Source organism: Buteo buteo, chromosome 7 (assembly GCF_964188355.1).
Source record: "Buteo buteo chromosome 7, bButBut1.hap1.1, whole genome shotgun sequence".
In the NCBI taxonomy this organism is placed as follows: Eukaryota; Metazoa; Chordata; class Aves; order Accipitriformes; family Accipitridae; genus Buteo; species Buteo buteo.
Window position 1 is genome coordinate 24,299,856 of NC_134177.1, and position 71,269 is coordinate 24,371,124.

General features: G+C 41.4%; 2 protein-coding genes across 3 annotated transcripts; one reads left to right on the forward strand and one right to left on the reverse strand.

Moving 5' to 3' along the window:
- Positions 1-1,315: 1,315 nt before the first annotated feature.
- Positions 1,316-3,139, reverse strand: LOC142033365 (transcription factor HES-4-A-like). The gene is made up of 4 exons (XM_075033269.1): positions 2,990-3,139; positions 2,432-2,527; positions 2,214-2,292; positions 1,316-1,761 (listed from the first exon to the last, which is right to left on the reverse strand). The coding sequence occupies exons 1-4, from the start codon at positions 3,050-3,052 to the stop codon at positions 1,316-1,318; spliced, it is 684 nt and encodes a 227-aa protein (XP_074889370.1). The 5' UTR covers positions 3,053-3,139.
- A 14,743-nt stretch (positions 3,140-17,882) lies between these two features.
- Positions 17,883-60,735, forward strand: CAB39 (calcium binding protein 39). 2 transcript variants are annotated; one of them, XM_075031939.1, is made up of 9 exons: positions 17,883-18,034; positions 39,761-39,917; positions 47,400-47,564; positions 51,265-51,383; positions 54,431-54,599; positions 55,342-55,401; positions 56,044-56,109; positions 56,858-57,001; positions 58,124-60,735. In XM_075031939.1, exons 2-9 carry the CDS (start codon positions 39,804-39,806, stop codon positions 58,310-58,312), a joined length of 1,026 nt encoding a protein of 341 aa, XP_074888040.1. In that variant the 5' UTR covers positions 17,883-18,034; positions 39,761-39,803; the 3' UTR covers positions 58,313-60,735. The 2 variants fall into 2 exon arrangements, with proteins under 2 accessions (XP_074888040.1, XP_074888041.1); XM_075031940.1 differs by lacking the exon at positions 17,883-18,034 and adding an exon at positions 19,814-19,831.
- The last annotated feature ends 10,534 nt before the right edge of the window (positions 60,736-71,269 follow it).

The following is a 71,269-nucleotide window of genomic DNA, read 5'->3' on the forward strand; positions in this document are numbered from 1 at the left end:
AGAACTTCACAGAAAAAGATGCTAAACCCAGAGGTGATGGTTTTCACTCCTTCACATCATCAAATAGATCTCGCTGCATAATGAGCCCCTCTGAACTGTGGGACCATTAATTAGTATGCGCGGTGTTTGTTTAAGAGCTCCTTGCTCTTTTATTTTAACTGTGAGCAACTTTTAACTGCCTTTGAGATGAAAAACTGGGACCAAATGTTGCCAAGTGGAGCAGATTTGTCCCAGTCTCCTTGGTCCAATTTGCAGGGGACTTTACCTTCTGCCCTTTATATTATCTCTGCGATTCCCTTATAAGTAAAAGCTAAAGCATTGATCCAGGCTGATAAACCCAACTCCTGATTTCTTTCATAACTTTTTAAGTGTTACTGTGATCCGGGTGATTCTGTGTGTGTATGTGTGTGGTGCACACTGCTTTTTCTACAAAGCATCAGGGGCAAAACTTGAACCATTTCCTTCAAGCGCATTCAGGAAAAAACATTTGTGAAAGAAGAAAACAAAAGCAGATCCCCAAGTACTGTTTATTCAGAGCAGACAGGACAAGGCTGGGAGAAATATCAGTTGTTATCTTCCAAAAGTTTATTTAGAACTTTCAGTTATGGAAACAAACAAAAAAATCCCTAAATATAACTATATGTAACACACACACACACACATATCTATCTATCTATCTATCTATATACACATGTAGCTGACTAGCTTAACAGTAATGTCAGGATGTCCAGGTGGCTGGGAACAGCCAGAGCCAGAGTGAGCAATCCAGAGAGCACTTCTAAACAGCCTAAAAAGTCCAAACCAAGTCTCTCCCTTTCTCTCTTTTTTTCTAATCACTGCAGCATTTTTACAGGAATCAGAACCAGAATCTCCTACAGCTGTGCAGACCTAATAATAATAATAAAAAGCAGAAGAGATCAGCCATTTACCCCTTTATCCAATGAAGTGATCTCAGTGGCTTATGTGAGATCTGAGAGGTAAGCTTGATGCCAGAGAGGGTCATTGCTTGCTGTCTTGTATTTTATTAATAGGAAGTTAATTATTTTAAGAATGTAAGACAAGAAAGCTATATAATTAATATACACTAAAGAACATGAGAGTATTCTATACAATAATTTAGATGTATTAAATAAATAAAAAATAATAGCAGCCTTCTACAATGCAGGCTACACATAGGTTTACTTCGGCTTGAAGTACCCTGGTCTTTAGTACACCTGCAGGAACAGACTTGCTCCACAAGTGTTTTAAAGAAACATATCTATAAGATACATATGTAAGAGTGTCTAAGGTTAGGATAAACATTTTAAAACACACTTCACCATGGTCTCCACATATCTAATGACCCCATTCTAGGGTTGTTATGGGAAAAATTTGGCTGCAGGACCTGTCTGGGAGGTGCAGCATCAACCTGGCTGAAAACCGACAGCGTCGGCAGCTGGAAGGAACTTCTCGAAGCCTGCTTGTTCTCTGCAGGGTAGAAGCGCTCCTGCGATGGGTCTGTGCCCCAAGTGCTCCCCTTTGGGCTCGGCAGGCTTTTTGGTGTCAGGAGAGGCTGCTGAGATGGGCTCGAAGACCTCAGTGCCGCTTTGCAGGTGTCTTCGCCAGACCTGGGTAAGGATTTCAGCAGGTGGTTTAACAGCCGCGCCCCGAGGGTCTTGTCCATCCACTCACAGGTGAGGAGGAGGTTGTGCACCTCATGCATGCACTGGATGTACCCGGTGCTGTACCTCTGCTGGGCTTCCAGACCCACTTTGGAGTCGGCTGCGTTGGAGAGGAGACAAGGGGAGTTGGTGAGCAGGCGCGAGCTGCCTGGTGTGTCCCTGCCTGAAAGCATTCATCAGGCTTCCCATGTGCACAGGCTCCTGGGGGGGGGGGTTGTAGCTGAAGCCGCCTGGGCTGGACTCTAAGGTGAATGGCTTGCAGGGCGCAGGGGGAGGGTGATGCAGGATGCCAGCCGCCCCCCTGGCAGCCCCCGCCGCCCGCTGCCCACCGCCGAGGGCAAAACTACGCCAAGAAGCAGAAACCTGCTCTGGAAGGAAAAAAACCCCAAAACCTTCCCGTGGGTTAACCAGTGCCCAGCTCCATCTCCCCATCTAGTGGAGAAAGCCAAACCCGAGCAGCAGCCCGGGCCTCAACACGTTTGGAAGGTGCTTTGGCCAAGCTGCCAGCAGATCATACCTGCCGGCACCCTCCTGCCCCGACCAGGCACTCACCCATCAACTTGCTGCTCTGGATGTTCTGGAGGTGCTTTACCGTCATTTCAAGGATGTCTGCTTTTTCCAGTTTAGACTGCTGATAAGGAAAGAGTGCAGCAGTTAGAGACGATGAAGGGTTCGTATGATGCCCAGTTTCTCAAACGAGAGGTGCCCTCCCCCAAATCCAATCCCCCACCAGCAAAAGGACAAAAAGCTGTGTAAAAATGAGCACTTACATCCAGATGAAACGCGCCAACAACGGTCTCCTTCAGCTGGTCCAAGCAGTTGTTAATCCTTTCCCTGCGCTTCCGCTCGATAAGGGGTTTCCTTAACTGGAAGGGAAAAGAAAAAGAGGAGGAAAAATTGCAGTTGATGTTTTTTCTTCCTCTCCCTGCTGCAGTTCAGTGAGGGCAGACAGCCCCATTCCCTGTGTGAAGCCAGCACAGGCTGACGTGATCCTCAGAAGGGACAAGATACGGATGGAGAGTGTGCCATCTCCCACTCCAGTCACAGCCTGTCCCTTAGCAGGTCTCAATTCTCCCACTTCTGCTCATTTTAAGCAGAATTTACCCAAACGAAAGAGAGAAAAGCCTTTCTAAGGCAGCAAAAGGAAGCAGAAAAAAACACCCACATGGCTCAGATTCAGAGAAAGCATCTTTATAATAAGAGGAAAAAACCTGTCCCCTTTCTCTTTCCTTGAAGCACTGCCCATAGCCCTGGCACTCATCATTCATGTGCCATGTATGGGGCTGCTGTTGGGCACATGTGGGTGCAGGAGTGTGGAGGGGACCTACCTTCCTCTCCTCCTTGCTGCTGGCGAGCTTGTGGGTGCCGCCGGGGGTGGCTGCAGCGGTCATTGTAATCCAGCCTGCCCGCCCTGGGTGCTGGGAGGACGGGATGGGAAGAAAGCACTCGGGCAGTGGGTCGCTCCCTTTTCCGATGGGCTCTTTGCTGCTCGTTGCTCCTCTGCTGTATTTATAACCCAGAATTAGCATGTGAAAGGGGAGTTTCCTTGGCGGGACTTCTTTTCCCACACGAGGGGTCGAGCCTGGAGGTTTGTGGCCATCAATCAAAGCTGACAGGTCACTGCTTCTTTTCAATGACCACGCCGGCCCCCCCAAATGGCGACAGATGTCCAGCCTCTGACGCCGGGCTTTGGAGGCATCTTTTGTTAGGGAAGAAGGGAAGGAAAATGGGCGTGCTCTGAGCAGCTTGCACGGCTCCTCGCTCAATTTGCACAGATTCCCAGGGAGGGAAACAATAGCTGGGAAGCAGTTGAGTTACACCTGGGAAAATGCCTTCTACCCATCTTTTTCCCCCTCTATCTCCTTGAAGCAATGCCTCTTTTTACCTGCTAACCCAAGCCCCAGCCATTTTACGTCTTTGAAGCAGCCTCTTAATTTAATAATAGAGTACTTGAGCTAGGACTTCCTGCTCCCAGGAATTATTATTACAAGGTAATGATGATCGATTAAAAACTGTTGACAGCAGATGCCTGTAGGAACATTGTCTCCATCACAGAAATCCTCTAGGGAAAACACAGGAACTGTATTTACCTCTTGGGAACCTGAATTTTCCATTGCACATAGTTGGATGTAGGAAATACATGACTCTTCTAGTTTTTGGCTGCTGTATAGAATTTAATATTAAACTTACAGGCCATTGCAGATGCAAATGAACCTAGAGCTGAGTTAGTTCTGTGGGATTTTTGCTACTTTGACTTTTTTCCCCCATGCTGCAAGGAGGCTTGGGTGGCTTTGTGGGGAAAGGTTTTTTTCTGTTCACTCCTCTGAAACCCTAGAGCAGAAGCAGACAGGCCTTCGGAGGAGACTTGGCACGGGATGAGAACGCACTTTTATGCTTCCTCATTTCTGCCTGGTCTGGGGTGGAGGGGGGAGCATTTTTCATGACAGTGCTTTTGCTTTCTGATGGTTGCTTTGCTAATGAGCAGGATTTGGCAGTGTCCTGTTGAGTCCCGCAAGTGAAGCCCTTTGGGTTGGTGTCGAATGTGTCACTTTATTGAAATGGAGAGGAAGCAGCCGCAGCGGTTCAGAAGCACTGCAAGCTGCCCTGACCCACCGGTGGGATTTCCCAGCAGCTGGCCTAGCACCGCGGCTGCAGAGCCTTCTCCCCCGCCCTCCAGCCATAGATGGGGATGTACCCCAGCGATAAAAGCAAGGACATCATGTCCCTTGCTTAAATGCCGTGTGGGTGTGTGTTTGCCTGTGTGTAAGTGCAAACATACTTGCAGCATGTCTGTACGCCCTGCTGCCTGGGCTCATCATGAAAACGTGTCCCCAGACATGGTATCTTGCAGGCAGAGGTTGTTTGTCAGTCAAATGCAGAGCTGGGATGCAGTTACCTGGTTTTATAAGCGCCCTACTTGGCAAGGGCCCAAGACGGGCTGGTGTGGTTGTTGTGCTGGGAGAGGAAGGTTTGGGAGGGGAAGGTTAATAACTTCTCCTTTGTGCCAGGAAAAGGCAGCAGGGATGGGCTCCTTATCTTGGGTATGTTCCTGCACAGACAGCCAAAGGAGGTCCCACCGCACTCTGCAGGAGCCCCTCATGTCAGCCAGCCCTGGCTGCTCACAAGTGAAGAATCCTTTGTTTTTTCCAGCCCACCTGGGGAAGTGGAGTGTTGCCAGTATTTATAAAAGGCATAGCTGAGGCCCCCATATCACCATGCAACTCCCGCAGCTTGGTGTGGAAGAGGCCGCAGACAGGTTGGGGCAGGGCTCTGCCCTGCATGTGGGTAGGGGGTCATGGAGCGGGCGCACCCCTGGCTCTGGGCAGTTTGCTAGGGTGCTCGAGGCTGGAAGCACCTGCCTGTCACCTGGGCACACAGCTTCTAGCTGGCTCAGATGGTGGGTGGGGAAGAGAAGTCCCCTGTCCTCCCCACAGACACCCCTTCACCAGCACCTTCTGCAGAAAGAGGCATCTTCCCAAAGGCGGTCAGGGCAGCAGGGGGCAGCCGTCTTGCCTGCTGGCCCAGCTGAGAGCATGGCAGAAGTGTCAGCAAGCGCAGAATTGTCTAAAAGCTCTGAAAAACTTGTCCAGTGCCTGCTGGCATCCCTCCCTGGCCAGGCACGGCTGCAGTGTGCCATGTGTGCCCCCGGTGTTAGTGGCCCAGGGGCTGGCCAGCCCTGGTGCCACCAGGAAAGGTCTCTCTCGTCTCTGTGGTGGTGGCACCTTCTCCCTTGTCCTCCCTTTCTTCCTTGGCCTGGACTTGCTGCCTCTGCTTTACCCTTCCTCCTGCTTTCCTCGCCCTGTGAGGTGCCACTGAGCTCCCGGGCGAGGGGGATGCTCTGTGAGAGGGTTGCACACAGGCTTCCCCTGCAAAGTGGCTTCCACAAAGCAAGCAGGGTGGGGTGTGCTGGTGGCGAGGTTGTGGGTACTGGGGACGGACGGGTGTGATGGGGGGCCAGGAAGAGTGTGGTGGCCCCTGGCACCCAGCCAGGGTCCATGCCCAGCCCATGCAGGGCAGCTGAGCCCCCAGCCTCAGTGGGGTGAAACCCTTGGCTTGCCCACTGGCGTCTGCTCTGGGTGAGCTCATTTCAAGGTTCATTTGTAAGACAGCGCCACAGTAAAAAAGAAGAGCCGCTTTTGCTGTAAACAGTTATTTTACACCTCTCAGTCAGGGCAAAGGCCTTTATTTTGGAGGCACGGGGGGTGCAGGCGGGAGAGCTGCCCTGGCTTTGGGGGAAGGCTGACATCTGTGCTGGGGATTGTAGGGACCCGACAGGCCAATGCAAATGAGCATTGAAGGGAGCTTTCTGCAAATTCCCGTTTTCCTTTTGCATTGCCCACTGCCAGGTTTCACTGAAAAGGGGATTCTCCTTCATAAACAAAGCCTCCCTTTTTTCCTGGGCTTTCCAAAAAAAAAAAAAAGGAAAGAGAAAGGGGTCAGTGCTGCTTGGAGTTTTCGTTTTTGCTATTTGTCTACATTTCACACCCTGGAGAAAGAAAACAACTTTTAACATCTGTTCCTGCATTTTTTAAGAGGAAAAGAAAGGCTCTTGAAAAGGGGGAAAGTGTGGCAGATGTTGGCAGGTTCCCTCCAACGCAGATGTCTTGCTCCGAAGAAAACTTTCTTTGGGGATTGGCGGCCAGGGCTCCTCTTTGACTCAGGACACGCGACTGCCTAGCGAACGAAGGGACGTGGGAAAGCGCCGGCGAACAAAAGGCCTTATTCAAACAAACCTGAGAGCCGTGAACAATCTAATAACCAGCAGAGAAATGGTCAGTGGCCCCCAGCCCTGCCAGGGAGGGGTTCAGGGCAGCCAGGGGCCACAGGACAAGGGAATTTTGCCGCATCCCCAGGGCTGTGAGCAGGCGTGTCTGCTCCTTGTCCCCCGCCTGTTCCCTCTAGGGCATCCAACACGGCCTTTTGGCCAAGGAACATCTTTCTCCAGGTGCTAAATGGTCTCAGCTGGTCTGCAGACCCAGCTGCACAGGAGCTGGCTGCCCCATGCCATCCGTCAGGCAGCAGAGGAGATGGAGGGCAGGTATCTGCCAGGCGGCTGGGCTGGGCTGTCCCACATGCACCAGCCAAGGCACAGCGAGCTCCTCACCAGCCATGGCAGCGGGAGAGGAGCAACTACAGGACAGCAAGGATGTGGCAAGACACAGCATCTTTGTACACATGTTTAATTAAGCTTTTAAATAAGAGGTTCTGTCAAGATAATAGCAAAAACAACCCCCAACTCTATCAATTAGGACCAGATGAAAGATCCTTGTGAAACTGCTTTTGAGGAAAGATTTTTTTTTAATGAGAAGCAAAAATATTGAGAGAAGAAAGTATTTTCTGTGAACCTTTTGTTCACCCTCTCCTCCTTCTCTCTGGCTGGTAAAATAAAATGATTTAAAGTACGTTTTTTGCCATGAGAGCTGGTAATATTTTAGTTTAGACACTTGATAGGAAAAAAGTAAGAAGTGGAGAAAAGGGAGCAGAGCCAAGAAGGAGCCTATAACTAATCTGGTTTGCCGTTAAAGCTGAGGAGCTCCGTGATTATTCCTCTAATTCCTCCAAGTTTTGTTCTGCCTCATCGCTGTCCTGGTCCAAGTTCTCTGGGCTCTGGACAGAGTCGCTCCTGCTGGCAAGGCTGCCTTGTGCTGGGTAGCTATGCCTCCTCCCTGCTTGAGGCTGGAGGGGAAAGCTCCGTGAGATGGAGCTGTGTTGCTTCTTTGGAGGTCAGGTGCTGGGGCGAGCAGCCCAAACCTCTGCTGTGGGTGTCCCCCGTGTTTCTGCTATCAGCAGAGCCCTCCCTGCATGGTGGCTGAGAAGCAGGAGCCATTTCAGCCAGGCTGAGGAGCCCCATGCTGCAGGACCCATGCTGCGTGTCACCAGAGACCTGCCTGCCCGCCCAGGCTGGTCCCTCCTGCCGCCAGCAGGACACCAGCTCACAACCTGGTAGGACTAACCAGAAAGCTTGTGCAGCACTGGGGTGGCCCCTGAGCCCAACCCAGGCCCCTAGCTAGCTAATGAAACGGCCTCGTTAATATGGCTGAGCCTTTTGCAGGGATGCATTTACCTTGGGAGAGTGGGAGGAGAGATGAGCAGGTGCTCCTGAGTGCTGCCCAGTCTGCTGCATGTGGGGCTCAGGGCAGGACCACTCCATCCCTGCTCCTCTCTAGGCTGGGAACACAGCTGGACCAGATTTGTGCCCAGTTAAGTGCTTGCTTGTCCCTATTCTGAAGTGTCTCTGCTGGCTGGGTGTGCGAGCGTGGGTCCCTGGCCCGCAGTAGGTGCCGGCAGACAGGCTGCCGGGTGGCTGGAGGGGATGCTCAGGGTGTCCTGCCCCCTCCAAGCCTTCCTAGCTGTGTGCGGTTTTGCTGGGTCTGCTTTTATCACAGGGGCTTTGCCTTTGGCACATGTAGTGACATGGGGTTTGTGAAGCGAGGAGCACAGTGTGGGTTTGGGAGCTGCAGGAGCAGGCAGGCAGCAGGCAGGGGAACGCAGGGGCAGCGGCCGCTGCCAGCATGGGGAGCGGGTCGGCCCTAGTGTGGAACCTCAGCACAGCCTCCACACCCTGCGCTCCCTCGGCGATGGGCTCCAGAACCGCCTTGCCATGAGCAAACAGTCACGGAGGAGAGGCTGTTTTTACAGGGGCTTTAGTCATTATGAATAAAGAGGGTTTTGTCTGGGTTTTTCAGAAGGTCAGTTCTGGTTCAAGGTTGAGGTTTAAGAATGAGGGGTAAAGCTCTCCTTTGAAAGGTTTATATCTGGAGGTTTCTTGATAGCTGTAAATCCCAAGCAGCCTGTCCCAAAGCCCTGTGTCACCCAGGGGTGGTTTGTTCCCAAAATGTTACAGCAAGAGAGGAATGTGAGGAGCAGCAGTACATGCCAGCACGGTGACTGGCTGTGCCGGGTCCGGAGGGCGCAGGCGGTGCCTGGGCAGGCAGGCTGGCTCCCGGCACGCTGGCACGTAAACTGCAGCGGCTCGAAGGTTGCTCACTGCTGGATTGCCCCGGGGGGGACCAGGGCTATGTCTCCAGACTGGCCTCAGTTAGGGACATTGTACCCACCGTGTCCCATCTCATGCTGGTGCAGCAGGAGCCGCAGGGGGATGACATGTCCCACAGCCCGTCCGGGACAGGAGAGCGCTGGAAACAAGCTGGGACAGAAACGCAAAGGATGCTTTGTCTGTGCTCGGGGCGTGGAGAAGAGCATTTGCAGTCATTTGCCATTATAAGGAGAGTCTGCTGAGAGCACAGCCCCGATGCAGCAGATGCCATCCATGACAGGATGCGAGACCAAAAGCACCATCAGAGCTTACAGCCAGGGGAGCTGCGGCTGTGCTGGGGAAGGCTGCTCCAGACACCCTTTGCATTGGAAGGCTGTATCAGTTAAATCCTTGGGGCTGGGGTGACACCGTCTGTACCAGGTCACCATTTTTGGCAGAGAGCTGGGAGGCGATGGGGTTTGTGGCTGGGTGAGAGCAGTGTGGGTGAGGGGGAAGAGGCAGAGGCCATCTGGGAGATGACTCTTGCTGTCTATGGTTAAGTGGTGTGTTAAGGTGATGTCCTGTGCAATTCACTATGGTGTAGATAGGGGCAGGAGCACAGTTAGAGGTTCACCTGCTCCAAAGACATCTACAGGTGGAGAGAGGAAGAACATATATGGCATTGGACCTGCAGTGCTACATGCAGTATTTTCATTACAGGGGAAGTCCAGCTCCAGAAGCAGCATGGCATATCTTCCGGAAATTCTGCTGACATCTCTCAATCCAGCTCCTTTACTGAGTGCACCAAACCTCGCTAGCCCCAGCTCGGCTTCCTTGGTACCAGCTGGCTCTACCATCTCTGGGAATGGACTCCTGGGACATGAAATAATTACAAGGCTGGTACCAGCTGAGTAATTCTCAGCTTTTCTTTCACACACCCCCATCCAGCCTTTGCATTAAGGATCAGCTGATGCTCCTGCCGTTGCTCAAGCCGTCTCCTGCCTGGCGGGTTAGCAGTGCTTCCAGCCCCAGGGGAAGTCTTATCTGCTGCTTCACAGCCAGAGAGCTGCTGCTTGCAACACGGGTCCTAGGCCAAGAACACCTTATAGGAAGAAGAAAATCTGATAAGCTGTGTGGGTGGTGACAGGCTGATAGGGGTTAGCCCCTTGCCTGTGCCAAAGTGGTGGTACGAGGGGGAAGAGCCAAGCTTGGTGGAGAGGGTGTAGGGGGCTTCAAGGGAGCATTCAAGGGGGGTTCCCAAACTTTACTCATGGGGCATGCCAGGAGTTGTTTCATTCAGGAGGGCAGCTCTGGACTTTCTCACACTCTGTGTGTGTGTGATGTTGCCAGATGTCACCTGATAACAAGCCTCATCTATAATGCTGCAAGTGCTTGGTTTATTCAGTAACCTTCACTTTCACGGCAACATGGGTGCATGGCTCCCCAAATGGTGGAACCTGGGGCTCAGTACCCATACAGCCAGCCCCTGCGTAACCCATATCTCAACCCTGCACATCCCATATTCCAGCCCCTGCACATCCCGCACGGCCTGCTGCTTCTTAGCTTCTTGGTTCCCCAGGCCGCAGAAGGATCTGAGTTAAGTTTCACCTTTGTGAGACAAATATCTCTTTTGTGACTGTGAGTAAATGTGGCTCTCATCCCGGCTTGGCCATGTGCCAGTACCAGCTTTCTTTTCATAGTACGTGTGTATACATGTACTGACACCACATCCTGACCCCTTGACACAAAATACCTTGTCAAAACAAACGAGGCAATGAGGCCAGTCACTGTTAATGCTCTGCAGGGAGAGCGGCTTGCAGCCCTCGTGCCAAGACATTGTCCTGGACCGTGGGCAGGTGGGCTGCTGCTGCAGGGCAGCAGGATGGCCAGGAGGGCACCGACCAGGCTCATCATCAGCATTTCCTACGTTCTGCTTGTTTCTGGTGCTGCAGGGCTGGGATTGCAGCACCCAAGGAAGTGGGGAAACAATTGCTTGGGTTTTTTGCACTTGCCGGTTCTGTCACGGCACAGCCTGGCTGCTGCTGGGACAGCAGAAAATCCAAGAGTTTAGGATGGGAGGGCATGAGTTGCAGGGCCTCTGGTCTTTGTGACCCAAGTCCATCCTGGATTGTACATAAAAATCACATCCTGCTCTCTAAGCTAATTTTTTTGTATATGTATTTTTGTATCTAAAATTTTTAGCAATTAAAGCAAAAAGTTTTATTCTGCTTTTTGTTTTAGAAATACTGACTGGTTTTAACCATCTCTCTCTCCTCTTTAATTATTTTTTTTCCCTTCAAATATATCTAGGAGACTGTCCTTTTTTATAGGGATGAGGCTGTCTTATTTCTCTAGAGGAACCAAAGGGTGTAGGAAGTCCTGCTAGCTCTTGGGGCACAGTTGCTCGGTGGAAGGAAGACCAGAGCCCTGATGGGATGAAAAGCAGCCAGGAGCCACAAGAAGGTGGGTGATGCTCCATGGGCTGGTCTTTGAAGGAGGAAAGCAGAGCTTGCACTTGTTTCAGCTTCTCCATATTGAGGCATGTCAAAACAATAACAAACCCCCCACTGTCACAACCCTTTTTTTCTGTCTTGTCTATTTTTAACATTAGGAGCTGTGCCCTGGCTTCGCTCTGTCAAAAAGCAGAAGAGGCCATGACACATGTGACCTCCCCAAGGAGTCTTCCAGAAGAATACCTGTGATCAGCTGGGTGTTTTGTTGTGTTTCAAAGATGATGTTTCCTCCTGTCTCCCTGTTCCTGGTGCATACATATACACATGCAGAGAGCGACTAGCTTGCACACCTGCACACAGAAGATTTTTCAGAAGATACAAATTTTGCCGTAGAACATAAATGAACTCTCTTTCAAAGCTGGATCCCACTGAGCTGGGGGAAAGGGGCTCAGCCCTTCCCCAAACCAGTGCCTGACTTTGAAGGTGGGGACAGGCAGATCGCTGGAGTGCTCCCCTCCTCGGGAGCCAGGGATCCCATCAGGAGGAGTTGGAGGACGAAGAGAAGAGGCACAGAAATGCTCTGGAGAGTCTCAGGGAAGGTCCCTGCAGGTATTTGCTGGAGTGGCTCGACATAGATTTAAGTGTCAGGCAACACGTCAATGGTTCCTGTGTTAGCTCAGCCCCACAGCAGTTGATACTGAATCCAGCTGAACAGCCGCACTAAGCCCATGCCGTTCACTGCAGCTGTTTTCTGCTGTACGAGCTAATTAATTAGTTTCTGCAAAGTCCTTTGAAGGGGTAAAGCGTAGCATTATCCAGAGGGTGTTGGCTTCAATGCTTAATGGGCGCTACTTGGATATGAACAGAGGTAGTAAACTTGGTTCATAATTTCTTTAAAACATAAAAGAACAGGGAAAGCATCTGAAAAAAAATCCCCACCAGTCATTTTGGTAGTGCTGAGCCTGAGGAAGAGTCACTAAAAGCAGCTAGCTCCCGAGTGGATAAGCAACTGATTTCCAGTTCCCCTTGCCTGGCTTTCAACCTCAACTTACCGGCATAACCAGGAAAAACCTTTCTCCTTCAGTAATTTTCTATTTTAGAAGTGATTCGGTAAAAGCAGGAGAATAAAAGTGCTGAGAAATAACAGAAGAAAAGTAGTCCTTTCAGAAAGATCGGTGGGTAACTTCAGGTCAGTAGAGAAAGTTCCTGTGGTACCTCTGCGGTGGCTCAGCCTCACTTCTCCCAAATCCTCATCAAATTTTTATGTGGCAGCTAGCCCTTGCATGGACATGTGGAGCAAGTCTGGCTTACGGGGATGATGGTCATTCAGGCATGTTGGGTGAGCAGCGGAGCAAACCATCGCCTACCGAGAGCACCCGTGTGGGCTGCTCACCTGGGGGGCAATTGTGTGGGCTCCTGGACCTAGGCTGTCTTCTGCCATTGCATACAGTACAAGTGTTAAAAGGTTGAAAACTAAAGGCTCCTGCCAATATATGGAATATCCTTTTAAATTGTTTTGCCAGTGTTCGCAGCTTCATGTCTTTTCTGCATGAGTTGGGATTTGAAGATGTATTTGCTTCCAGTTTTATTAAATTACTTGGTGTATTTGACTGTTCTTTTGCCCTTTTTTTTTTTAAACTCAGGAAATACATTCTTCTATTGTGCTGTTTTTCAGGGCGACTTCTGTTATTTCCTTTCATGTTTACCACGCTGATGGAAATCTGGTTTTGGCTTTAGTAGTAGATTCTCACTAGAATGGATGCTGCGCTTTATAGATAACTTCCAATTGTTCCACAGTAATAAAAAGTTTTCTGCAGAATGACATACTGCTCTTCTTGCTGTCCAGGAACGGAATTTGCAACAGATTTTTTTCCTATGACTCTTCTGGCAATTGTTTTTCTTTTCTGACAATCTTTACATGCTACCCTTAGTTCTTGTGATTTGCAATAATATTTTTAAAATGTGTTTTAATTCTGAAATGGCACCTTGAATTGAGGATAAATCATAGCATCCCTGTGAGAAAAATAACGAACTGATATGGATGACAGTTACATTTATTTGTGCTTTCTACTGTAAACAGGTTTTGGGGGTTGTGAGTCTGTTCATTATGTATTAATTGAATGAACTGAGAGGTAACAAAATGCTCACCCAGAGATGTTTCTTTGAGAAAAGCTTCATGAGTCTGCAGTGAACATCCCCAGCCCATAACAAGTGAAACGCAGTTTCAGAAACAGTCACAGGCACTTGTGAAACCCGGGTGATTAAATTCAGCCACTTCAGCTTGGTCCAAAGTCCACGGAAAGACTCAGGATTCTTGTTCTTCCAAACTTTAAGTAGAAGGTATTCAGCATAACTGCAGTCGTCCCTACTCCTAATATTTCCTCCCCAAAGCTTTTTCCCTGAAACACTTTGTCAGGGACTAGGAATGCGGGCTCTGATCTGTGAATCACACCAATGCATGCCCATGCCCAATTAAAACATAAACTGGATGTGGTTTATGTTCTTTCCTCTTCGTACATTTGTCAAGTCAGCTGGCAAGAAGACTCAGATTACTTTTTCGGATGGTCCATGTTGTGCCTGTTGAGATGGCCATGTAGGTGTCAGAGGAACACCTCCACCCCATTGCACGGCGAGGTGGTGAGATGCCCGAGGTACGGGCAGTTATTTCTGCCTCTGTGCTCCCTGCCCCGCTTTCCTATGATGGTTTGGGCTCTGTGCAAACAGGACTCATGCTTGGGAGCTCTCATGCGCACCACTGCCCACAAAACTCGGTGCGGGGCTTTTTGTAGGAGCGACGTTTACCTTGCTTGGAGTTGTGCCTGTTTGGGCTATGGATAGTGACATCCAAAAGCTCGTGGCAGGCTGCAAGACCTGGGGAGATGCCGTGCGGGACATCACGAGAGGCACTTGGGACCTGCCCCTGCAGCAGGGTAGTGGGGGAGAGGAAGAAACGCCCTCCAAAGGGAAAGTGCACGCGTGTCCTACTGCATTACAGTCCTGGAAAAGATAAAAGATAAACCAGGCAATGAGTTCCTTCCCCTGTGTGAAGTACTGAGGAAGAGGAGGGTGCAGCAGAGGTCTTAAAAAATAAGCCTTGATCCCTGTGGACAGGGTGGGACAAAGACCTTCGGGGCTGCTGGGGACCTCCTTCAAAGTTGTATTTGAGAGGCAGTTATGTCACCACTCTCTTAAGGAAACCAGCCTGGTGCAAATGACGCCCTGCAAGCATGATGCTCTTGCAGGGCTGCATTGGCCCAGCCTGGTTTTTGGCTGAACCGCAGGAGCCCATGGTGCTGTCGGCAGCCTCCCTGCCTCCACTTGCTCTTGGCTTCAAGGAGAGCTGAGGGACGCTGGCCCTGGAGACCTAGCCGCTGCCACGCAGGACCTGGCATCCCGTGCGGGGCACACCGGCTCTGCGTAAGGTACGGTCAAAGGGGGAAAAGAGGTGAGCAAAACAGAGCTGCTCGAAGGAGGATTAATTTCATGGGATGAGCTATTATTTTTTCCAACTTTCAACGTTTGTTGGTGTTGGATGGTGATTAGAGGAGCTGAAGCTGAGCCACAGGGCTCTCTGGGCCTCAAACCAGCAGCAAAAACCCCAAGGATCCCATTCAGCTGCCTGTCCCCCCTGAGCAAAGCACCTGAGTACTTGTCTTTCTAACTACCTTTTTTCTCCCAGTGAAGTAACTTGGATTTTTTAGTGTTTATTTGCTTCCTAATTTGTAAGGATTAATTAATTCACAATGGATGCCTCAGTCATGGCTGTGAATTAGTGAATTGCTAGTGTACTAAGAGCTCTCTCACATGTTGAGTTTAATTCCTGCTTCTAAGAGCTTAGAAAAATCGTGCTCTCTCTGCTCAGGGATTTCTCTGCAGTATACTACACAGGGATGGTAATCACACTGAACCCATGACTTGCATGATCTTTTTTCCAAAGGTCATTTGTAAAGCAGTAATGTCTCTTTTCCAGGAGCTGGTGTCAAATCCCTGTACCAGCGCTTGCCTTTAATTCCTTCTTCTCTCATAGTCAGTACCCTGAATATTATCTGTTTAAACTTGAATGGTTTTAGCATAATTACAGGTTAACAATTTGAACTCAGACATACACACCCTTTCTATGTCGGCTTTGAAAACAACTATTCCCAGCTCATAAGCGGGATATATGAACTGCCAAAATTTCGCCAACTGCACACCGTGGGCCCAGGCAAGCTTGGCAAGCCATTCCCCAAGGTCCCATCACCTCAGGCAGGCAGCGTGTCCCCCTGCCTGCTTTGGGTCCAGAGCTGCTTTATCTTTTCTATCTTTATATAAGAGCAACTATGTATTTGGGGGATATAAGCAAGTATATATAAATATATGTATATATATACACACTTGCTCTTATATCTTTTAATTTTATGTCTCTGTGTGTGTATATATATATATATATATATACACTTGCTTATACCCTCATGTCCTGCCCTGTGAGGTACTGAGCAGGGCAGGGCTGGCTGGGGTAGCCCCCATTGGCACCAGCACGCTGCCAGGCTTGATCCAGAGGCTGCGGTGCCGGTCCAGGGAAGCATCCCCACCGAACCAGTGCTGCTGCAGCTGCTCAGCCACACCACCCAGTGCAAATTCTTCTGCGCTTCCATGCTGTTGGACACAGGGATGACTGCAAGTGTGGTCAGAAACATTTTTCTATGTCTGAGCTGTAGCACTCAGCTGACTAAGCAGGCTGATTCAGGAAGACCTGTTGGCTGAGCATTTCACATGTTCTGTGAGATCTTTCCACATCAGAGGTGGCACCAGGAATCTCTTTTCTTCTGCTGTTAGGAGCTGTTTCCTGCAGGATCTTGCAGCCAAGCCCAGGGAGCCACCAGGGTAGGAACTGGAGGAGGACAAGGGGACTTTGAGCAGGGAAGCCAACAGGATGCCGCAGGTGGATGATGTGTAAAGGGTCCAGGAATGAAAATCCATCTCACAGGGGTGAGAAGTTGAACTGTGAAATACTGGAGGTTGCTGCCAGGCTGCTAAAAGACACAGCCAGTGCAGAGTATACGGGATATATATCTGAGAATGCAACACATGGGGCAGCGCAGTGGCTGAGCATGCTGCTTGGGCATGTCAGCCAAGCACTGCTGGACTGCTGTGTTTTCTTGGACAGCTGGGGATGGTGTTTGTTGCCTGGGTATGAAGACTATCTTTGCTTATGTCTGAATATTTTTTTTTAATTTGGTAAACTTGCAGCTCGGGGGAAGGGAACGCCTGCCAGGCTTGGGGGAAGAGAGGAGACCCTGCAGTCCCCAGTGCAGCGTGTAGGTCCAGCACCCTGTGCAAACCCCAATGCACCAATTCAGGTGCCACTACAGAAACTGCTTTTGCTTTTCACCCACCCAGTCACCTCACCGTGGCTAGAGTAAATTCTCACTCTGTATAACACGAGCCCGCTTAGCTGTGAGTACAAAGTGGGAGGAGCTTCAGCCCCCCCTCCTCCCGTGCCTGTCTGCCCGATCCACCCAGCAAAAGCTGCAGCGTCCAGTGCAGCGTCCCAGCGGGAGCTCGTGGGGCCACAGGAGGCAGCTTTGCCCGCCAATGCTGCTTGCTTTTTGTACCGCAGGCAAGGCAACTGCAACATGTGAAGTTCAGAGCAGCAAAAAGTTACGGCATCGAGCGGCCTGACCCAAACCGTCCCCAGTGAGCGCAGGAAAGGGATGTGGAGACACAGAATTAAGAAGAAGCTGAAGATAGAAGCCCGTCAGCTGGAGCCGTACAGTGCAGTGGAGCATGAGGAGCTTCAGGACATCTCAGGAAACCAGGCCAGCAAGTCCCACACTGCTGCACAGCAGTAATGCATCAGATCCGTGGGTGCAAGGTTTCACCTTGTAGCTTGTGAGAAATTCACGACCTGTTCCATAAAAATGTATTTTTCTGCTTTAAAATCACGTTGTGTATTATACTGCACTAATGGACAATGTCAGCTTGATCTATGCTGGGAGCGATGTGGGCTTTTTTCGATTCAGGCCAATCCGCATTTGTCATGGTGAGAATAATATACGACTAATTACCTACCAGGGACACAGAAACAGCCCAAAGCCCTTCCACGCCGTGATGGGAACTAGCAGAAAACCTCCAGCCTATAATTCACCAGCAACCTGACGCACGGGGCCGGCTGAAGTCCAAGGCATGGTGCTGCGTCACAACCCCACATCGGAGCCCTGAGGTTCGCGACATGGAACAAAGAGTTTTCTGACAGTGCAGAGGGTGCAGGAGGTTGGGGCAAAGGGGGGGGGACACAACAAAAAAAGAATAATAAATAAAACTTATAAACCAATAAATACCAAATAATAAAATTTAGCTACTAAAAATTGAGTAATAAAAAGAATATTGCAGACTAAATGCCAGTAAAGAACAAAAGAACACTAATAACGAATGAAAAGCATGACAAATAATAACATTTACATAACAATAAATAACAAAAGGCATGACAATAGACGTTAAATAGTAACCATACACAACCCCTGGAGCGGGGTTGCTTTGGCACCAACACTCCAGCCCGGGGGGCGACAGGGCAGCAGCTCGACGGCGCTCGCCCTCCCGTCCGTCCCGGGCTTCCGGGCGCGGCCCCCGCCCCCCGCCGCTGCGCCGGTCCGGCCTGGGCGCCGCCCTCGGCCCTCCGCGCCGGCAGGGGGCGGTGGCGTGCGGCAGCGGGCGGAAGCGTCGCCGCGCTCCGCCGCTCGCCGCTGCCGCCGCTCCGCCGCCGGGCGAGGGAAGGGCCGCTGCGACGCAGCAGAGCGCGGGGCGGGGGGGGGGAGGGGGCCGGGCGAGCCGGGGCCGCGCCGCGCCTCTGCCTGCAGCTGCCGGAGCCGCGCCGCCAGCCGCCGGGACCGGGGCGGTCGGGCCGCCAGGGGCAGGCCCCGCCGGACACGCCGCCGAGGAGGCGCCAGGCCGCCCTCCGCACCGAGGTACCGAGGCGGCGCGGCGGGGGGAGGCCGGCGGCGGGTCAGGCCCAGGGCCGGCGCGGCGGGCGGTGCGTGAGGGGGAGCGAAGGCCGGCGGGCCCGACGCGCATTGTCCGCCGGCGCGGGGCCGGGCCGGGCCGGGCCGGGAGGCGGCGCCGCCGCGGCCGGTGCGTGCGGGGCGGCCGCTCGCGGCCGGACCGGGCCGCAGAGGCCGTCTTCCGGCCCGACCGGTGCCCGCCGCCCTCCGGTCCCCTCTCCCCGCCCGGCGGCGGCCGGCGCTGGGAGGGACCGGCCGAGTCCTGCCGGCCAGACTGGCCTCGGAGGCGGCGCTGCCTCCCCGGGGCTGGCTGGCGGCCTGGGGAGTGGGGAAGCTCCCGGCTGGTACCGTCTTCTTGAGGGGTTGGGGGTGTCTGTGCCGTTCTGGGGGTGGGGGGTGTCCGTGCGTTTGTGTGTAAAAGCCGGAGGCGGGCTGAAAGGGAAAAGAGCACAGAGCGGTCCCTGCGCTCCGCTGGTGCGGCAGCGCCTGTTATCCCGAAGTTCCTCAAATGCCGTCCCCGGGTAATGACTTGATAGGCGAAACCGCGCGGGGTTTACCTCAGCCCGCAGAAACGGGGCCGCTCCTGGGGTGGGAGGCAGCCGCTGCTGCACGGCACCTCTCGGGATGGGCAGTGCGGGGGAATGCTCTGTCCCAGCCGGGTGGCAGGGGGAAATGCGGGTGGGCAGTCGTCACCGGGGTTAGCCTTTTGGTCAGGAGAACACCCGCTTAAAACCTCGTCTTTGTTATGTCCTTTATTACGTGGATTGATCGGAGGTGCGGAGCAGGCGCTAACTTGCGCAGTCCTCTCAACGTCCAGGTCTGAGGCCTCTTCCTACAATTGTTATTCATGTTCGTAGTCCTAATAGGCCACTGGGCAGAAATAACTGTATGTGAGGGCTGTTAAGATCCTTTTTTTTTTTTTTGCAGGCTACCCCATAGAAAGCTAACGTAGTGTCATCTCCGTGTTCCATAGGAGAAAAAAAGTTTTTTCATTCGTTTTTCCTACAAATCTGTGAAATACTACTAGTATTGAAACTAGGATGTATCTGGTATTTGTTGGGGGTTTTTTTAGATTTTTTTTTTTCCCAAAGAAAATTTAATTTTTGGTAAGTGATCATCTAGGTGTGTAGGATTTATTTAAAACCTTTATGCTGTCTTATGGGAATGGTGTGATTTAATTTGCATGATGAGTCAAAGATTAAATTACATGACCTAGGCTCTTTAGTTTCAGTGAGGCAAGTAACAATGCTTGGAAGAACAGTTTAAATGTAGATCAGAAATGAAATCTGATTAGCATAAAAATATTGTAAAGTTTTGTGTGTGTGTGTTTTTTTTTAAACTTACCTGTCAGAAACTAATTCAAGGCCCTGTGTTTTTCTTTCAGCAGCGTAGTTCATCATCATCAGGAAATGTGTCTTCCTTTTTAACGTGAAGAGCTCATGAAATAATATATTGTCAGAGGAAATTTAACATCCTGCGCTTGCGCCTTGGCATTGAAGCTTTTAAATAATAGATTTTTACTATTTAAAACACTGTACTTTTATTTAATACCTAATACTTGTTGCTGTGGCATATGCCTTTAATTACAGAGAAAAAAAAAAGGCCAAGAAATATTCTGTGAATTAGAATAAGCATGGTACCTGTTTTGGGGTCAGAAATAACTTGGGGTTTTTTTTGTTTTTTTTTTTTTTCAGTTGCCCTGTATGAATTGGCAGCTTATCTGATCTGTAAGAGTGGCATGATGCCCCATGGCACTGTGTCTTGGTAGGATTCTGTCTGTCGTGGACTTGCTGTTGTAAGAATATTGTATTTTACAATTAGCTTCATGGTTGTCTTGTGACATGAGAAACTATTGAGTCAGCCAGCTAGTGTACGCTTCGCTTAAATTTACTTGTATTTCAACTGTATTCTTGATGGTAGTGTGATATATGTGTTGTTGGGGACTTTCCTTAGTCAGACAGAAAGAGTACCTTAGTATAGGAGGAGGCCGTGTCTGGTGGTGTTGGGAGAAAGCAGAATAAAGGTCTTGTAATGTAGGTTTGTATGTATGGACTACTGTGCTGCTGAATATTTCTAAATGGTGATAGCATTGATTTTTTTTTTTTTTCAAGTTAATTGCATTCTCTTACTTATGTTGACATGGAGTTCTGAAATTTCGATGCGTTCTGTAGGCATTTAACACATGGTTGTAGATGGAGAATTAGAAAAGAGAATTCATATTTTTTTAAGATATATGTATTTATGCAAATAAAAGAGACTAAATAAAAGTGCCAGTTAAGTAATTTACTTTGTGACAATATGTCTTTGAGTGATAATGATGCTCTTTGGGTATTATCAAGCACAGACAAATGTGTATTCCCAGTGGGGGAGTGTTAATATTAAGAAAACTCCATCTCTTGGAATTCCTTGATTGCTTTTATGAAACATTTATTCAGGAGGGAATGGTATCTATTTTGCATTCTATTGTGGAAGCTAATGCGTTAGTTTCTTATTAATTAATGGATGGTAGTCGAGTGAGACCTTACTGTTGCACTGTACATGCTGCACTTTCTAGGTTTTTTTGTGGCATTTTTGCAAATATTAGAATTACCGACCAGTGTCCTCCCTTCTGAATCAATTCTGTGTTGAGTTTTTGCATATTTTTTTAACAAGATGTTTGCAGCCTTAATTTTTGTGTAAAATCTGTCTGAAAGCTTTGATAATTTCTGTAATGTGCTCAAAGGCTTTAGACACTTGCTAAAATGATGTCTTTTCTTGTAGGGCATGTAGAGTTTTGGAGTGGCACTCCAATACTTGATGCTGGTTTGAAGCAGGGGGCAGGAAGGAGCCTAGATGACCTTTTGAATTCCCTTCTGGCCCTTTTCTGCACTTCTGACACTTTTATAATACGGTTTAATTACAAGAGCAGCTATTAAAGTATGATTACCTTCGTCTAATTGGAGGCATCTTGCAGCTTTCTATCAAAAATAAGATTTAACTCATCTGCTCGTTCAAGATTAATAGTATCACAACAGCCTGCAGCTATTTATGTGAATAATGTGAAAAGCAAAAACATGAGTTGAATTTTGAATATTGTACTTTCTACATTGTACAGTTGAAATCTTGTAAATTTAACAATTTCTGGTAAGGAAACAGTGGGCTGTGTGCACTTTTACTATTTCTTAGCTGCAAGTTGAAGCCAGGTATTAATCACATTGGACAAAAACCTTTTAGTTGTTCAGTGATCCTAAGTCATAGTGTTCACTGTAACTGTACTTTTGTAGCTGTAGATAAACCTCAAGCAAGGTGAAAAATACCTTTTCCAGTTAGTGCTCAAGATTGTGCTGTTCTAACAGGAGAACTTTAAAAATGCTACTTGCCCCACTTATTGTCTAATTTAGGGTGTTTATTGGTCTGAATTGTTTGCAAATTCAGCTCTCATTCCTTTCCGTCTGGGCACTCTCTTTTTTTCTCTCAATATTGTGCTTCTTGCACCACACAACGTAGAGATGTGAGCCAGAAGGAGGCTGAATGTCTTCAGTTAGAAGGTGAAACTTTATGCTGAGATCCCTCCCTCTTCCCCTCCCCACCCCCCCAAGTGCAAACACAAAGGTTAAATTAGAAGATGAGGCTGTCTTGAATTATTTTAATGGGCTTGAGCTAGGCTTTTAAGTGCATGCTTCAGGAGGACCTAAGGCTTAAACTGGTGTCATGTGAGTTTGGTCTTTCTTTAGCCTGAGCAGATTTATGTGCTTTTGTTATTCCACCTTAAGATAAAATGGCACATTCATTTGTCCCTGTTTAAATACTCTTTGTAAAAAAGATTGAATTCAGGATTGATCCAAACTGGAAGCAGCCAAAATACTGTGTGTTTACAGGAATAACTGTGGTTGTTCCTCAGCAGCCTTCCTGGCCTGTTTTTGTCAGACAACATTAATTTAGAAAGTAAATTGCTTAGGGTATACTTAAACAACTGCAATTTGCTTTCTAATTCTTGTTTTGAGCATTCTATCTAATACTTCATGTAGTCAGAAGACACTATAAAAAGCTACTGACTCTGGACTTCAAATGGAAGGAAGCAAATTTTCTTCGCTGAAAGGAAGCAAATTTTAAGCCTGTCCATAAAGGCATAAAATTCCAGGGGAAACCGCTGAATGCTCTAGCTAATCTTTCTGTTCATTGGAAATCCGCTACTTCCAATAAAATACCTAGTTCTTTTCTAAAGATCTGTTTCCTCTGTAATTCTTCCCTCCCCTTCAAATACTCAGAGAATTCATTGCTACAAAGTTAAATATAGCAAGACAGTTAAAAAATTGAGAAGTTATAGTTAGTACAGAACTGTAGTATTAGTGTAACGTGTTTTTCTAAGTTCAGAAACATCTTTGGGATGAAGTTGTTTAGGGGTTACTACTTGGAGTTATTTTAAAATGTTTAGGTATACTGTCAAGTGTTTCACAGTGAAATGGCTGCATCAGTGAAAAATTGCTGTGCACTGCTTTTGATCCTTACACTGTTGTGCATTTTTAAAATCAATTTGTATTGATAACAAATTCATTTTTCTTCCTAAAAGAATGTAACTAAAAGTTTAACTGCAAACCATGCAAGATATGAAACGTGACACTTTAAAAATAGCTAAGATAGAACTTGGCTGTAAATCAAATTGAATTAATAAGTCAGCTTTTCAGGGAGTTAAATATGTGTGATTGCGAGAGAAGTACTTATGTTCAGACATTTGTGTGTGTGAAATGCCTTATCTCCTTTGAGGTTATCTGTGTTAAACATAAAATGAAAAAATTGAGAAGTGTTCCCAGAAATGTGGAACGAATAATCTTTTTCTGGCTGCTAGAAGTGCCCAGGCAAACAACTGACATCTGAAGAAACACCTTTCTGAAAAGTTTTTATTTACTGACTTTTAAGTAAAGCATGCTAGTGCATAGAAATACGAAGAAAGCCTGTTGAAAAGATAGTTGCGGAAGGCCCCTCTGTCTCACTGGCCAGCTCTTGTGTCTGGTGCCACTTTGGATTTTGCTAGGCAGAAGCCAACTGTGCGACTTGCCCTATCATTTTTCTCTTTACTCCCCTGGCCAAGAGCTCACCTGGGAAGGCTTACCATGGATGGATACCTTTTTTTTCAAGTATTTGTTCAGAGCCATGCCAGCTTCCCAGCTCATCTGCTGTGGAGGTTGCTTTAAAAAAAATCTATAGACATTGAACTATCAGTAGCCTCTTGTATGGTGTGGTAGATCCGTGTGCTGGTGGCATACATTCAGAGCATCCTGCTGCAATGGAGTCTCTGACCTCTTCCTCTGGTTAAGCAGTTTCAGGAGTTTTTGCTACAGTTGTAGAAATGAGGCAATAGTTACTTGTGTCATTATATTTTACTTTGACTGTTACATGTAAAGTATGCCCTTTACTGCTTTGGCAGATGATACTCCTTTTGATTTATTTCAAAAGGTGTTTTTTTGCCTGATGTATTGTAATGGTTTATAAAATTAACTAGCCTACAACATTTTGAATTTATTGAATATTGTCTATAGACAGATTAAAAGCAAAAGAAGAGTTTGTTCACAGAGAAGTAGGATTTTAGAAAAGAAAATGTAAGAGATTTTATGCTACTGAAATGAGACCTTTGTGATACAGACATGCACTGAATGTAACACAAGTGAGCAGTGAGAAGTTTCTCCCACACAGTTTATGAATGCATCCTTCTTCTAACCTGTAACACCTGCTATTCAAGTCCTAAGTTTCTTCTGACTGGAGATTGGTAGTGTTGGAGAAACTTTACGGGGGAATTTAAAGAGATACCTTGTAGGGGAGAGAGTTGAGGCACAGTTCTTGATAAAGACTTTGTATATGCTCAGTACTATGTTAGGAAAATGTTGAGAAAGCAAAGTTAATCTCTCAAAAGTTAACAAATATTCAGAACTTCACTTTGCTTATACTGATCAGGTACAAAAAGTTTGATTAAGTGATTGTTCTCAGTTTTTTTTCAGCAGGACCTTTTGTTCCATCAGTGCACAAGAGAACGCTCAATGAAGGGGCATCCTTTGCATTTACTTGCTTAGTCAAAATGTAGTATTTATTCTTTTCCTTTATTGCATAAAACTCAGCTCTCTGATGACAGGAGGATTCAGGTCCTTGTGGGTTTTTCATTGGTTCACAGATACTAATGAAAGTACATTTCACAGTGTTCTCCAGCAGCATGGTGATTCTCCCCCTTTTTTTTCCAAGTAACAATGCTTAAGCACAGAGAATTTTCTCCTGTGTTTGAGTGCATGACATTGTGTGTTGTCTGGTGGAGCACTTGAGAGCTTACACTTCCAAAGCTTTTTTTCCAGTGGCATCCATTCGTGATGTGAGATTCAGTTGCCTAGACATAGATATCTAGTATTATTTTAGATACCCAGGCATCTGCCCACGACAGGTAGGAGGTTTGTGATTTTCCGAAGGAGCAGGTGGAGACCAGCTGTGCTGTTCTAGTGCATTTTCAGTGACATTTGTCATTCAGGCACCTGAATTGCTGCCATAGTATTAGTTGTTAGTCTCAGAATCTCATTTTGGACTCCCAGAACAGGATGGGTACTTAAGTAGTGACCACATTAGGCACTTGGCTTATGTGTTGCCTAATGAGAAAGGAAGATTCGGGGTACAGTTCTGCTTTCTGGAGCAGTACATCAGAGTCTTGACTGAGGGACCTGGTTTTCTTGCATGCTTTCCAAATTGAAAATCAAATAAGGAAAAGTTCCTATGGAAAATTTGTCTTTTTTGTAGTCTAGTATAGTTTGGCAGTGGAATGAATGAAGGCTTCTCTTAAAAAAAAGTACAATCAAGGAAAACTAAAATAATCAAGATAATCAGAAAACCTTAAATGTCGTCGTGTTAGGTGTTGGACTCGAGGGCCTCACTTCTCGAACATGAGAAATTCAGCTTGTCTTAAAATATGGTCTGAAAGCAAACACAAGCTCCAGTGACCATGTCACTAGTCTTTTTCCATGGATTTCATCAATAAGGATCAACAATGAAGGAAGCTTCTTGTAAATATTCTAAGTTTTCTAAACAAGTGCTGTTCTGGATGTGATTAGATTTGTAATCTCTAAGAAAAGCAGTGTATTGACTCATCAGTATTGACTAACATAGTTCCGTTTTACATCTATAATTGACATTGAGCAATATTTAAACTCTGCTAACTCTGTAATAGGGTGGAGCTGGACTAAACAGTTTTTCTGTTAGGAAATGCATCCATTCACAGAGCGTTTTGAGCAGAGTCCTGGCATAGCTGAGCAGTCTGACTGGCGTTACTCTTAACCCCCGTGTTACGGTGAGGGGAATAACATCCTGAGATCCGAAAGAACCTCTTTATTTCAGGATTATGGAATATCTTCCAGAAAAGTCCCAAAAACTTCAGGGTGTTTGTGCGTGATGACAACTTCTGACTGTATTGAAGTATTAAATTCTGTGAAAGAATTGCATGTCAGTTTTCTTCATTCCTTTACCTTGGGAAAAACACAGCCTCCAACCCCCCAGCTTTCTAACTGGTGATTCTAGTTATTCCTTCCTACCTGTATATATATGTTTTTATCTATCTTAAAGAGAAATGAACTCTGTGTAGTGAGCTTTCATTCTTGTTTGGGAAGTTTATGTATATATGCTTGTGTGCATATGTATAAATAAAAAATGTTAACAGCCATATAGGCATGAATTTATAGTGTACATCCAACAGAAGATGTATTATGTTTTTTCCTTTGAGACTGACCATGCAAGGCTTTTGGCTTCCATTAGGAATTGCACTGAATAAGGTCTCAGCGTTGCTGTGGTTGAGTTTGTTGGAGAGGAGTCTGAAGAGTAGTTCTGTTCTCCCTCTGGCGTTGGCAGTTGCCCCTCATGTATTTTCGCACGTTGAGGACTTAACAGTATCAAATCTAGGAAGAAATGTCAAATCTGTTTCAGAGTTAGCCGTTCTTGAGCTCTTTAGCGAACAAGGATTGTTGGCCAGAAATACAGAATATTTCTTCTCTAAATGGGTTATTTTTGACTTTCAGAATTACTTACAAGCATTGAAAAGTCTTAGTGAGTACAGCAGAAGTTTCTGCAACTTGTCACTTGTATTTATTATGGTACTCTTCACTTTCAGTGTTGTGCATTCAAGCCTCTGAGATTTATACCAAAACTGAGAAAATCTGGACTTTCATCAAGTCCCTAAATTAGATAACCAAACTAAACTAATTTTAAAATGATTGTGAATGGGAAAATTAAAATCTCTATTTTAGGAGCTAAAAGGGAAATCTGGATAGTTTGAAAAGCAGAAAAGTGTCTTTCACATTGTTTATTTAAATCGTTTGACATAGCAGTGAAAAAAAAGTTATTTTAATAGATACCTGAATCCTCAGAAGTCCCCTGATTTACTTCTGTATCTAATGGATGGTTGATCAGATTTCAAAATTGGCACTGCATGCATTTTATTTCTGTTATTTTCAGAAATTTTAAAGATACCATTACAGATTATCTTGTAGAATTTATAACCAATAGTTCATTTTGACTGCAGTCAAACCTTAGGTTATAGTTTTAAACCAGAGTCTTGAAACCATAACCTTACCTTCTCTTTCTTAAATTTAGCATTTTCATGTTGATTACTTATGTTGTTGAAAATGGAACTACAGTATAAAATTTTTGGGGGAGAATTATTTCTTTTGGCTCGCCTTTGTAATTAGAACAAGTCTTTTAGCATAGAAAAGATTTTTTTTTTTTTTTGAAAGAAAGCTTTTGAATAACTTATGTGCTTACCAAGGCTGTGAATTTTGATAGCTGCAAATTTTTATTTCTAGAGTATTTGATTGTTTTATTTAAGGGCTCTTGGTTTGATCGAAGCCTCTTGGTGATGTAGAAAGCAATGACATTATACTATTGTAAACTATCAAAGTAATTTTTATAATCCCTTATTTAAATAAAACTAGTGTTAAGCTGGTGGACAAATTAACAATTTTAAAGGTTGTTTTTGGTTTTTTTTCCACATAGCCCTAAGGAAGAGAAGGGGTTGACAGGATACTGATGTAGCTGAAATAATTAATAATACACAGTGTAGGAGTGTAAGTATCGGCTAAATTGCAAGCATTTCCACCCGAGCTTGGTGTCAGCCCTTTGGAAGATCTGCTGTCCTTCAGAACAATTTTTTTCGGTAGTTACAGAGATGATGTGCAATCATTCCTTGGGTAAACTTGTAGACATGATATCTTCTGCTAGTGTTCAAGTTTCTCTTGGTAGTGTTACACAGTAATTGCATTAGAGGCAAGCTGGGAGCTCTTATTTTAGTATTGCGAAACAATTTGATAGTTCCTTTTTCCAGTCCGACTCTTAGCAGATCAGATAAGGGTACTGTCCCTCACAGATGCTTCAGTTTTTCCACTGTGTTAGTTGGCCTAATGCTGGTTGCTGCTTGTTACAAGCCTCATTTTTTACTTGCTCTCTAGACTGGTAGCTCTCAAACATTTTAGGTTTGTGGACCTCTAGGTGTGTTGCAGGAGAGGTGCTGACTGCTATATAGAAAGTATCAATGGTTCTGGTTTTAGTTACAATTTGTGAACCCTCTGGGCTGTTCTGCCTTGGAGAATTACATCTACAACAGCTTTTGCTAGCTGCTTTGAAGTAAAATCAGCTGGGAAGTCTTCCTTTTGGAAAGGTCCCTTTCTGTTATGGTATTCCCCCTGCCCCCTGCTTTTTTTTTTAATGCAAAAATGTTTTTTGAAACTTCGGGGCAACCTGTCTTAGTTCTAGCAAGCAGGAACTGTAAGGTATTTTCTTGTGACCTTTGGCTGGAATAAATTTAAATGCTAAACTTTTTATGAGGACCTTCTACCTGCCTGTTCCAAGGTTCTTATTTTCTTGCATTTGTTACTGTGAAGGAAGCAGAGAATTTCCCTTGCCATGATGGTGTCTACCTGAAAAGATAACTCAAGTGTCCCCAAAAGGGAAAAAATACATGAAAGGTAGCATGTATGTGGATCTGATGGATCACCACAGGCATGTGGCATGTTGTTTCTATTCTGTTTCCATTTAAAGTACAAGTAACTTTCAGTAACGAGAACTCTAAGGTGGTCTCAGGAGGTTAAAAGGACTTTCACATGCGTTTTCAAGAATATCTGGCTTTTCAGAGTGTGTATGCTGACATATACTGCTGTATCTTAGATCTTTAGACTGGCGTCTTGTGAGTCATCAGGAGGACTCTTAGCTAGGTTGGCATGACAAGAGCTTGGACACATTTTGGGGGACAATCCAGATCATTCCTCCTTCTTGATTCCTATGCTGCGGAGCATTTCATGGTATGAAGTGAAGTTCAGGGTTAAGTTGAAATGCCTGTCCCTTTGCCTCAAAATATTTGCTACAAAAGGAAAATACAATGGTCTGGTGTTAAAAGTTCTGGCTCTCACCTCATCTCTTCTGAAGGTTTGTGCCATGGATAGTTCTCCTAACCCTGGTATGCATCATCTCTGCTCTTAAATATATCTTTCCATGCTCTGTGATCTGCCTTGCCCCAAAGGAACACACCTGTCTTGGCAGTTGAGGTGTGATGTGGTTTATGTATCAGAAATCGAATCCATTAGTGACTTTGAAGATTTAGGCCAAACATGAACTGGCAGGAGAAAGAGAGGTGGCATAAGGGAACTGTGTAAAGGATACTTTTTTACAGCCTCTTCAGGTATATTGTGACCTTGGAATTATTTATGTGGAATTTATATCACCGTGGCTGGTTCTTTTCTTGGGAGAATGGAGTGAATTATCCTTTGAGGTTTTTTTTTTTGTTTGCTTGTTTGTTTAATTTTTATTATCATGGCACACAGTTTGATCATGAATTCAGTAATGACTTCTAGTTTAGTTGAAAAGGGAGATAATATTATCAATGTATTTTCTCTTTCCTGAGCCCATGACAGTTTTGTTCAGGCTAAATTTCAGCCAGCTACTTCTCATAAGTTTATTTCTTACAAAACACCTTGGTGTCTTGGTAGCAATGAGATGTACATCTGAATATCACAGATGTGTTCTGGCCTATAATGTGTTGATTTTTATTTTTCTGTTTCAAGTGATGCCCATGAAACTAATTCTTGATCTTGAGTATTTAGGGGAAAAAGAGAAGTTTCTCCTGCCTAGCCGCTGATTTTGCCAATCTTCACACTGCTTTCCCATCTGCCACATTGTCCTTGGTACAGTGTACTCAAAAGGAAGCAGGACTTCTCAACTGAAGATAAGCTGGCTGAAAGTTCTGTACTAAAAGATACCTCCACGCAGCTAGCTTGGGAAAATCAGACACTTGATTTATGGTGGTACTGATGTTGGCTGGCAGTGTGAAGGAAAGAGAACACTTTATAAAGGTACTTAACCAGTAAAGCCCCACCATAGTTGCAGTTATGGTCAGAGGTTGTGTTTTTTACTAATATAAGCTGTATCTGCAGTGGTAGGATTTACTAACAGAGCTGTGTCAGTAAACCTTTTGTACTGTCATCAAAACTGTGTTTTAAGTGCCAGGGATCATGGCAAAAAATAGTTTGACAGAATGCAAATTCATCAAATGGATAATGACCTTATGGATCAGCTCAGATATTGCCTGTACATCAGCTCCTAGTGCTAAGTAAGAGATAATTTAAGGAAAAAAAATTAACTGAACAACTTTTTCCCTTTACCGAATGAGGATGCAATGGCCTAGAAAGGAAGGATTCACAGTAATGGTGGAGTCATGATTCTGAGTCGTTTATTGATTGCCCTCTTCTGCTTTCTCTGTGACTCAGTGCATAACTCCCATAGGTTATTTGTCAGGAACTCCCTTTTGCAGAGGAGATATGTAATCCTTGAATAATGTGCCAAGTTCTCTTGGTTTTGTGTAGCAAGAAGCAGCTTGGATTCATGAGAGTGATCTCAGAACAACTTACATTTTAATCTTTGTGTCACGCCAGTGAGATCTCTCAATAGAGGTAAAAAAGCAGAATTGAGGAGTCATCCATGGTCTCAGAGTCACCTTTCAGGAGTTTGACTTGACATCTTTTTGCAGTGCAGCTTTCTGTGCCTGTTGGTTTCAGCCCGAGTTATGTCAAGCTAATGCACAAAAGTAAACCCAGAGATGTTAAGCTATGCTTGACTGCATGTCATCTCAGCTAGTTTGTGAAGGGCTCTTGGGATTGAGGTGAATTGTACAGTAGCCTTAACATAAATAGTCTTTAATTGTGGACTCCCAAATTAATTCTTTTGGAAGAGAAGCCTTCACAGGTATAATATGTCAAAGCAGAGACTGATGAAGTTTGTTATATTCTGCCTATGGCAGGGGCCAGTAGTAATGAGCTAGGGAAGGTGGATACTCCTTGATATATCTTCCCAGCTCTTAAGTAACTGTTTTTAGGATGTTCCTGAGCTACATCAGGATCACTGTTTTATAGCCCATTAACTTTATGCTTTAATGTTGTCGTTCCTTAAGTGATACTGTTCCTTTGTAGGTTATGTTTATTAAAGATCTATTGTAAGATCTGGTAAATTAGATGAAGAACTATGATGTGTTGAACTTAGATAAACTTTTGTTGAACATTAGAAGTTTCTAGCTGGCCACAGAATTTGGCCTCCAAAGGAAGTAAAGGAACCATGGGAAAAATATTGTTGATTTTCTTAAATGTTATTTTCAAAAGTAATACTATGACATGATTCTTACTGAAACTACATTTGGGTAAATACTTTATCCATTTTGAGGTTTTTTTTTCGTAGCTTTGTTACTTGTGCTTCTAGAGAATGGCTTTACTGAGTATAGTTTTTTGTTTATTGAGAGAATATTCTCTAAAGAAAGTTGCACCTTAGAGGATTGCACCTGGAGCAATCCCAGGACCATTCCTGTGTTTTTGTTGTTCTCAACTTCTCTTCAAAACAAAACACCCCAAAAGCGCACATGCATTTCTCTTCCTATCTTGTGCTAGTACTTAGGATTCTCATCCTCCTTCCTTATGTGACTAATTAATGTTTTAGATAATCTATTTTTCCTCTGTCCATTGCACCAGCTTTCTGGTTAGAACTAAATGCTGACGTTGTGGTGCTAGTGGGGTTTCCTGTCCTTTGCCTGTGTGGTTTCTGATATTCATATAGCCATCTTTAGTTATTGGAACATGTTAACTCTAGACCATATTGTACACTGTGAAATGAAGTCAGAGATTAAACTGCAGTGTACTTTCTGCCTCTCCTTTTGCCACTTCTTCACTCTCAAAATTAACCTTAGATGTATATCAGAAATCTGATGCAAAGAGAAAACCTCTGGAAAGGATTAGGAATAATATATACCAAGGAATAGAAATAGTTACAAAGGAGACTCTTTTGCTTTGCATTTTTGCTTCCAAGGCTGGGTAGAATGGCATGTACATAATTGCAGCGTTTTTTGTCATGTAACAAATATTCTGGGTTTTGTGATGATGCGGTAAAGGCATCCGAGCCAACAGGGGATTGACTGTAATGCCAGGTTATGAGGAAATTATTTGAGCTTCAACCTGGCCAGAAGTGGGCATATCATCTGACAACTTTTCTTGAAGCTCCAAGTACGTTCTTTTTTGTGCGCAGTGTGTTAGAGATAGTAGTTACTTCTTGTGGTGAAACTTGTGATTATTATTTTTTTAAAAATAGATTTACCAAGGAATGGGTGACACATTTACATGCTTGTCTGTATGCTATATTGCAATATAGCAGTAAGATTCATGGGGAAGTGAATGGGTGGGGTAACTCTAAACAGTACACCAGGGAAAAAAGCTGAGTCATAAGGTTTCCTTGAATATGGAGAAAAAGCTGGGATCTCAGATACTAAGCATTAGTGTTAACAATTCTTCTGTGCTTATGCTGGATCTCTAAAGCCCCTTAAAAGCATCAGCCTTATTTAAAACCAATTTCTACTTAAGTTTTTGCAATGGCTCTGTAGCTGTGTGTTAAACTGCAGTGAGTATAATAATGTACAAGTCACAAAGTATAACATAGTTTTAGGAGGCTGCAGTGAGCTAATAGAGCCTAATGGCAGTAGCTGCCCTTCTCTTCCCCCAGCATGATGCAGGTGTCTGATGGAGAAGTAGGCTCTTGAGGCAGAAGGATCAGTAGAGTAATTGAATGGCAAGAAAGAAAGAAGCCTGCTCAATGAAAGGAGTCATCTGGCATTTGGTGCTAAAGAAACAAGCAGGCCTGTGAACTGCTGGGGACTTAATTGCTTTGAAATTTTCAGAAAGCGAGACGCTATCTCACATTATGTATTTCATTTTTACATAGAAATTTATTTTCCAATTTTCTTTTTTTCTGAATCTGTTAATTGATCTTTTTTGTTCACTTAATTGTTCATCCGTGTTACAGCAGAGAATTTTTTCTTCATGATTTTCATTTTTCTCTGAATTAAGTTACCATTCTTAGGGGATTTTTTTCTTCCATTTTAATCTTTAAGTGGGTCACATCACAAATAATTCTGTGATGCAGAGTTGTGAAACTGCTTTTGAATCAGATTAAAGCTTTTGTGTGCTGCAGACTTGATCGAACAAGTTAATAGTGAATTTTAAGGAAAATGCTAGTGTTCGGTGGTGGGTGTGACATGCCAGGTATGAGATGAACATGCCTATCTTGCAATAAAATGTATAAATTACATTTCTCACAACAGATCCAAACAGAACATTGATTGCTTTAGCCGTTTAGTATGTCAGAAGTTTTACTTCTTATATGTGACACAGTTGATGCAGTCCTCCTATCCACGTTTTAAAGTTAATGTTGAAAGAAATACTGAAAAGATGTGCAGAAGTATTTAGAGGATAGCAAAAATGTATACTCTTAAAGAGCTGGAGTATACTTTTAAATTTTGCCAGCTGGTAGTGCCAGTAATTACCATTTACAACCATAGCCATTCTGTTAATGGCATGCTTATGTGGGTAAAGCCATGGTTATACTACATAGTTCATGCTGGAGCCCTGAAATAGATTGAGGTGTGGCTTCTGCTCTTTATCAGTCTTATTTCCTCCATGATAGGAAGGTTTTGCATGTGAGGTTGTATTAATAAACAACACTCCTTAGACATATATTTTGGATGAGAGCTGTCATGTTTCAATTTGTTTAGCATATCAAAAAGAAAATTGAAAAATTATTGTGGTACAATGCTGAGGCTCTAGAAAATTGTTTCATCTAATGGGAAACCACATATCCAGAACCAGGATACTGAAAGATGTAGTAGAAAAGAGCATGTGAAAAATGTGGAAGAATGCTTTAATGACAAATGTGAGTACTCAATTTAAATGACTTATTGAAGGAAATGATGGATGCTGTCTTCAGTCAGCTACTCTTCTGCAGTTAGAAGTGGTAAGGCCTTTCAGGAAGATGTGCTGTAGCCAGGAATTTGCAGTGATGAGCTGGCAGTGGCATTTTGGATGCTTCAGAGTGTCATCTGGGTGCCCTGGTGCAGCGCAGGGTAGCTGCTGCTCTTCTTGCTAATGGTTCTTACAGAAAGTACAGTCAGTACCTTAAGTCTGGCTAAATACTTTGATAACCAGTAAAATTTTATAATCTTGTACAAGAGGGCTGAATAGCTAATATGGTGTCTGCTTCTGGCTTTGAAGTACTTGAATATTCTTTTCCCAAGGAGTGTGGTAGCTTGCATAAAAAATGGTTCTTGGATCAAAGGAATGGCTGTCAGTCTTCCTTCTGGATGCTGGGCATGTCTGAGAGTGAGGCAGTGCTTTTTAAAAATGCATAATTTCTTGATCTATTTCTGTTTTTATCATTCTAACCAGACTTCACAGGGGTGAATTCTAGCTGAACTAACAGCTGCTTGTAACAATAAGACCTGATGAAAACTGATTTCCATTATTGTTTTCAATAGTGACTTAATGATCCTTGTTAATCCAAGAGGCATACAACAAAAGAACAGGTTCTGATGGGAAATTATTTCTATCAGGACAAACATGAGCTCACTGCATTATATTTTTGATACAAACATGCCTCTCTCCAGCAAGATGCAGCATGTTTTGTCAGTAATAGACTGATAAATTGTCAATTAAAAATCCCTATACAGAGTAGACCCAACTGTTTATTGTGAATCTAGGTGTTTTGCCTTTGTAGACTGATTAACTTATTTAACTGTATTGCTTAAGTCAATCTCCTGTGTCTTATTAACACTGTTGAATGTAATTGACACAATATGATTTCAGGATAGAGGTTGGCAGCCTCCCTCTACCTGGAGGAGGAGGAGGTGGTGTGCTCTTCCCTCCTGCCTCCCCCAGCCCTCTCCTCTCCTCCTCCCTTTCTTGGGCTGGCTCTGGCTCACAGCTGAGAGTGCCTTGTACTCTCAAGAACTTTTCAGAATCCCCCCCCCATTTTTGTTGGGTTTGTCTTCTGCCATTTTGGTGAGGTCAGCTGGCACACTGGGCATTCAGACAAATATCAGACCACCCAAAATAACTGATGGAGAGTGACCTTCCCACTTCAGTCCTGCTGTTGATGCAGCTCAAGCCTTGCCTTAAAGTGCCCCTATGGTGAGATCATGAGATGAGGGTGTTGGTTCACAACTGCTTGCTAGTCAAAGGGATGTTTTTTCTACATTCCCTACACATTGCTTACCTTCCTTTTACGTGTTAGTTTTCTGATAGCTTAGTGAGTTGAATCAGCTCACGGATGGGTCAGCTGGCCCTGGCGTAAAAGTGGGGAAGGAGTGCAGTGCTGGGAGCAGAGGGGGAATGGGACCTCCCTGCCAGCAGCGGCCAGCTGTTGGATTGGCTCATTCATCTTGGGGAACCTTACCATTAATTATTTGGCTTTACTAAAATTATGTTGATTTTGTTTGATCTTCAGCAGTTTTCTTCTTATGTGCACATTAACTGGATATTAGATGTGCTTTTTCACTAGGCTTGGATTTTTGTAATGTGCAGTTGTAGCCAGGAAGTGGCTGCAGGGTTTTTTCCTTTTACTCGTTAAGAGCTTACTAAAAGCAGTCACCTTAAACTCTTGGTGTGTAAACAAGTCAAGATCTAGCTGAAGACTTAATATAGTGCAATTAAACTGTGAGGCCTACAGTAGAATAAGAAATTGTGTTTATTGTACCTGGTTGTTTCACAAAATTGGGAACGTAGGGGTTTTTGTATGTTATTTAAGTAGCATTTTGCATGGGGGAAAGGTGGACATTTGCTCTCCTGAGCTGAAATATGTGAATACTTGAATTCATTTGATGGTTTATTTATGGATTATAGTTCTATGCAGAGAAAAAAAGTTAGAACTTTTTTATGTTGTGGTAATTCATGGTACGTCATAAGCAGAAAGACTGAATTTGCTTTTGTGTCTTTGCTTATACAGCTAGCATTCTTTTACCTTTGTTATAGCTTTAAAAGCCTGCGTCAGTGAGACTTCTGTGCTGGTAATTCATTTGTCTGTGGAGTAACTCTTTGCACATGTCACTGCAGTCATGCACGTTATTGTACTATTTCTTGTACCAATATTTTTCTTGAAAATAGTCTTACAATATGCTTTATTGTAAAAAAACACACTCCACCTACAACAAAAACACTGTTAAGTAATCAGGTTTTAAACTGTAGCACACATTTCTGTTACATAGGTAGCGCATTTTCTGACCCTTCAAATAAGAAAAAGTTAACAATTACAAGACAGAGCATACTACAGGCTAGTGAATCTATTCTTTAGAGAATTAAAATTTGTTAAAAGAGAGGGATTTGTTTATCATGCTTCTGTATTTGTTCTTGCAGAGGTTTTTTTTTTTTTCTGCAAGAGGGCTGTCCTCATAGAAAAATGCTTTTAAGTGTTGTCTGCTTATTTAAAAATACAGTCTTACATATGGAACGCATTAGTTTTAAATTGGACATTAATTGATTATGTGGTCAATGCAGTGAATAAAAAAATATAAAGCCTTATATATAAAGCAAACTGCATGGATGCATGCTGCATTGATGGAGCTGGAAATTACATACTATCTGAAACAGTGGGACTACTATCTGTTGTTATCACAGAAGTCCAAATGTCCCAGTGTGCCTGAGTGTGTGTCAATCGCTCTGTGTCAGTCGAGCTTAAATCTCTGGGTATTTGGCTGCATGCCATATTGTTGTTTGATGGTCTGTTTGGATTTATAATGTCATTTAAGATTTCTAAATGTGGCTGTGACACCAATGCTTTGAGGACCTTAAATTTTGTTACATTTGACATGCCTGAGTATTGGTGAAATAAAATGCTTGCCTAGGAAAGCTTGAGTTTTGTACAATATCATTCATGGTCTCTTTTAACAAATGGATAAAAGCAGTGAGTTTTCTGGGAAGGTAAGATAAAGCAAAGCAGCCCAGCAGAGCACAGAGCTGTCCATGTACTTGTTGAAATTTAACTCTTCAAGAGTCCCGTGATCCCTTTCTTAAGCCACAATCAAAATTTTGTCATGAATTTGCAAGGCAACCAGGTGCTAGTAATGTGAAACAGTTATCATTTGACATGATGTTAGGTCTCTTCTTACTTACAGAAAATGTCATTTGATGTTTCCTTTTTTTCTCGTTTTGCAGATGTGGGTTGTTGTAGTTCTTTCTGATCTCACGCAGATGTTGTCATTGTCTATTGTGCACAGAGTGCTGCTTGGGGTAGTTTTGCTGGGCTGAAAAGGGAACAAGCTGTCTGTGTTCTCCTCGCTGCATGAAGTACAGTTCTGAGAGACAAAGGACTGCTCCTGCTTTTTTTTTTTTTTTTTTTTTTTTTTTTTTTTTTTGGCACGATGTGACACAGGTTCTTCAGTAATAGCGTTTTGCTTCGGGGCTGGTGGGGTCTTCAGTCCTGAGGCCCCAGATCATGTTCCTGGCAGTGCCACTGCATTCCTTCCAGTAATAAAATTGATACAGCAGAAACAATGCATTTATTCCATTTTATGTAATAAATGAAACACCTTGAAAGCAAAATGTCACTCTCAGTAATCAAGGATGTGGATTTCCTTCTTATGGGTGCCAGCAGTCTTTCCTGATTTTTTTCTAAACTGCTTATGAGAGTTTCATACAGGAACTTACCTGAATTGTAAAGAAATGTTTGGTGTAAATATATGCTAGTGAACTGCTACTAATTGATTATTTTCTATTAGATATGCTAGTACATACAATAAAACTTGTGTATGCATGTAGGTATATCTGATTTATGCAGAACCTGGAGGGTTTCATGAATAAGTCAAAGTGATAGACTATTTTTAATTTAAAGAAGAAATTGAGCACTATCTGGAGGGAAATCAAGTTCTGTAAACCTAGACATTGGGCACACCATGAGGACAATTGTTTGTCGTTCTATATTTCTATATGTTATCCATGTAGTCTTTTAGTTTAGGACTAACAGTTGGGATCCAGAAAATGAGTGTGCAGAATAATTTTCTTGGTTTTGATTTCTTTTCTTTGTATATTGCTGTAATACCACGTTTTGTGATTCCATATAGTATTTTTATTCTCTCAAAGAACTGTTTTGATTCCTACTGGATTTTATTCTGTTCTATCACATAACCCAAGGAATTAAGACTAGCAACTTCTTGAGCCAATCCTGCTCTGTTACATGGACATAGCCATCTTCCAGAATGAATATGCTGAGTAGTTGTTAGATACTATTATTATCAGTGATGATATGCAAGCATGAAAGAATCCAGCTTTGTTTTCAGGGCTCATCTTAATTTGGCAGGAGTAGTAATCAAAGGGAGAGAGAGAATAAAGGGAACATTTCAAATGGTGCTGTGATGCTTGAGGTATGTCATCTGTGTTGTGGGGAAATTGTACTTATTTTCACACCTATCTCTTTCTAGAAAAAAAAATCATGGGTGAAAATACATAATCTTCATTACACATTGTTTTAAATGCCATTATGTTTTTGTTAAATAACAATGAGTAGTCATGCTTTTCTTAAGGGTAGGTTTCTGTTCTACTACATGTGTCAAAGTTGAGGCGTAAAATTCTCTTGTCTAAGGAATAACCTGGACACTTTTTTATCTCTTAAGGTACTAGCCCTGCACTTGTAATTTCATTGTTACAACCCCTTCTTTGTGCAGATTATGAACAAGAGATTACTATAAAGAGACAATTATTATATTACAAAATAAAAGCAACAGAAAGTCCTTGTGATCTGTTAAAGAATGGAAATGGCTGGTGGAAGGTCTTGTTTCAACCTTCATTCTGATACTGTTATCTGAAAGTAATCTAATTAAAAACTACCTGCCTTATGCTTTCTATCAGCTGTGTTAGGTCAGTTGCAGGCATGGAACAGTGAAAGTATGATCTCTGTAGCTGGTTACCTGAAATACCTATTTATGGAAATTTTCTTGGCTAAAGATCCGAGTACTTATGTTCTTCACCTTTAAATTGTTGCCCTTAGGCCAGCCCAACTTGTTTGTGTTAAAAATCAAAATAACTCAAAACAAGCATCAAATTGGTATTTTTAATCCTTGATCAAAACATGATTGAATTAAGATCGGGATTAACATTTTGGAGTACATGGTGAATGAACTGGTATTTTAATCAAGGATCAAAGTGCATAATAAACTTTAACATGTACTGGTTATAGCTAACTTGTTAATAACTTCACGGACATTGTGTGGAGATGGAAATTACTAACTTTCAGGGTAATATCCCTTCTTTGTAATGACAGTGTAATCTCTGCTGTCAGCTTCAGCTGTCTTTTGTGTCTAGCAGAAGTAGCACTGCCAGCATTTTTAATGCAGGATTTCCTTTTCTGTCTAGATTAGAGTTGTAGAAGTATGAAGTATGAGTATGTAGAAGTATGCTTTATGGAATTCACTTGTAAGACATTTTTATTATTGTTTAATTGGGAGTGTATGTGTTTAGTAACAAAAGCTTTTATATGTTCATTTATGCTAGTAATACTTTCCTATTTTGTATACAGAAGTGAATGTGTGTGTGTGTGTAAAAGCAAATGTGTGTAAATACACAGGAGAATGAATGTATTTGGATTCAAGAGCCAAATATTTTTAGGGAAGGAAAATTGCTCCCATAAGACAAGTTTTATCTTTTTGAAAAAGATACATATCGAGTGTTTGGGGTTTAATGTTTTCAAGTTCCTTATTTATGTCCTTGTTATTGGTGACAAATATTGTTTCCCGTAAAATGAGTGGGGGTGAGACTGTAGTTCAGTGTGAAGTTACAGTAATACTGATACAAAAAAGCCAGGACATACCAAGTGGTTTGACATAGGAATAAACTGCCATCTGTAGCTTCATCTGCATCGTGCTTATTGCTGCTGCACTAAGGCGCAGGCTTTGCGGTCTACTTTGCATTTGTAATGGAATGAATATGGGTAAAAGCATGTACCTGCACAGTCGTTGCAGAGCCACTGAGACATGATGACTTGTGTGTCAAACACCTAATCTAAGAAGGCATTTTGTTTGACAGCATTAATTGGAATAATTTATCCTTATTAGTCTTGCCCATATGTGGCATTTGTACAGTATGTGGCTTTGGATATAATTAATGTACTCTTTAATTTGTTCCCATAGCATAAGATGATGATCTTAATGTGAATTCTTAGATTCTGTATCTTGTGTTTTAAAAGAATTAGAAATGCAAGCATTTAAGTTTGTCATGGCACACTTTAGCTCAACTGTCAAGGATGGTTATTCCACATATGAATACCTTTGCTACTCTCTCTTGATCTTCATGTGTGTTGTTATACTGACGTCATGTTTCTATTTTTGACATGCTATTTTTTCTCCTCTTTTTCTAGGTGAAGCAGGAGCTGTAGAAGGAAGACCCTGTGGCTCGCAATCATGCCATTCCCCTTTGGCAAGTCCCACAAGTCTCCTGCAGACATAGTGAAGAACCTGAAGGAAAGTATGGCAGTTCTAGAAAAGCAAGATATCTCTGACAAAAAGGCAGAAAAGGTACAGTTGGGACTTTCTAATTGCTAAAGAGTAATTGAAAGGGGGAAAAAAAGAAATTTACAGCTGTTGAAACTGAATCAATTAGGAATTATTTTGGGGTTTTATACTCTGATAAAGGGTAAGTTACTATGTACCTTTGAACAGGTGTGTTTCATGTTGGTTGGCTTGGCATTTTTATGCCACTGGCAGCTGATACGGTACTTAAAATAATTTGGTTTGGAACTGTAGGTTGTTGCATTCTTTTAATAAGCAGCTCACAGCCATACTGTGTTCTGGTGCTTGTGTCCACCATAGTGGCTTTACTACTGTACAATAGTTCTGTCTGTGCTTGTCCATGCAAATGTTCACAGAGCAGACTGTCTCTGTTACTGAAACCAAGAAACTTGTGTCTCTGTGGATGTCAGTCAGAGGATATACTTTTACCTTTCCTTGCCTTTTCTTCAGCCCAAAGGAAGATGTCATGAAAAGTTACTGTGCTGGTGCAGTTTCCTTTAGATGGGATGGTTTGCTACTTCAGGATCTGTACCTGTCAACAGTCATTTACTTATTGACTGGTAGTCTTGATAGCTCTACTAAAAGTTCAGTCTGTGTTCAGCTGCATCCCATCTAGTAACTCATATGGCAGGGGTATTTACCGTTTAGGTGAAGTTTTTCCTGATAAACTCAGCACAAGGGCATAGATTTCAGTACTTCAAAAAAAACCGCCCCCAAAACCAAACCAAAAAAACCAAGCAAGCAAAACATCTCCCTCTTGAATCTACCAGCTTTTGAAGCAGGCTATGATATCCTCCTTGGATCCATTCCCAGCATCATTTAACTGTTCTGTGCTATTTTTGGCATCCTTACAGAGTCGCATGTAGGAGTTAGTCACAATCTTTTTCATGTTCTCTAGTATTTTTAAGTAGTGTGTGGCCAGCCTCTCTACATCCAGTTTCACCTAGATTTGGCACTACTACTTTAAGTGCAGGAGAACCTGGATCTTAACTGAATTGCCATCTTTATCCTGATATTCTTTAAAATGAGCATTTTCTAACCCAGTGCCAGCATGCAGTATGTTCCAGGTCTCTTGCAGTGTACATAGTATTTTTCCCTGATGCTTTTGCTCTCTTGCTGGAGAGAAAAATGTTATGGCCTGTTATGCAGGCCTGTATGGAGGCTGGGAGGATTTTCATTTGCTGCTGCTTTTCTTCTATCTCTAATAAAAACATCTGTCAGGAGAGGAGTAGTAGGTGCATTCTGAAGAGTCTGTGATGAGACATGGCACTGCCTCCTTCATGTCAGCCTCATTATTAATTCTGGAGGTGTGGCTTGATCTTAAAATCTGTGCTCTTTTGTGTCATCTTTTTCTTCTTGCTTAGACCTCTAATGGGAAACAGACCAGCTTCATTCCACTGTGCATAGCTGTATGCTGTATCACATGCCTGTGTTCTAGATGTTGTAGCTGAAGATTGTTATGTACCATTTGCTTCTTACTGGCCTTTAATCCCATACCTCGACCTTCTTTAAAGACCTCGTTTATGTGAGGCTGCTGCTTTGACAAGAAATAATATGCTAAGCCTGTAGAATTGTTTCTCGTGTGTCATATAGAAAGCAACACATTCTGATTGAAGGAGAAAAGAAGCCAACCCGTGTTCATTAGGTTAAAAATGAAGAGGGTTAAATACTGACATTCACAAGCCTGAGCTGGCTATGGTAGTACTGGCCTCTGTCATCCTGGTTGTTCACAAAGGATACCAGTTGATGAATCCGAACATTCACAACACCAGTGTCCACATCTGCATACAGAGATTCTTCAGGAAATAGTTGTTTCATTGGCAAACCAAGACTTCCATGAAGGTGACTGTGGTTGTGGCAGTTTATCTCAGATTCTCAAATTATTTGCTGGTTTGATAAAGTTCTTCAATATCTTACAGACCTGTCATCGCATCTTTGAGGGTACAGCTCTGATTAAACACCCTAAATCTGTGCCCTTTTCCTATCCAGTCTATAGAAATGACTGGAGTAACTTTGCAGTTAAAAGACAGCAAGAGTCTGAGCAGTAGCCATTATTAAAAAAGAAGAAAAACTTCTACATGCCCATATCTCAACATTCAGGCATCTTTTTGTCTTTCACTACGCCTTTCATTATTACGATCCTTTCTGCAGTGTAACTTTCTAGCCTCCTTTAGAGAAGAATTCTGTGCTGATGAAAGGGTGAGTTCTGTGGCTAGTAGTGGAACAGAAAAAGAAAAACTCAATGCATGTAAAAGACAAAAATTATTACCCTTTAGGAAAAGGGGAGAAGAATGCTAGGGTTTTTTGTTTTTTGTTTTTGGTTTTTTTTTTTTTTAGAACTTCATTTTATTAATGATTAGACTTGTATAAAATACAGTCCCGTCTGTCCCCCGTTGTCCCCCCCCCCCCCCCCCCAGTTTCTGCTTTATTTATTCTTGCATAGGAGTGGTCGTGATACATCTTGTTCAATTATGAAATATTCTGCCCTGTAATACTGGAAAATTTGTTTTATAAATAAAACCCTGAAATTCAAAAAGTGAATTCTATTTAATCTACCTTTTTTGAGCTCTGTGAATACTGGAGAAAAATTAACCAGGGAATTCTCCAGGTCATTTTGAAATGTTCTTTAAGTTTGTGGTACCTGCTTAGGAACTGAGATCTGAAGTGGCTGTAAAAGCTGGACTGTGTCTTGCTGCTGACAATCTGCCTTCTGTACTGTGGCTCTGGGTGCTTGTTGGCTGCAGTCTTGTACTTAGGATAGAGGCAATAGCTTGCTGTCTGTTAGTATTTTGGAAGGGAAACTTGAAATGTCAACTGCTTAATAACTGAAAACGTGTTCCTCACATATGCTGTTAGCTTTCCATTACTTGTGTTTTTTCAGAAAGAGGGGCTAAAGGGAAGGAAAACTCTTTTCATATAAATGGGACCTACCCTTGATCTAGCCCATTAGTTAGGCTTTTATTCACATCTCTTCCTCCTCTTTGGCTGACATCAGCATTTATTTTTATACTACCAGTTCACTTGGTTTGTGGCACACGTTTACTGTTGTGAAGGTAAATATTTACTCATGTAATAAACTTGTTCTTCCCTACCCTCTGACCTTGGGTTAACCTGCTCATAACAGCTCCAGTTTTGGCTTTCTGATTATTGTTTCAGCCATGTTGTTAACCCTTATGGGTTGACTATTGCAGATATGGCTGGTCTCTCTTCTTTAAGTTACCAGCTCTATGCAATGGACAGTGTACTGTATGTATGGGACAATGCAATATGCTATTTCGATTCAAGTGTCCTAATGCAATATTATGTCATGTTGCCACCGATCAGATTTCATTCAGTGAGTTAAGGCGGTCATTTACAAAGCAGTAAAATTTAAAATTTGTTATGCACGTGTGTACAGTTAATTCGTGGTTGAAAGAAGGCTTAAGGTTAAGTAATCTGTCTTGCCTACAGTATGGGGCTGTTATTCAAAGGGTAAAGATGGGGCTACTGGAAGTAATGGGTGAGAAGACATGCTTCTGTTCTAATTGAACTTAGCTCTTTAATGATATCTTCTTGCTAAATGTCTGCTGAAAAATAATGTAATAATTTTTGGCCTTTAAAATTAACTGTTGGCACTGATGTAGATAATCATATATTTACAGAATTGTATGTTTTTGTGTTTTGAAATCCAATCAATTTAAATAGAATTATTAAAATGGTGTTTGTTACTTATGATAGATACTGCTCTAGACTAGTAAAAATATTCACCAAGTACAGTCTCAAAACAATAGCTAAGTTTACCTTTTTGATGGATGTTTTCATTAATAGTGCAATTCATTTAACTGTGTTACTGATGTGGATAGAACCCCTAGCCATAGACCCGGAGCCTGCTGAGCTTATCTTAAATACTTCAGGACTGACAATGTGTTTTTTATCTTTTTCTACTGTTCCTCTAAGTAAAAGCAAGTGTTGCTTCATAAAACTGAAATACTCCAGCTGTGCAAGTCTAAATTAAGTATTTGGTATTTGCACTGCTTAGCATTTAAGGAAATACTAAATTTTTGAAATATCAGTGAAATACCCTAGAGACTGGAATAAACCATAATGGTTCATAGCTATAAAGACATGCAGCTATTCTGGTGTGACAGTCATACATGTGACTTCATGGTGTCTTTATTTTTAAATAATATCTTCCTGTCTTTGATAAAAATAGAGAAATAAGTACTTTCTTTGTTTTCCTTACTTTACATTTTACTTTTATAGTTTGACTTGTCCTCAAATGGTATTGATTGTCTGGCACCATTGAATTTCAAATGTGACTTGTCTCAGAATTTTTCTCTAGAACTCTGGTTTCTCCATGGTTGCTCCTTCTCAGGGTTGAGAATATATATATATATATAAATTTTAGTATATATAAATATATAACATATAATCTTAATATATAAAATATATATTTATAGACCGTAATATGTAGGATGTATAATATATATTCTGTGTATATATATATACTGTATATATAAAATATACCCTGCTTTTATATTGTATTAGAATATATATGTATATGGTGTCTGTCTGATTGTTTTAATTGACTTCTGATCGTGGGTTTTTGGATGAACTTCATTGTGCATTTTGATTTTTCTCTAGAGATTTTTTTTTTCCTGTTAAAAGATAGTGGCTTATTAGGTAATTATTTAGATCTCAGTATCTTGGGAAATCTTGCAAGGAATGCTAGCCAGCCTTCTCGTGTCTTGAATTTTTCTACTAGTTTTTCATTTAGCTTTTAACATTGATATTTAATGTAGCATTATGTTTTTCAGTGTAGCTATCTAAATTCCATTCTGCATCTGAAATGGCAAAAATAGCTCTGCATGTCACGTATTTGGAATATGTTCGGGAGTTCATGGAACACAGAAGAGTAGAGAGATTCTAGAACAAGATTGTAAGAGTTTTCTTCTAGTCCTTTTGATATTTAGAGTAGAAGAGGAGGGAGTACAGAAATGTCATGTTTTATGGAATTGTAGTGCATCAAAAGACATTAGTTATTGATATAATACTTTCAGAGGACCTCATATTTCTGTAGTCTGTATCCAGAGATAGTTTGGCCTAAGTTGAAGTGATACAAGGAAGTCTCGTTTCATAGTGGAGGTGGTCAGACATTGGTACAGGTTACCTAGAGAGGTTGTGGAGTGTCCATCCATGGAGCTGTTCAGAGCATGGCTGGCTGTGAGCATGATCAACCTGATACAACTTTGAGGTTGGCCCTGCCTTCAGCAGGTGCTTGCACCCCGATGACCTCCTGAGGTACCTTCCAACCTAAGCTGTTCTCTGCTTCTGTGTCTCTAGCCATTATTTCCCACTAAAGCTGTATGTCATCCCAAGTTCAAGTGAAGCACGTTTAGATGGTCTTGACAGTTGTCAAGAGCATGAGAAATAAATTTAAGTCCTGGTGGTGTCTCTTCTTGAAGTTACTGAGTTGTATGTTCATGTTAGGCCAAAAGGCTCTTTTTTTTTTTTTTAAGGCACTTGATGCTTGGAAAGACTATTTTTTTCTGCCTGGTTTGTAAGCATTTCCATTACTAGCATCTTTCTTAGGATGGTAGTGATGGAGAGCCTTCAAGTGCGATTATTAAAGTTTTGGGAGGGTTGCTCTATTTTCTGGGGTTTTGAAATGAAATGAAAAATTCTCCACTGGCATTCTTTTTAATTGCAGGCATGCCCTCAGTATTGCCACTGTCTTACTTGAAATAGGTAGCTATTTGAACCTCTGCCTTTCTTCCTCTTTCATCTTGCTTTCTAAATTAGTGTGCAGGGACAAACTGCAATAGAATTTTTATTGCTGCTTCCTCTTTTCTTGGTAGCCATGCATCAAAGGCATCTCTTCATAACTCCATGTTTGACAGATGTTCCTGTTCTTTTCCTAGTAAAGATATTCTTCTTCTGAATTTTAAAGAAATAGAACAGTTATGTAGCATATTACTAATACAATATGGTGAGCTGACTTTCTCAAATTACGTCTTCAGGAGCTGTCATGAATCTAAGGAGTCTTACCAAGCACCTGCTTCTTGATGTCTTACTAACAGTGCACAGAAAATCCTTTGGAATTTCAGTTGAGGAGGAGACAACTGGGACTAGGAACTGCAGTTAGCAAGAAGAGGGAGGCAGCAGGGAGTGGAAAGTTGTGGAGGAGCTAAAAATGATATGGAGCCTCTTTAAAGGTCATGGAATCCTTAACTTGCATACCTAGCAAAGCTGGAATGGCTTTGGCTTGAATAGTGCATGGGTCATGCTGATCTTAAGCCTCTCTAGATATAATGCACAAAGGAGAAATCTTTTTACATACCCCTTATAAGACAGGCAATATCCAGAAAGGGATCATTTTTCCACTTCATTAATTTTCCATGTGCTACCAATCATAAGTACTTTACATTAAAGTGTATGCGTACCTTGTTGGCAGGTTCATCTAATTACTAAAAATTAGTGCACTTACAAACTATTCATACTTTTTAGACACGTGAAGAGCTAATACAGTATAATTAAACCAGCTATTTATGATGATCATTTTCAGCATTTTGCCCCCAAGCTATGTAAACATATATATTGGAAGGAGTAGTTCTTTTTTCTCCAAGATAACTGTTTTAAGATTCAGAGGTGGGTGTTTAAAAGTGTTCTTGTTGATTTTTGTTTGGTTGGTTGTTTTATTTGGGGTGTTTTTGTGTTGGTTTTTTTTGTGTTTAGTTTTACTCTGCTTCCACTGCTAAATGCTGCTCCAGCCCATCACGGCAACTTAGGAATTCCTTATGTTGGCTTTCCTAAGTGAGAGGTCAGACCTGTCTGTCTTCTGTAAGATGGACTTCAAATAGGAAGCATCTTAGACTTTTAATTGTCTCCTGTATTGCCGTGTTCTTTTGAGTGCCCCTCTTCCTGGGTCTGTTTGCCAGTTTGGTCTTGTATACTGAGATAACCTGAAAATTAAAGGAGGATCTCTTTGAGGTTTTGTTAGTTGGAGAGGAAAAAATTTCATCCCCACTGATGGGAATGGGAGCCTAGTATTTGACAAAACCTGATGAGTGCAGAATCTGTAGAAGGGATACATCTGGTCTCTGAGCAGTTCACTAGAGACAGGCTTGTGTCTCCATGTTATGTTTTCCAATCTGATCCTGTGTACCTCTTTTACAGAACGAAAATTTTATTGGGTTCTTTTTATCCCATTCCTATTCTTTAGGGGATTTCTTAACGGGATGTTTAAAGGCAGTAAAAGGAAGCAATTTTTACTTTTGGTAAATTGTCAAATAAATTGTGTGTGTCTTACCTCTGCTTTTTTTTTTTTAATAATGTCTAACAGTCTCATTTGCAGAAAGATTATCTATTGTTTTTTTAACAGGTTGTCATTTCCGGATTAAATTTTTTCCCCCATAATGGAAGTTTGCAGATGTTAGGAATAATAGAGTGTGCAGTTACAAAGACAAATGACATTGTGCTCTAATTGTATTCTTTTCCCATTTTCTTTAGGCCACTGAGGAGGTCTCAAAAAACCTTGTTGCCATGAAAGAAATCTTGTATGGCACAAATGAAAAAGAACCACAGACAGAAGCTGTAGCACAGCTTGCTCAAGAGCTGTACAACAGTGGTCTTCTTAGTACCCTAGTAGCTGACTTGCAGCTAATTGATTTTGAGGTAAGAAAAGAAGTTTGACATTTCTTATATTGTATATGTTAAAATAAACACATCTGAATTCCTGGCACTTTAATTGGTTAAGACATTTTTCGATCTTCAGCTTTCTTTTCTGGCTGGGACAAAACCATTAGAAAGAGAACTCATTGTTCGAAACTACCTAGAAAATTAAGCAAATATAGAGTATGAAATCTGTGAATTTAGGCGCATAAACCACACAAAATTGAAGTAGATAAACCTCTAGTCCTGATGATACAGTTCTGTTAAAATTATAGAATAATTCATAATTGTTGTATACATGGAAGGGTTAATCTCTTAGTAGTAATACAGTAGTGAGCACAAGCTATAATACTACAAGGCATGTCTGTATTTTCATCTTGTTAAATTACTTGGAAAAGAGAATTATTGTAACATTTATGAAGAATTTTAAATATTTAAGTTAAAGTTGTTAGTTTTATTAACGGTCCAGTATTTCTCTCTCCCTTTAGAAAAAAGTGATGCAACATTTTTTCTGTTTTCCTCATCTTTTTTCTGTTTATTAAAAAAAAAACAAACCCAAGTTTTTATTGATTGCTTCAAAATATCAATACTTATTTATATTCAAACGTATCTCTATACAAACCTCTATCTGGGGTTTGTCACCACATCACATAGAATAATTTAGCTTCTCAGTGCCACAGTGAAGAATCACCCTATTTAGTGATAAGAAATTGCAGTAAATTGGATTTACCTGTTTTCCCTGAGGTCCCACAAGAAGTGTGTGGTTATCTAGGAAAGGAGCCAAACCCCATAACTCCCTCTGATTTGTGTTTAATTGTAATATGGTGGTATTTTTTTCCCTACCCACACAAGTGTTTATACCAAGCATAAAATATTCAGGTTGTTAAATAAGCAAGGAGACCTGGGAAAGCTGAGAGGGAATGCTGAAATATGATGGCCTTTAATTGCTGAAGAAAGGAAATAATGAAATGTCATCGGGATTCTGCTGACCTCTAGATTCTTATCAGCTTGGTGTTTACTCAGCCCAGTTATTAGCGAAGGAAACCTTCATTATCTCCTGGTAATGAAGAATGATAACAATTTGTACAGGCTTGCTCTCATTAAGGAGAACTATTCATTTTATTCTAAGGGGACTCGAAAAGATTTTGAGTAGTTTCCTGCTTGTGGACTTTCTGCTGCTTTGTTACACAAGGATATGACAGTTTCCCCCTTGAGAGAGAACAAGTCATTCACGCTGCTTTCTACGCTGGACCACATCTGCTTTTTAAGGATGGGATCTGGCAGACTGTCCAGCTATTGTTGTTACCTGGAATTAATGTCAACACACCTGTGCTCCAACCTGCACTAGCTTCCCAGCTGTTACAAAGTCAATCAAATGTTGGCTTTGATACCCCAAATCTCAACAGTTGGGGGTTTACTGCATTGGAAACCATTTCTCCATTACTGATGGAGATATGAACTTGATTTGCTGTTGGTTCTTAAGCTTGAAGAGTCTAGCATTTATTCCTTCTGGTGCGCACCACAGCTTGAGGTCATTCAACAATGAAGTAAACATCATCTCTTTTTGTCAAGAACTTCACTGTCATTCCTGAAGAAGCTTTCCTTGTAGAGCAGGAATAGGCAGCTCATTAATAGACAGGGACTGTTCACACTGACTCTTAAACTGTCTCAAATGTATTTGAATCTGAACAGTATGGTAAAAAAACCCAGAAAAGTAACAAAGTAAAAACCAGAAAAGTTACAAATTTAATGTTTTAATTAAGAAACAGTCTGACTGTCCAGACCTTGCTGGATGTAAAGGCCTGTTTAAAATGATATCCTTATCTGGAAGCTTTCTTGCCAAGTAAAGCAGTCAGCACAACCATCCACTTATTACTTAACCTGCCAGTTACGTCCCTGCTGATTTGCACTAGTGTGTCTAGATGGTGATACTAGATGGTATCCCTTGTGGAACTGTGTTTTTTTTGTTCTTATTTTTTGAAATGAAGAACCCCCCTCCCCAAAAAAATATGCCTTTTGCATAAAGGAGCCTGAATCCTTCTGCTCGGAAGACAATACTAGCACAGTCTCCCTCTCACCTCTTGCAGTCGTGACTATTGGCACAGGGTTCAGTGTCTGTTTGCTCTTGTTAAGCCATGAGATCACTTAGTAATACATCCTTCAAACAATAACTAGCCTTGGTATTACTGTGTACCACTATCAGTTCAATCATGTGCATAATAAGGAAACGCTGTTCTTGCTGGTGAATCCAAAGCAAATTGTGAGATCCAGTGCAAAATTGGCAATGTTAGTGAATGAGAGTTGATGACTATATTATGTGGAGTTTGAGTAAAGAATTTCTGGAAACACTGCTCTACTCATTTCAGAACAAAGAGTTCTGGTGTTGCTTTGGGCTGGCTTTCAATGGAATTGTAATTGAGAAAACAAGCATTTACAAACAAACTCTTATATCCTGAAAACAACACTCTAACAAAACTGTCCGTGGTAATTCACAAACATGCCATTTGTAAAACTACAGTCCTCCTACATTTTTATAAACATTTGATTTTTTTCTTATGCCGTTGTCTTGATGTTGATTAGAAAACTGAAATAATTTTGAGTAATTGCTGTTGTTTTTAAAATTCTTGCTAATTAAATATGCACTGCATTTTACTCAAAAGCTTGCTGATACTACTCAGGGCATTTATAGTACAACTAGATTGTAAAGAAACATTATCTAGATAATGGTTTTTGTGTATAACATTCAGGGAACCTTCAGGTGGAGTTGCTTAACAGGCCTTTGTTTGCAAGTCCAGGCTTAATACAAGTTTGCCTAAGCTTTTTCTGGATTAGCTCTGATGACACATAGTCCTGAAATTGTCTTTATGGCAATCCAAAATGGAAATTTAATTGCAGAAATCTGGCTTTTAAATGGTGCATGTGAATGACAACGAAAAGTGCTTGTATTTTATAATCAGCTTTTTGTTAGATGTCCATACCAATTTGTCATCTTTAGCTATGGTCTGACAGAAGAAATAATAGGAGAGAGATATATATTCAACAAAGAGAACATTCCCAGCTCCTTTAATACTGTCTGGTGCTATCCTTGTGCATTTTTTTGTGTATAATCTGTGCTGAATTCCAGCATCCTGGTCTTTCTTATACTTTTGTCCATTGAAAAATGTGAAACTTGCATTTTATGTCAGTGGATGATTTCTCTCTGTAGTTTTTATTTATTTATTTAACTTTCATAAGTTACAGTTTTAAGTTGGATTTTAACACTGCAGTCAGAAATGCTCTGCACACTCTTGATGGTGGCATTACGTGTTCCTAGAGAAGGGGAGAGGATAATGGAATATTGATGAAACACTTTCAGACAAGAGCACAGTTAAAAAGTGGTATGTTATTAGCAAAAACAAGTATAAAACAAGCCCAGGAGATTGATGCTACATAGAAGTAACTGGTGAAATGTCAACTGGCTTTACTTCTTAATGTAAATTATCTGTGATCTGACTGCAATATGATGTAATATTTTGAGTGCTTTGATATATTTGAAATGGGTATAAAGAAGCAGAATATTTGATCTGTTTAAGGTCGGAGTACAGAGGATGACTGAACCGCAAAACTCGCATGGTATAAATGCCTGAGATGATGATGATGTTTAATTGTTAACTTGCCTAGTGGACTTGAATGTTATGTGTTTAACTGCTGATGTTTTTGACAGGGCAAAAAAGATGTTGCACAAATTTTCAACAACATTCTCAGAAGGCAAATTGGTACAAGAACCCCCACGGTTGAATACATCTGCACTCAACAGAATATATTGTTCATGCTATTAAAAGGGTATGTACGCTGTGAAGCATAAATATGCTTTTACATGAAGTAAGAAGTTTTTAAATTCATGGAGAAAGTAGTGAGTTCTGAAATGTTTTTTCTTCCTTTGCAGTATGCTTATTTTCTTTGGGGGGGGGTGGCGGGTGGCGGCAGCAGCGTGTTTTTGTTTTGTGGTTTGTTGGGTTTTTTTTTGTCTTGGGGCCTGTAATTCCCCTGAGTAAAGGAAGATTTAAGTAATAAAACACCAAAAATATATTTTTTGCATGATATATGACTGAAAATTGAGAACTGTTAGTAACCTAAAATATTCTTACTGGGGTACTGCAGATGTTTTCCTTTCAGTATACTATTTGATCCTATTTAAACTGTTTCCTTGTGAACTTACTCATTCACCAAGAGTTAAAGGCTGGGTTTTTTTTCCTTTAACCACTGTCATTTCCAGTTTGCTGTCCTATCCCCTCCCTGTTCTTGGTTTGGTCTTAGACTTTTTATTCATAGTGATTTATGTTCCTGTAGTGACACAAATGCACCAACTCGGACTTGAGCAGACAAAGAATGATTTGGGGCATATGGCTCATGCCAGACAGCTGTTTCTTCCTCTATTCTTGTATTATCTGATGTGCTGGATATTGGCAAATCATGCTATAGTGAATATGTGGTTGCACATGTAGAGCTGCGGATCTCAAACATGAAAGCAGAAAGGTGGTGTTAACATTTTCATGTTAAAATAAGATTAAAAAGATGGAGATTATGCTCTCTCCATTTAAAAAGAATTGCTCATGTTTCTAATAACATTAATTAAGGAAGTTCTGAAAATGGCAATTCCAACATGTTATTTTGGGATAGAAAAGTTCACTAAACATTAATACACCATTTTAAACATGCAGGTATTTCAAGTACTAGTTTTATAATTTGTGTTAAAGCTGCTGTGTAGCCTTGCTGCAGTTGATGAATACTTATTCCACCTACTGGACTGCTAGAGGATGTATGAAAAGGCCATATTTCTTGGTGAGATACTTGCCTGTGTTATGTTGGTAGCATTGAGATGTGAGGATAATCAAGTATATTTTTAACATTTAAACAGGAAGCTTTATTATATCTTTCCTTTTCCCTCCTCCTAGTTCATAGTAGTCATTAGAGATGCTGACTAACCTGCCACATACATGGTGTATTAGGTTATTTAGCATTATTGTAACATCTCTACGTTTACCTAATCTTCGCCATTTGTGTAAGGCACTGGAAAATGGATTGTACAAGAAACTTTCTCTGTGGAGAAAGCAGGAGTTTTATGTCGTTTAGTTTCATGCTGACTCCAAAGGTTTAGCACCAGAAGCAGTATGGAATATTTGCTTCAGTTCATATGAGTCTAAGATCTACACTCATCTGCCAGAAGTGCTTTGTTGGGTCTGTCCGTCCGTCCGTCCGTCCCCCCCCCCCGCATTACTGCCCTGATTTTGGGGAGAAGCGAGATTTACATGTTAGAGGGACAAAAGGATTGTTAATTGTGGCATAACACAAAAGAAAATAGCGATTCAGTACTACTTCAAAATAATTTTCAAAAGTAGGCAAAGATATTTGAGATGCAGAGGGATGAAACTACTTTCTCAGCATGTTGTCATTGATATGTGACTGAATGAGGGCTGTAACATATTTGTCCTAATTTTTAGTCTGTGTTGTCACTCTTCAAAGAGCATTGTTCTGACAGGGATTGTTGAAACACATATTCATAAGTCAGGATGTTTGAAACGGGCATTTACTTAGCTTTAGTGACTTAAATGTTATATATGGTATCCCACTGAGTCAAATTTATGTAAATTTAAACTATGGGGTGAGTTGCAAAAAGTTCAGTAGGTTTCAAATCTCCATGACAGGTTAAATGGGAAAGTATTGCAGGATTTAACCTGAAAATTAATTCATAAGAAAATGTTTTTGTATGGTAATATAGTTAATGCTTAGTATGCACAATGATACTTTGCTCCTGAATTATTCTGGTGAATTTAAATTAGGTTCCAGTGCTATAGGATGAAGCATTCTTTAGGTGGGAGGCAGGAAGGTATATAAGAGGCTTTGACTGCTCCAGAACCAGGTAGGTAACAACAGACAGAACTTTTCTGTAAACTGGTGTAACTTATATTGCAACATGCTGAGATAAGTTCTTGCTTTGGAAGGGCAGTTCCATCTTCCTCCAGGGCCCTGCTATTAGCTTGCTTAGGAAAACAAGGAGCTAGTAGCAAGTATGAAGGTGTATTTCTATCAAACGTGTCTTAAATACACTGTTGTGAGATTTTGACAGCTGCTGTTGGTGTATGCTAAAATCAGCTGAGAGAACCATGTAGTATTTGAGCAAGAAAGCCTGCCAAGGAAGTGTAGCAACAATTTCTAAATGAAGCCGTCAGGGGTGGCTTCATCACTTCCATTAAATCAGTGATGGACATGTTCCAGAGGTCTCTTGTAAGAAGGTTCAGGTACTTCACTAGACTCAGGAGCAGAGAAGGTGTTCAATATTGTCCTTACAATCAGAGGACACTGTTGTCAGCATTTCAGGCTTGATGCCCGTGATGTGTAGAGTAGCTGGTGATGCTTGAAAAGTGGTATAATGAAAGAGGAGATATGAATTTATGTCCAATATTATTAACCCTTCATGCCCATATCATGGATAGTTTTATGTAAATTGCTGTCATGTTTAAGCAAACAGCTTTCAAGACAGAAATCACTTACTGCTTTTCCAGATGTCTGCAATCCCACGAATATGAAAAAAGAAAACTGATTTTGAGAATAAAAAAAATACTTTTATTTGGTCTTGTTCCTCAGTTTGTGAAAGTAATTTGTATTGGCTATAATTTGGCATTTAACTGGCAACAATTTCAGTAATATATTATAGAAGTATTTAAAAGTGGAGTTTAATGTAGAAATAAGTAACTCCTAACTTTTTGAATTTTTGTTTACTTGATAGAACTGAAAACTGTAATTAGCAGTGTGGTGTTGCAGTGCTAACTTGTGAAAGTATTTATAAAGAATCTTTTGGTTGTGTTTTTGTTTTTGTTTTTTTTTAAAAGGTACGAATCTCCAGAAATTGCTCTAAATTGTGGAATAATGCTTAGAGAATGCATCAGGCATGAACCACTTGCTAAAATAATCTTGTGGTCAGAACAGTTCTATGATTTCTTCAGATACGTGGAAATGTCAACATTTGACATTGCTTCGGATGCTTTTGCCACATTCAAGGTAATTTACGTACAACATTTGAATTATTATTTCTGTGGTTCTCTGCTTTGTGAACCCAGATGATGTGTGTTACAGTGTTTGGCAAAACAAACTTAGGGAGAGGGGAGAAAATAGGTGTGATGCACATGGGTAGGCTGGACACTGTTCTTCCTTATTTCTCAGAATGCAAGACATCCCTTTAAATATATATATACTATGGTGCCAACAACTTTTATTCTAGAAAGCAAGATTTAAACTATCATGCATTAGCTGAATATATGTGCACTTCCATGACAGGGGCTTTTAAATCTGTGCCTCCAATTCCTCAATTGAGCAAACTCCTTTTCATTCTGTTATGAACCTGACTATATTTGATACTGATGGGGAAATTTTTTGTTGGCCTAAACCAACCAGTTACAGGACTATAAGCATAATATTGAATAGTATTAATAGTGGGTCTCAACCTTGGTTGTGTATAGTTCTGTGCAGAGCATAGCCTTGATCTGTAAGTGGCATTCTTCAGTGATAATTCCACAGGCTATTTACATGTGTGAATTAACATAACGCATTGCAGACCTTTCCTAAGTGATGCCAAGATCCTTAGCAATGTCCAGGTAACTACGTTCATGTCCTAAATTTCTTCATTTAATGAAATAGCAAAATTTTCTATTGGATGTCTTACATGTATTCACTGTTTAATGAGTATGTATATGTACTGTTTAAATATTTTAGTTAAAATACTGGTTTTGTGCTTTTTTTACAGGATTTGCTTACAAGGCACAAGTTGCTAAGTGCAGAATTTTTGGAACAACATTATGATAGGGTGAGTGGATACATTTTAATATTCAGAATTTTCTAGTGCTGTGTATCTTGTTTGAAGAAATCAGTATTTTCTTTCCCTGTTTAGCTTTGGTTTTGGAAATTTACACAGAATATTAAACCAATAGAACTTAAAGTAATTTCTGCCAAGCAGTAAAATTAAGATCAAGACCTTATTGTTGAATGTAGAAAGGTGTAAAAACAAGAGGTGGTAGAAATCTAGTTCTGTTAAAACTAGATCTGATTTTTCCGCTAGAGGGAACCCTTTCCTTGTCTTTTTCTTTTGTCTGTATTAACCTGTAATAACAAAAGAATACAACATAGACCTCCTCCACCTGCTGGGGACTCCTGAAATTAATCAACAGTGTTCAGTACCAGAAACTATTCTAGTTTAAGAAATAAAGAGATAACTACTTCCACCACTTTGCAATCTAAACTATAAAAGCTCTTAAAAGAGTAAATAATTTTTTTTAAACCATATTCAATGTTTAAACAGTAGTGACTTACAGGAACCTACTGAGATTTCAGATTTTGTTTACATTTTTGTTACGGATTTGCATCTCCTCCAGTTTGGTATAATAATTTAGAAGAAGAGCATATATGACACTTGGGAAGGTCCTAACCCTTTTCTTCATTCTGTGTTTAGTTCTTCAGTGAATATGAGAAGTTGCTTCATTCGGAAAATTATGTGACGAAGAGACAGTCACTTAAGGTAAGACAATTTTATTTTCTTCTTAAATGCAAAATTAGAGAATTCCTTTAATTTCAAGGTGGGTTGTCTTTAGTTGAAATGGCTTCAGTATCTGCCTTGGATAGCATTTATTTTAATTTTTCATATGTTTTAATTCTTGGGATCAGCTACTTTTCTTTAGTCCAGTCCTTCCATTATTTAGTGTCCAGCACACACCAAGTCACTTCTCTCCCTATGTAGAAATGGCTATATGCAAGTATGTTTATTTTTGTTGTTTTTTTTTTCCTTTGACAAATCTGGACACATTTAAATAATTTAATAAAGATTCACATAATGTGCCTAGAACAATACTAATCTTACATTCAACTAGGTAAGAAATAGTGAACGTTAAAATAATACATAACTTGTAGCAAGGGTGGTACTTGTGGGGAATATCCTTCTACTCCCTTCTGGACAAAGAAGGTAGCAAAAGAAGTGTAAATATTTCTCACTTGAAGTCCTAACTTTTTTTTTTTAAAACACATTCTTATTGGTGATGTATAGCTTCTGTATAAATTAAAAAAATAATGAAGTCATGGGGAAGACAATGAAAGACTGTATCATCGAAACAAGAGGAAAATGCACCCTGCACTTAGAAATTCAGGACATTTGAGTTCTATTGTTACTATATTTATAGACCTGTGTCAACTGTTTGAAAGTAGTTATGAAAAAGTTGTTTCTTATGTCCAATGTCAGTCATTTTTTCATTGGGCTTGTCTTCCACTTTTAGCTTCTTGGTGAATTGTTATTGGACAGACACAACTTCACAATTATGACGAAGTACATCAGTAAACCTGAAAATCTCAAACTAATGATGAACCTTCTACGAGACAAGAGTCGTAACATTCAGTTTGAGGCCTTTCATGTGTTTAAGGTATGTTTAAAAAACCCCTCAATAAAATAAACAACAAAAGCAGCGCACCAGAAGTTGTTTAGTTGAGCGAACTACTTAGCTGAGCCTAAATGGAGCTTATCTTAATGTCTGCTAAGTGGTTAAATAAAGAGAGAGCTAGTGTTTGTCTTTATTATGATCCATCTTTACAAATAGCTATCTTTGCATCTTTCAGAAAATGTTTAGAAACCAGTTGGGGGCTTTCAAATGATTGTCAATGTAAATCTCTCTCAGAAAATTTTGGAATTAAGAAAGGTGCAGTGCAGTAAGATAAGGAGGAATGCATGATTTCATGTGAAACCATGAAGCATCCTGGAGTTCAAAAGTGTTTTCATCATGCTGCATGATCTATGAAGGATAGGAGTATTTTAGTCAAGTCATCTAAATTGCAAAGCCTAAATTACAATTTGCACAAGATACCTTCTGACTTTGCAGCAGACAAGCAAATAGCTAAGAGCTTGGACATATAACTTGAGGTATAAAAGTTTTCAGTGAACCTTAAGATACCTGTCTGATGCTGTATATAATATGAAACCATGCATTTGCTATAGAACTTAACAGTGAGGTGTCTTTGGTGGTGTCTTGATTTAACCCCAACCGGCAACCAAGCACCATGCAGCTACCCACTCACCTCCAGCACGGTGGGATGGGGAAGAGAATCAGAAGTGAGAAAACTCGTGGGCTGAGACAAAGACAGTTTAATAGGTAAAGCAAAAGCCGCACATGCAAGCAAAGCAAGATAAGGAATGCATTCACTACTTCCCATTGCCAGGCAGGTAGCCCCATACTAGTTACTGTGAAGAAAATTAGCTCTATTGCAGCCAAAACAGCACATTCTGCAGAGGGTATTGTGGATGGTCACATCCCACAAATTTAATTTACTGTGGTACTGGTGTTCAGCTTTTATTCTAATTTAAAAAATGGAGTGATTTTATTTTAAAACTTGCATATGCTCCATTATTTTTTCTGTAGAGATACTGGAATACAGGATATATAAAACATCATTTTAAGTTACTGTCATCACTGTTTTGTTGGCTAGGTTTGTTTTTTAACTTAGCCTTCTGTTTCCTACTATTATGCTAAATGCCTTTTATTTTCTTGCAGGTGTTTGTAGCCAATCCTAACAAGACACAGCCTATATTAGACATCCTTCTAAAGAACCAGACCAAACTTATTGAGTTCCTCAGCAAGTTTCAGAATGACAGGACCGAGGATGAACAATTTAATGATGAGAAGACCTATTTAGTTAAACAGATCAGGGATTTGAAGAGACCAGCACAGCAAGAAGCTTAATCTCCAATAAACCCTTAAAATATTAAACCCAAATTCAGCATTTGCTGTTAGATATTCAGCATCAGGCACTCTTATCGATTCATGAGGAACATTACTGCTAATCTGCTGTTCAGTGAACGGTTTTTGTTTTTATCTTTTCTTTTTTAGTCCAAGTTGAAAAACATAGCTGCTGCTTTCTTGCACAATGTGGACTTTCTTGATATTTGTGTCATTTCAGAATTCAAAGACACTGCTTGTTTTAGGAGTCCTGAAAAGAAAGATTCTAGGTTCGTGAAAGCAAACATATAGATACTAGTTTGGTTTAGGAGAGAAGGTATTAATGTAGTTAAGTAACAGGTTGCATGCTTGCAAATCTGAATAAATCTGTATGTTTGCACTTACCTTGTTTGAGATATGAGCACAATGTGACCTGTGCATACCTGGCACCATAGTATAAAATTATATGCCTTGATTTAAAAAAAAAAAAAAAAAAAAAAAAAGTGCAGTGCTTTATTTGTAATCAAAGAAGAAATGTATCTAAGATGTGAGCTTATTGGGTTAAACAGTTGTCTTGCAAATAAACTGATATTGAAACTTAGCAACTTTTAAAAGAGTGAAATCTCAAGGTTCATAAGGAAAATGTATATATGCCTTTCACTGCTTTATAGAATTTTTTTGACATGATATGATTTTTCTGAGAATTGACTTGTAAACTTGGAAATATGTTCTAAGGATTTTTGTTAATTTTACGTTAAAGGTATTTCAGACAGTAGACCTAGCAGTGACGTTTTGCATTTCATTTCAACAATGCTTGCTGGTTTCTTTTGTATATAACTCCTAGGCTGCTCATTTCTTTAAAATATGATTTAATTTGTACAGCAGAGGAATGTTATTGTATTAGTCTGTAACTATTACCTAATATTGAGTTTTGCAAAATGAATGCTCCTATGTAATTGAATACTTCAGATCACATGGAAATGCTGATTTAACAATCTTGAGTACTGCAGCATTAAAAGGAAAAACAAACAAACAAATTCTTTGTATTCACTTGTCTAATGGGGTGCCATCAATTAGGGTAGGCTGAAATAGAGAACTGGAGCCCTTTATAGTATGTTATTACTGGATAATATTGGCCTTATTCAATTAAACTAGCATTGTGCTCACCAGCTCTGCAAATGGCAAAGATTATGCCAAATTAATATCGATTCCTCTTACTTCTGGGGAGCCTGCAGTGCATCATTTCTTTCTTACAGTAAATAACTCAGTACAGTAGTTGTGTTGTAAGTGAATGATTTAATTCCCTCTGACTTCAAGAAACAATTTCATAGATGTCTTAGGGTAACAAAATGATTTAATTTTGTTGATTTTGTTCTTTAATGCTGCAAACTATCAGTATTTATAAAAACAAAAAAACCAACTGATTTTGCACCATGTTTTTGTTACTGTGACCATACAAAAGGAATCTACTAAATATAGCTAAATGATGTTATTAAAATTGTATCTATCCATCGTATAGTAATGCTAAGATCACAACTAAGCAAACTTACAGATTGGAGTCTGAGAGTTCAAATTCTGCATGGCTGAATCTGATTGTGAATGCTATAGAAAATGTTTGTTGCTTCCTATTCTCTTCCTGATTGAAATATTTCACAATCAGCAAGATGAAACTCCTAAGTGAGGTTTAAGCTGATTTGAAAGCCTTCACAAGGGAAGTCAGCTCCAGAAAATTGAGTGTTTTCACTCAGTTGTTTAAAATTGCTCTCAACATTATAATTGGTCTTTTAAAGTTCTTAACGTGTCCTTTGCAAACCGATTCATTTTGCCTACAGGAAAGAAAATAGCTTACTCTTACCGAAGATCACAGGCACACAGAATTGGCCATGAGATGGTATTATAGTTCAGTACTAACAGTCTATTATATTTTGGTTTATCATAGCTAAGTGGAGGAAAACATTATTTGCCAAGTTACTCACCATAACATATAAGGCTTCCTCTTCAGAAAAATGTAGACATGCTAAAGATTTATATATGTAAAAAAGTGAAAACATTTGGACTGGGATAGAGGTTACTCTATATTAGGCCTTGGAAACAATGGCTATGGTGACTTTTTTTAATATGTGGAAACATTTGAATGTTGGCTTTCGAAAAGTTGTATTTAAATTAAAGCTCATTTGACGTGCTCTTCGTATTAAAAAACTACTGTTCTAGAAGTGGTTTCTTATCTGCTTGAAGGCTTAAGGGTATTACTAAAAGTTATTTAAATGTGAGTGGGTTTTGGTTTGGCGCTTTTTTTAAATTTTTTTTTTTGTTTTAAATAAGAGATGTATACAATTATAATTCTACTTCGGTGGTAGCATTTCATTTCTCCTGAGGAAAATGCATTTCTTATCCAAAAAATCTGGCTGGCCCCATAATTTAAATTGAAATAAAGTTTTGAAGAAAAATATGTGTTCTTTACTGTGTTACTGAAGAGGATGAGTTTCTTGTGAATGTGTATCCGTTCTTCTTTATTGCCTTAGAGGGGTTCAGCTTTCTCCCTTTTAAATGTGAAATAATTTTAAATAATGAAAAACTCTGGCTTGCAAAAACATTTTTAAGGAATTAATACAAAGTGCTGTATTAGAGATGTAGTCAATTTTAATTAATTGATGGTAGCCTGTCTTGGCTGTTTGTAGCATTATTTGCTGATTCTACTCCTTTCTTGCATGACCAAGGCAAAGAGAGGAGATGCTATTTCCTGCATCACATCTAGAGACAGGACCTGATAGGATTAGTGGAAGTGAATCCTCGATAATTTTTGGCCTTTCCGTTCTCTCTGAATTTCAAGAGCCGAAATTGTGTGCAACTGGTAACTGTTTCCTTAGGAAATTCTGTGGTCTCTCTGCCTTTGAAACTGTCTGCCTCTGTTTTTCACAGGTAATACCCCAAGTTATGCAGCGTGGCAGCTATCACGAGAGTGTGTTACACTAGAAAAAAACCAACCTAAAAAACCTTCAGGAGTTTTTGATGCAGATTCTTCAGATGGTTTTGTTTAGCAAAATTACGGAAAAATCTGATTTCCTGCCAGGAACATACTTACCTTGCAGACAAAACTATTTGGTCTTTTATAGCCCCCACTAGAGGCTACACCTGTTTGAGCCTTTGTATAAAATGTTAGTATTTTTCTCCCTCACTGGCAGTAAGATTACAGGTTACAAGGGGAAGGAGTACCTTATACTTGCAGTCAAACAAATTGCATCTTTTAATTAAGACTGGTCAAGTTGGGTACTTGACTGAGTGTTTGGATGAAATGGCCCTGGTGGGAGGAGGCATGGGAAATGCAAGGAGATGTTGCACTGACTTCTTAAAATTTGTTTTCCTGGCAGACTTGATCAGCAGGACCTGCCTTACGAGCTACCATCTCTAGGAACCAGAGTAAAAGTTGCCCTCGGAGCCCGTGGGAACAGGTCATGGACAAAGCTGCTTTCAGTAAGTTTGCTTCTGTTTGTGGCCTGCCAAGTTATTCCTAGCAGGCAACTTCATTGGTTTTCCTTTTGCTGCTACCTTTCCCCCCCCCCCTTTATTCTACACCTTTGCTGGCTGCTTTGTTGAATAAGTTTCCTGTCTGTATTGCTTTCCGTTACATGGCTGTTCACTTGAGCTGGTGCCATCTCATTGGGTGCACTACCTTTATTTTCTGTCGTCATTTTGGTAATTTCTCATGATATATTTGTATTCTTTTCTTCAAAGGTTTTGGCCTTTGTAAGGCTGTTTCAGGTGCTGTTTCTTGTAGCTTTTCAGCATATTGTAATTCAAGTTGATGGTATCATACTGAGGAAAAAATAACTCTGTTCTTTTGCATGGTATCTCTTTAAATCAGCATTCAGCTTAATCTGAGCACACTGAACTTGTGAAGAGTTGTTTCCAGTGTATGTAATTGGTATTTACAAGTGTACCTGGGTACATCCAGTTTAAATCGCACGTGACTGGAGGCAGGTCAAAATATCCAAAAAATCAAAATATGCAAAGAAGTTGAGGGAGGAGAGGGACACTTCAATATTTTGCATTCTTTGAAGGCAATTGGATATTTCATGATAGAAAAGACCTGTTCTGCTTCCTATTTAAAGATTATCTCTTGACTCACCTCTGTCGAAAAAAACCACCACCACCAAACCCTGAGTTATACAGCTGACATATAATTAGATTTTTGGTAAGTGTGTTGCATTTACAAAAAAATATAAAGGCAAGCTCTTTTTTAGAAGGCTTATATGGGAGATTCTTACACGACAAAAGTAAGGAAATTTTGTTTTCTTGCTCAGAAATGCCCTGGCCACAACTGGCTTTCTGTCACTTTTCATAAATGGACCCTTCATGCTAAAGGTTTCCTCACCATCTATCGCAGGAGAGTTTTCCAGCTGTGTTGTGGTGGGGCTCAGTGTAACTCTGATACACAGGATTATATCCTCCAAGGGAGGGTGTCACATGTCTGGAGGTGACACTAACTGAATTGCCTTATGTGTTCTTAATAATGGTAGTGCTAAAGGATTGATTAAGAGGGCATGTTTGGAGTGAAGGAGGATAAACAATGTGCTGTAACATATAGTTCAGATATGTTTGGGGGGGGTGGATCTGTTTGGAAAAAACAAGTGATAAATATATATGCTACTGTTTATATCTATTGGAACAGCTGTGTATGTACTGTTCAAGGTAAATGATTACAACTGGAGTTGTCTGCTCTCCTTGCCTGAAATTAAATCAACAGCAGGTGTTTTTCCATTTCTTCCCCAGCAAATTCCTTGTACTGAACTGTCATGGAGGATCCTATTACAGTTCTTGTTTCTTCCTCTTGTGGCAGCCTTTGGGAATGCCTCATGTCCCACCATGAAGAAACTCAGAATGGTAAAAATGTCAGTGTTGCTTAACAAGGTTCTGCTATTAAAACAGATGTTGAACCAAATTTAATATTGCTTAGTGTTATTTAGAGACTTGCAGGAGAGTATTAGGTTTGCATTTAATTTGAGCAAAAAGCAAGATTAGAAGCTTTATAGATTTTTAGGACTGTTCTGGCAAGTTTAAGAATGTTGTGTATTCCAGCATAAATAAATAAGTCTTCGTAACTATAATTCAGGGCATCTAAATAAGGCATGCAGTATGTGTAGTATAGTGTTTAAACAACTGAGATGTGAGCAAGCCAAGTTTTTGGCCTTAGCTCTTTAACAGCCTCTACAGATTGTACAGAATTAAAAGAAAATGTGTTACTAAGAGAAATCAGGCTGTATTGGAGCCTTCTAGGCATCTAGACAGGTTAAGAAATGCAGTCTGGAGAGACTAAAAGGTGCAAAGGTTCACCTGGCTGTAAAACTTAGCTTGCAGCAGCTGGATTTTCTCATCTTTTTCCATCTCTGGAATTAGAGTGGTGGGTCATGCCAGCTAATATGCAATTACATGAAAACAGCATTTAAGGATTTACAGTAATACTACATTTTTACATAAAATGTTTTTGCCCTAGAAATTATTTCTTAAAGAAGTAGGAGAACAATCTCACAAACACCACCAGTGTATTGGCAGAGCTAGGTTTTTGTAACGTTTCTTCAGGCTGCTAAAACAGTAGAGAAATCCTTTAGGCTCAACTTTGTGATGGTGCACGTGCTTCATGTTTGAGGAGCACTTATGAAACACAGGCATGCAGATTAGGGTTGAATCTTGGTTGTAAGTCATATCAGAGCAATGTTCTAGAAAGAAAAAAAACAAACAATCACAGATAAAGCTAACATAACAGAAACAGTAACAAACCTACAGAGAAGCATAAGACGAGTTCATTGGAGGTTGTGAATAGCTTGTAAATATCTGCTATTTAATTTAAGAGATGAAATGGTTTGCCATACTAGGTTGTAGGCTGTCAGAGTGCAATACATGTAATATGGTATACACTACGGAGACAGGATTGGAATTTTGGCTTCAGTTTATCTAATGTAAGAAACAGATATTTTACAAAGAACAAAGAGTGAAAGAGCTATGATGGACAGTGGCTGAAAGTATCCTTATTTCTTGGTGTCGCTTGGGAGGGAGCCCAGCCCTCCAATTTCTAATGCCAATCTTCCCTTCTCTTGGGTACTCACCCAGTTTGGGTGGAAACTGCAGGTGGAAGGGGAGAGGCATGGTGACAAAAACGAAATTATTAAAATATCAGGGAAAAGCACATGTCTCATTCCTTACTGCTACTTTACAATTTTAAAATGTTTCCTCTTTATATCTTTGATATGAGAATAAACTGAAAGTTAGCATGGGGTAATTTAAACTTCTGTACAGAAACTTTTAAAAGAGCATTAAGTTGTGAGTTCATTTCTTCAGCTGAATGTTTCTTCTAAGCTATGTTTTTTATTTTAGCCTTGACTGGTGTAAATTAAATTTCCCTTGACTACACATTGCACTTTTGGTAATTAGTAACACGTGACAGCTGTGCACAGGTGATGTTATAGTTTGTAGTGTGCTCTGGTATAAGGTTCATATGGGAAGAAGCAAGTAGGCTAAATTCATGAGTACAGTGTGTTATTGACAGTTTTAGACATCCCAGTTCCAAAAAGGAAGTCCTTCTTATTTTACTAATAAAGATGTGCAAAACCTAGGAATTGCTAATAATTGTATTGATGTTTGTTGGCTAATGGCTCTTCAGAATGAGCAGTAAACCGTAATCTGGTTTTGAAAAACATCTGCTGGGCAGGTAACACCCAAGGTGAAATATTACTGTGTGGCTTGTGGTTTCAGCTCTTTTCCACCAGCTGTGTAGGCTCTGCTGCCTGTTCCTGGGCAGTTGGCACTGCTGCCAGTATAGCTGCCCCTTGCTGTGGAGTCAGCTTTCTGCAGTCTCCTGGCTGACCTGGCTGTTGCCTCATCCTACATACTTCTTTCACATTAGATAAAAACCTCCAGGAAAAAGAACATTGAGCAAGATAGGGCAGTGAAGCAAAGGGTCAGAAAAGATACAGCTTTGCAGCAGAGCTGTCAGCATTCTCGTAACACAGCACTGCAGTGTGAACAGCAGTTTTGCGTTACCTGTCTTTGACTCAGATAACTGTGTTTAGTCAGCCACATGAGCTGAACCGTTTCCGATCTGGGGATATGATGGTTTGTAAATCTTCTTTATCTCCTCTGGTGCTCCCAGTCCTTGCTTCTGAACTTCCAAGTCCATAAAGGACATTTTCTGCAGCTCTGTTTTCTGTTAGTTACTCCCTCTCTTATTGAGTCTGATTCTTCACTTAAAAAGTCCCAATCTTCTTGGCAAATCACTTCTTTCCACTCTTGTTCTTTCCTTTCAATTTCTGCCGTTTGTCTTTTCAGTCCGTTTTTTCAAGGGGCTGTTTTTGATATTTTGGGAAATGTTCTGTAATTGCTGAGTCTCATGTAAGAAGTGCAGTTATTTATGTCTAATGATTTTTTTCTCCAGTTGTAAAGAGTTTATCATCCACTGTCATAGCTGCAGGCAATGTGGTTTCCTATAGGCCACTATTTGTGTATCATTAGAAAATAGTGACTAGGCAAAGCAAGAGTAGATTATGAATACATCACATATGGGGCTCACAGCACTGTGTCAGGCACACGAGAATTTTGATGGTGATGTGGAGAGGGATGGGAGCAGCACTAGCATATGTTGACTAGGGTAAACTTTACTAACTGTAGGAAGCCAGGTACTGTCAACACCCACACACAGCTGTGTGGGGCACTAAATACCTGGAGTTGGTAACAGATTTATAAAGCAGCCAGTGTTTTACCTCTGCTTTCAAAATGCTGCCCTGTTCATATAAACCCTTATATTTGGGTTTCTGATGTCAGTGATGGGCTCTGTTAGTGGGTGAGCTTTTGCAATTGTTTCTTGTCAGTTCTGTGCTGTAGGCAGGTGGCTGGGACAGTCTCCTTCTGATCTTAAGCTAGCTGGCAGGGTGTTATTACAGGTGAACCTTGCTCTCCAGTCAAATGGTATCTGTATCATTCTGTGACTAGACAGCAGTCTGCACTGAATCTTCTGAACTCAGCAGAGGAGATCAGATCTTTGATTTCCTATTCTCTCGATTCATTAGTCCTAAAAAGACTGTTTTGCTGCAGCAGTTTGATTTGCTGTGCTGCTACCAGAAGTGACAGGTTTAAGGACTAATCTATGCGCCTAGAGCCCAGGTTCAGACTGACACTTGCAATTTGCATGCAGCGTCAATAGCTAAACCAGACCCTGTTTCCTTCCACTGCTGTCTTATTCATTAGCACTCTCAGGATAAGAAAAGGCAATTGCAAATCAAACAGCCTTTAAATTGGTACACCAAAGGGACAAATGAGCTCAAAACATTGCCCAGACAACAGCTTCATGGCCTGACATGAAGGCTGTTCTCAGGACTGGCCTGCAGCCTCTCCTGGAGAGCACTGGGTGATGATACCCGTGTCACTGTTATTTGTTACTTGAGTGAAACTGCTTTTTGTGCCAACATTTCCACACCTCTCCAACCTTATCCTCTGGCAGAGTTTAGAGCTGTTTGAAGGCTACTGGAAATAACGCTGTCTGGAGCACCCTGCTGGAGTGAGGTCACCCTGTAGCTGCTGAACTTCTGGACATGTGTGGTCTGCTTCTGAGAGGTCTGCAATGCCTACAGGTTTGCAATCACTGTACAGGGAGGTTTTGCTTTATTTGGAGGGGGGAAAAAAAAAGTCGTCCACAGATCCAGGGTCATAAGTCCTGTGACAGCCAGGAGATGGTTTTAATTTGGTTGTCCTCATCTTACAGTGTGGCCTTTAACTTCAGGAGGCAGAAGGTAAGTGAGAAGCTATCTCTACCCAGATAGAGTACTGGCAGTTCTGATCTGAGGTTCACCACACCTCAAAGAAAACTCCTGTGCCAAAGTGGGTAATTTTCTGTCCCTTTTTGCCTCTACAGTAGTGGAGGGTACAGAAGCAGATCCGGTCCAGGCACTGGTTGTTCATGATGATATCAGTTTCAGGCTTTGGATCTGGCTTCCTTGCTGTTTCTGTACATATTGTGGCCTGATTGAGAGCCCACTGAAATGTAAAAGATTATTACTGGTGGCTTGGAGGGCTTTAGAGCCGGCCTTCAGGACAGTCCATGTCTCAAGACATTGCTGATCAGTACTCAGTGGGCAGAGGAGGGCGACATTTTAGCCAAATATAAGAGGTCAGGAATTTTTGTTAATAATGCAAAAAGAAATTAATGAAAACCAAGCCTTGGGAGCATTCCCAGCTGTAGGAGAAACTTTTGCTCTGTGAGCAAATGACTGGAGGGAGTCTGCTTTCCAGTGGATTTGTCTCCCATTCATGTTCCCTGTGACAGGCTTACAGGTGGGAACCAGCATGGAGGGGGCCACTGTGACTCTACATGTGTGCATTGCCCAGTTTAGTGGTGCCAAGCAGAGTTTGTGCCTCTGTGTGGGGTGAAGGCAGCCAGCAAAGGAAGTGGGATGGGGAGGAGAAGACAGATACAGCTACTCCCAGTGTCAATGTGGAGCTGCTGAGTGGCAGGGATGGGAGCTGAGAGAGGAAGGGAGTGGGAGAGATGAGGGTGCTCTCCCTTCCAGTGGTGGAGAGGGTTCCAGCAGGGAGGAAAGGACATGGGGATGGAAACGCTAGCTCAGAAGGCATCTGGGGATTACTGGGAAGTGCCTCCTCCCTGACCAGAAAACTTGTGTCTGGGCCTGTGTCTTGCAGGCAGAGATCCCTGCATGGGGCTGGTGCAACCTTCTACCCCACTCTCTAACCGGGGAGGATTATTGAACTCCCACCCTGCACAGCAGGCACCTGTGGCACTGCAGCCATGGCTGTCAGAAATGAGGCAGTCACACAGGGCCATCTGAAAATTATAATCACAGCCCTCACTTTGTCTGAGACTAGGCTCTCTGGCTGGACTGTCTCCATCTGAAAGTACCCAAAATTGATGTGGATCCTCTGGCACATTGTGCAGTTTGGTTAGTCCAAGTCAATTAAAAATGAAATGAAATACTACATTTCGATCTTTACAAACCAAGCTTTTAAAATTTTTTTTGGCAGAAACAACTTTTTTCCCCTCATGGAAAATTTCTGTTTTCTTGGAAACAATTCTCTTTCAGAAGATCTCCCCTGTGGAAAATTCCCAACCAGCTCCAATTCTAAAACCTGATGCCAGAAAACGTCTAGCAGGCATTAGCAGAGGGCGACTCAGGGTGTAATGTATCATTTAATCCTAACTAGGGCAACATAGCCACATGAATTTGAGAACACGAGCAGGCACTCACCATCCCTAACTCAACATGCAGTAGGCAATCCATCAAAAACACAGATGCAGAACAGGGAAAAACAGTTATAATCATTTTCAGTTACGAAAGCTCAGTTCTACCCTGAGAAAGAAACTGGCAAAATGTCATCAAATGCACCATATATGCTTCCTCTTACAGACTTCCAAAACTGCCTTTTTTTTTTTTTTTTTTTTTTTAAAAGCAGATAGTTTCACCAACAACCAGTCTGAGAGAGAAAAAGGTTTCCTCCTCCTTTAAGAAGTATGCTGGGGAGAAAATTCTCTGGCATGTTTGCAGGCACAACAGACTTAAATGTTGAAGTTGGTTCTGTTGAAGCACAAGAAATAATAGTCTCCAGTCCTTTTCCCACAGTTCTGCCGCTTTTCTACTTGGAAGAGAGACCGGCTGACTGAGGAAGTACCATTCCCTTCAGCAGAAAAAGGATTTGGGATTCAAGCCTATCTCAAAAGGTAACTTACAGCCTGTTTATGAGAGCACTGCCAGATTTAGCACACGTCCTGGAAAAAAAGCAGGCTTCTGAACAGGCAACATGGCTTGGCAGTGCAAGACAATATGCTGGGAAGAGGAGAAGAGGGAGAAAGGCAGGTAAAGTGCTTCAAGATGTGGTAGTGCTTAAGTGTCTTCCACAGTGTGTTGATGGGTCGCTTTTTGTTTTTGTGTGGACTGTACAGGCTCATCTTTTAGGGCAGAACTCACAGGCTGTGATCAAGTATCTCAAACTTGTGTCCCAAACATGGACTTTAGCGTATGTTAAGCCTATCCAGACACTGGAATACTTTTTCTTCTCTAGCTTCAGTGTAAACTACTGCCTTGCCTGCCTGCCTTTGATATGAACTGAACAAAAGGAGCAGCTCTGGTTCAGGTTTGGATACGTGTTGTCATGGGCCAGCACTTGGTCTTTAGCAGCAGCCCAGCAGTGCTCTGTCAGCACACCTTAGGGGCAGAACACTTATTTTGAAACACTGCTGCTCACTCAAAGTCCCAATAGCACAGGAGATCTTACTGGATGAACAAATTGATTACTCCTTTTCCTTAAGAGGGACTTCTTCCAGACACACCTAGAGAGACTGTCTACAGACCAAATTGCAATAAATATTCAGCCACAGACCCATCAATATAAATTGTTGTCAAAGGCAATGAAAAGGCATTTATCACTAATTTCTCTTCAAGCATGAAGGACAGGTTTCCTCTGCCCAAAGATAGCTGCGGATTTTTGGAGGGCATTATTTTTATTTTAAATCTGAACCATTAGCAATTTAAATTTGGTTTAGTTTTGGTTTTGAATCTTCAAATTTGTTGACTTTCATCTGCAACCTTGAGAATCCAGTGTAAGATGGGCACTAACCAAATGTCCTTACCAATGTGCTTGATCCTGACTTGTGCAAGTCTGATGCTGTTTGCCTCAGAGCCTTCTGTTCAAAGCAAGACTTCAATTTTTAATGTAAAATTGAAGCAGGAGCAAAACATTCCTTTTAGAATAAGAAAGAACTACCGAAAACCCCCTTTTGTGTTCTCTGTGCATTATAAAAAGGGGAAGGAAGAGTAGTCCAAAGGTTCTATGCCCCCTTCCTTTGAAGGTCTCCCTTCATGATTTGTTCAAGCAGTTCTATCCTGTTTTTGGGGATTTCTCTAGCGTGAGCCTTTCCCACAAAGAAACAAATTAATAATTTTTCTCGTTTGTCATTATGTAAAATATGAAGCTTTATGCTACTGCCTTTCAGGTGTCATCATGAGCTGCTCTTGCACTTTGAAACAACAGACAAAATGCTACTGGCTTTTCCTGTTGTTCCGTCTTGGTTTTGAGAGTGATAAAAATGGAAGTCAAAATGGGATGACAGCATTTAGGACCCATTTTGTTTCTCAGAGTTACGGAGTTGGAAGCACTCAGCATTTCACTGCTCCTGCAGGAAAGACCAACCAAACGCTTAATGAAGCAAGTCTTGTTTCTGAAGAGTTGAGCATGGTTGCAACCTCATAATGGCAAGATTTCCACCTGAGCAGCTGTTGGTGGTTCTGAAATGTTCAGTTAGCCTGTTATCTCTTCTAAATATACAAATATAAATACATATTTAAAAAGAAAAAGGTAGAAAGTAATAGGAAGTTGAGTCATGCAGAGTGATATGCAAACCTCAAATGTTCCTTGTTTATCTTGTGTCTTTGCACTGAGGTCAATATTGCATCATGTCACTAGAGAGAATATTCAGCACTTGTGACGTGATGCATTTTAATTAAATTCACTGTTTGAAGTTCAGTTATTCATTAAAGGTACTCAGTTGTCCAGAAAGACATGCTGACCTTGGATATACAATCCTCTGAAGAGGATGGTTAGGGATATGAACTAGAAAAACATTTCGTATAATTCACACACAAAAAACCATGGAGAGTTTCTTGGCCCATTAACTACATAGATGTATACCGTTCACCTCGCTAATTCATCTGACAGTCACCAAGTGACACTGTTCACTGCCTGGTATCAGCAAATCAGGGCATGTGTGTCCTTTGGTTTCTGTCTCATGGAATCTGGACTGCTGTTAGTGGCTCTCGCAGCCAGGGCTGAGCCTCAGCTCCCCCCAGACAGCTCCAGCCTCTCCTTTGACTGGGGTGGGAGCCCTTGGGCATTCCTCGTTAGTGGCTCACCTCTGAAGGGTGTTTTCATGATGGAAGCAAGCAGATGCAAAAGCTTTGCAAAATTCAAGCTGCATTTATCCACAAC

Bases quoted from the DNA above. Each gene is read 5' to 3' on its own strand.
- LOC142033365 (XM_075033269.1), bottom strand. From the start codon at position 3,052: ATGACCGCTGCAGCCACCCCCGGCGGCACCCACAAGCTCGCCAGCAGC. The intron at 2,528-2,989 runs GTAGGTCCCCTC...TTTCCCTTCCAG, and splicing joins GCAGCAAGGAGGAGAGGAAG to TTAAGGAAACCCCTTATCGA. The intron at 2,293-2,431 runs GTAAGTGCTCAT...TTTCCTTATCAG, and splicing joins TTGGCGCGTTTCATCTGGAT to CAGTCTAAACTGGAAAAAGC.
- CAB39 (XM_075031939.1), top strand. From the start codon at position 39,804: ATGCCATTCCCCTTTGGCAAGTCCCACAAGTCTCCTGCAGACATAGTG. The intron at 56,110-56,857 runs GTAAGACAATTT...TTCCACTTTTAG, and splicing joins CGAAGAGACAGTCACTTAAG to CTTCTTGGTGAATTGTTATT. The intron at 57,002-58,123 runs GTATGTTTAAAA...ATTTTCTTGCAG, and splicing joins AGGCCTTTCATGTGTTTAAG to GTGTTTGTAGCCAATCCTAA.